The following is a 72089-nucleotide window of genomic DNA, read 5'->3' as shown; positions in this document are numbered from 1 at the left end:
ATCACTCAATTGATTTATGATCGGCCTCAAGAGCAAGAGGCTTCATGACCATCTCTAGAGATCTAGGTACTTCATCTTTGATGAGTGCTTTTGCAAGGTAATAGACCTCATAGTAGATAACCTACAAGACAAGGATATAGAAGTCATCCACCCAAACTAAGAGATATGTGATGCATCATACAATGCCTCATTGTCAGCCAAGGGTGCAACACCAACTAGAGTCCTAGTCAAGAACATGAGTTGGTAGAGAATCTATTAAACCATTTAGGCTAGCAATGGTAGGGACATCCCCACACGAGGGACATAGCAAGCCTCACAACCTTCTTATCCTCAGAAGTTCGACTCCCAATAAGTTCTCTTTTATAAGGAATTCCCAACTTTGGAGAGACTTATCAGAATGGATGAATGGGAATTTAAGAGCCCATAAAACTCAATTTGAACTTGAGCCTGATGAGGAGGAGGATGAGTTGTGCTATAGTGAACGCTCTCCTTCCATACCCAAGATTAAAAAAATAGCCAAAAGTTCCCATGAACAAACTGGGACACTACTTTGAAAGTGATAAAATAAACGTTGTGTTACCTAACATTTATAAAGAATAATGATCTTTGTATTCTTTGATGGTGGTGCTGGTGTCAACATAATCATCAAGGATTGTAGGGAGGCCTAGGGAAACCCACCACTTATAGGCACAAACCTCCTGTTAAACTTGTCATCTTCCATGCGGCAACATAGAAAAACCCTTAGGTGTTCGACACAAACCTCATGGTCAAACTTGTTGTCTTCCATGCGGCAACATAGTAAAACCCTTAGGCGTCCTCTTGCAAGATGCAAAATTAAGACCTTTGGGCTAAGCTTCCACCACACATTTGGTGATGGATTTTTGAAGAAGAGAGTCATACACCATGATCCTTGAAAGGCTTTACAATGAGAAAAGCAAGGTTGGTTCATGATTGGGAAACCAACCACATTTACATATGCAAAGTTAACTAGTTTGTGCTTCAACACATGTGACCTCTACTTTGACTCTACTTCCACACCACCACAACCTCATCCTAGTTAAACATTTTTGCCATGAAAAAGCCTCATCTTTTAGTATCACGCTATGCTCGGGATATACTCTTCTCTTCTGAGCGCATCAATATCCAACTGCTCACTTAAGTCCCTCTCCGGCAGCTAAGTTTATCTCCTCTGCAATCTCTTGAACTTCATCTTATGCAATTGGAGGATCCTCTGCCTTCTCCTCAATTTCTTCATTTGTAACTTTTTCATCCTCAAGCGGCACATGCAAGTAGCAGATAAATCCATAGTGGTAAGCAATGAGATGACACTTGCGATTGTGAATGGGGCACTTACTGTGTGTCTTCTTCTTATCATCTGGCACCTTTAAAACATCCCTATTTAACTTTTGTCTCAGGGTTGTTGAAGGCACAATATCATTCACGTGCACATACTGGACGCTGTCAAACATGACTGTACCACTCAAAGTGATCTGTTGAAATTGTTGCCCTTTCTCCTCAAGATACAAACGAGTAGAAACGATCATGTCTTCGATGGAGAAATTGAAATTAAACATGCATGAGATTTCAGGATGGCGATGATGCTGTCGAACTTTATAAAGGAAGTCAAACAGCTTTTCATCTGGGGTTTCTTAAAGGTCAGCATCAGACTCAACCTCAATCCCCCAAAAGGTTCCATCTACAAGCCAAGAAATATGTCAGGACAACGAAAGTTCTATGTAAGATAATAAAGGATTAGGCAAGATCAATATAACGCGATAAGCATTGGGGAGAAATCTCAACGACATCTCTAGTCGCGTTGTAGTAATTTGATGAAATATTAGTGAGAAAATGAAATTGCAAAGAAAAATGTGCCAAAATCACTGTAACACAATACGTGTGGGAGAATTCCCAAGGAGCCCTCTCTTCATGTTACAGTGATTTGATGCAATATTTCAAAGGCAATGACGATTGTAAGAAAAATCACTACAAGAATGACAGTAGGACAAATCACTATAACGTGATATGGGTGGGAGAGTTCTCACCAACTCCCCTCTTCGCACGCGCTGTAGTAATTTTATCAAATATTTGTAAGAAAAAAATCAATTTCTCAAAAATCTAAACGACAAAATCTTTGAAAAAGCAAAAAAAAGAATGGCAGTAGGACAAATCACTATAACGCGATATGCTTGAGAGAGTTCGCACCGAGACCTCTTCTCGCGTTGTAGTGATTTCAAGAAATTTATGCAAGCAAATTACCATTGTGGGCAAAATCACTACAACACGATATGGGTACGTTAGTTCTCACCGAGATCCCTCTTTGTGTTGTAGTGATTTGATGAAATATTTGTGAGAAATAAATTAAATTCTTAAAAATCTAAAAGCAGCAATCTTTGATGGAATATTTATAAAACAATTATACAACTTCAGCCAAATTGAAACACAAAAATATTTGAAAACATACTCCAAAATTCATTGGGAGAGCAAGAAGCAACCAACGAAGTTGACTGTAGGAGAGCAAGAAGCAACGTGAAGGTGATGACTGCGAGAAAAATTGCACGAGAGCAAGAAGCAATAAATAATGAATGCTCGTCACCTTTATCCATGGAAACTAATGGTCTTTACACGTGGCAGACATGCATGATGGCACACCACGTGCTCTGCATACGTATGATGACACATGTCAAAAATTGATTGATCGTAATCATCATGAGTACGGCCCCGCGTCCTCCTTCGCACGTGTTGACATGCTCTTTTGCACGTGTGTCGTGCTTGTCCTCGATAAATGTGGTACTTGTCCTCGGTAAATGTCAAGTGTCCTTGTCTTTTGCCCCCATTTCATTTTGCCTCCTTCAGCTGCGTGTATTCCTCTGTCGTGCCTCATCTACGCCATCTCTGCGATTTATCAAGCAAGCGTCCATTACCTACGTTCATTAAATATTGGGTCAAACGAAAGGCAATGTCTGACAAATCACCACGACGCGGAGAATGAATTACGATTTTTTCTAATGTAGCCATATCGCATTAAAGTGTTTTGGACATACTTTCTTGTCCTATACATTGTTCTGTGTCGTGTATGTTATCTATGACTTATTTCCATGACCTACTTTGTGAAATGAAACGCTCTGTGCAAGAAATCAATATAGCGTGAGGAGGGTATGACGATTAGGTCTGATGTGCCTGTATCGCGTTGTAGTGATTTGGACCTATTTTATCATCATAGGTGTTGTTAGGTGTATTGTTCTTGTGTTATTTTATCAAATGAAAGGGTCTCTTTGAGAAATCAATACAATGCGACGAGGAGTTGATGTAGATTTTGTCTGAAGTACCCATATCGCGTTGTAGTCATTTGAAGCTAATTTGTTGTCCAAGTTAACTTTTTCAGTAGTTTTTGTATTATTATCCTATGTATTTATTGAGAAACTTATCATGTAACATTATGACTATTTTCAGATGGCACATACGAAGAATACCGCAAGGCTCTCATTTACAGATAATCCTCAATTAGGTAGAGAAGCTAGTTCAGGAAAGAAAATGTCTACACTGCGCTCAATGAGGAGACGCAGATATACGATCAACATAGATCCGTCCTTCTTGAACTAAGGAAGGTGGAGAAACATATGCATTGCGCGATTCCAAAGTTGCCATTTGAGCGCGTAGTTTGGTCTACATGAGAGAATTTTGGCATTAATATGCGTTGGCAAGCCTCTACCCTAGGATGTTTGCAAGAGGCTGTGGAAGACTGGCTTGTCGAGTTTTTTCAGGATAGCTATGTCCTTGCCACGCATGCACACAGAATCACTCTGATGCTGAAAGACATGAACTCGCTTCGTTTGCTCAGGTTCAGATATGACCGTATGCTGGAGCCGGTCCTACTACTTATTAGTTATGACAAGAGAATGAAAGGAATTTTGAAAATCCCTCCTTTGACAAAGAAAGTTAAGATCACAGAAGTGACAGAGGCTAGTCATTCACGTGACACAAGGCTCAACGCACAAAAGATTGGCGACCAAGCCATGATGTAGGAGCTCCAAGAATTGCGGTTGAAGAAAGCGGCTATTCGGGAAATGCATAAGTCGAATGTGAGAGCTGAGTTATTTTGTCCCCTCGTTTCACGTTAGACTTCCGGGTGCGAGGCACCGAGCAATTTTTCCCTTTCGATGCGGAGGAGATTGATGTTTTATCTAATGTTTTAAGGGAGGTCAACGATAGAATTATCTAATGTTTTAAGGGAGGTCAACGATAGAATTATCATAGCAGTTCTAAGGTTTGCTACATCCTTTTTATCATCTTGCTTGTAAAGTGGGTTGCTTGTCCAAAGTAACTAATATAATGTAATTTTCTTGTGCAACTTGGTTATATCAAATCTCCCATTCGATGTTCAAAATCGTGTATATATTGTAGATTCCCTTCTTTCCTTAGTTCTTACTACACAATATACTTCATTCGTTGATGTATGTTCGTGGTTTAGTTCGATAAATTTCGATGTAGCTCAAATAATTCTAATGGCATACAATGAAGAGTAAGTGACATGCAATCTCATTTATAGTCTTAGTATTGTGACCTAAATTTACTATATATTTTTGATGTTACTTCTGATACTCCTAATTGCATGTTGTAGTTCACACTAGAGTTTGATCATTTACGATATGGAATCCAAGACTTGTTACTTGGCCAATTCAGGTGAAGAATTCCATGGCACCGTGAGACAGTAAGTCCACACATTCATTATTTATATATTGTAACGAGTTGGAGAGAGAGAGAGAGAGAGAGAGAGAGAGAGAGAGAGAGAAGTAGTTAGAGAACTTTCAGTATTGACAACAGTATTGTTTTGTGCAGATCGGTTAGAAAGCTAATAACTTCTCTTGAGGCCATAATCCAGGATACACTGCTAGAATACACAAGGATTGTGAGATGCAGAGTCCCGCAACAAACGAGATGGCCATAGTTACGGTTGGAGGGTGTGCTACAACGCAAAGTTGGTGCTACACTTAGTTCTCTCGTTGCTTGCAGAAAATGTAGGCATGCTCCTTTTTTTTAATGATATCTTACTTTCCTTCCTCATTCTTTGATGGCACATGTCTATTTTTTTTGGCTTTTTGTAGAATCCACGATTATCAGAATACTCTGATGTGGATTTAGGGCTATTCAGGGAAGAGGCCATTGAGCATATTATTGTCAACATTCATAGCAGGCCACCTAATATCCCTGTTGCCCCCTCCACCACGCCCACGACCAAGACCACCACCGACAGCAGTACCCCCGAACACACAAGTCGAGCTTCTAGAATCTGATGAATCTAAGCACATAAATTTGGAAGCTGTCGAGCTTCTAGAATCTGATGAATCTAAACACATCAATTTGGAAGCTTCAACCCCGCAACGACAGTAAGCTTCAGTTCCAGAAGAGCAACCACCCATCCCAAGAGTGTCCGGAAGAGCAACCACCCCAAGAGTGTCCGAAAGAGCAACACCCCAAGAGCGCCCCGAAGAGCAACTGACCCAAGAGCATCCTGAAGAGCAAGCACCCCCACAATGACAAGCCTCACTGCCCCAACAACAAGAATCATCCCACACACAATAGCATGCTTCGTACGAAAAAATAAGAACATGCTATCAATGTTTTAAATATCCAATAAGAAAATGTAGAATACAAAATGTTGTCATGATTGATGTAACTATATGCTGTCAAAAATACATTTATATGTAACTATATGCTGTCAAAAATACATTTATCTCCATTTATCTCTATGTGATGGTCATTTGCACCACGAAATCTTGCTTCCTTGTAATGTCTTTACATTGAATGGTCCTTTCTTTTCTCCTTGGTACCTATTTCCAAAAATCAAAGTAATGTATATAAGTAATAATGATTATGGCGTAGTTTTGGAATGAATACTTTTTCGAGGTTAGATTGAATAACATACCTTATGGTCGTTGCACTTGAACACATAATCATCAGGCACTTGTAGGTCATCCTCATTTTCCAAGTCTGTTCTCACTTGACGCAGTGAGATGTTTGACCTTATATTGAGTGCTCATGTTTAAACCATACCTCTAATAACATCAATGGATTTTCAGTGTCATCCTCCAAGTCCTGATCAATTGCTACAAGTTTTCCATCGACATAATGCCATCTCATATAATGAAAGGCCAAAATAAAATTTTGGGAGCCAATAATATATTTACAGACAATAGATTTCCTATGGATTTTGCAGGTAACCCCATTTAATTCTTTCACATCCCAATTTTGACCTAAGAAATCCAAATATTTCTCTGATTTACAGATAAACATTGACGATGTTTTTTTGACCTCCTCATCATAAAAGAAGTCAACAAAAACATGCAATGGCATAAAAACAATGATTTTCACCTGGCGATTTGCTATATTTGGTCTTATACACCTCTGCACGTCTTGGTATATCTTTAATCTAAAGCACTCACTTGTTTCTACTGTTGGTATGGGCCATAACCTGTAACACTATGAGGTGCCGTGTAAAATTCATTATAAAAGAAAACTCCTCTCTCTACCAAAGACCTCCTTGATGTTTCTTTGTATAGATGCTGACCAATAGATGCATGAAAAACATCAAAGATTCCCACAATACTATCTATAGGCTGCGAGCAATCGACCAAGTTTGAAGGATATATATCTATACATACGAATACAAGAGAAGCATAAGTATAGAAATGAAACACATTACATAAACATAATGTAAAAACATTTACTTACAGTTTGGTCTACGGAGTGGGATTCCATTAGGCAAACGTTGCAGACACAGTTCTAAGTGCATGTAGGCATGTTGTATAAGGACTTCCTTAATGCTCCTACCTGTGTCAGAGAGTTTGAAGTCTTGAACTTTGCCTTTGTCAGTGTCGATGAACTCATTCTTTGTTTTTTTTTGCTTCCTAGTCTGCAACATAATCCAACTACCAATAGAGATTGTGGTAGGAATCCACCTTTGATTATCCATATCAAAATTGTTGTAGAGGAGTAGAGGAGTAGGGATGCCTAGGACGTGTGGTTCCCATGGAAGCAATAGAAAATAAAAGCAGATGTCAGAAGATGGAGAAGATGAGATTGCAGAAGAGATAACCTCCAAAATGTGTGAAATTTTTAGAGAGAAATCCATTCATTAAATGAGCTAGGAACTTCGAAGAGAACATTTCAAATTTTTAGAGAAAAAAAAGCACTTTTATTAAATGAGCTGAACGAGGGAAATTTTTAGATTGAAAACCATTCATTAAATGAGCTGAGATTTATTAAATGAGCTAACAACACTATAATTTTTAGATTGAAAACCATTCATTAAATGAGCTGAGATTTATTAAATGAGCTGACAACACTATAATTTTCATATATATTAAAGAAATGACATTATAAAGTGTGGTCAAATGCATTTCGTATTTCTTTAATAACAAAATATTCACATAAAGAATATATGAAAACCAACTAATTATCAAAAGTTCCGTCATGGTGGCTCTCTTCCTATTGGTCAAAAGCCTTTCTCTCTCTAGAGGAAAAAGGCCCAAAGTTGGTAGTATTGCAGACATGAGATCTACCAGTGGTTTTATGTTCTCATTTGGGAGTGCTGTTGTGAGTTGGAGCAAAAGAAGCAGCCAACAGTTGCCTTATCGAGTACAGAGGCAAAGTACAGGGGTGTTGCTATGGTAGCTTGTGAGGTAGGTTGAAGCAAGTGATTTAGATATGGTATATGTCAGCACAGAGGATCAGGTGGCTGAAATCTTCATGAAGGCATTGGGCACAGAGAAGCTCCATAGGTTTAGGAGCTTACTTGGAGTGCAGTGTGTGGAGTTGAGCTTGAGGGGGAGTGTTGAGATATCAAGCTCAACTAGTGCTACGACGGACATTGATGACCCGCCTGGGTGATAGCTTCTACATCTACACCACTGGCATGGTTGGTGAGATTATGGGTGATATGCGGCCAGTGGGATGACAGGTTGTGTGACAGCATTTTGGATTACTAGAGACTGGCATAGTTATAGCGCCAGCTCATTTAGTCGGGTTCACATTATGGACCGACCCTTGTATGTTGTAGTAGTTGAGTACTAACCCATATAGTGTGTACTCTTATCCTTATGTTATGTTGGTTGAGTAGAGAAGAAGAAGATAGAAGAAAATTCAGCTATCCATCTCTCTCTTGTGTCTTGTCTCTCTTGTGTGTGTGTGTTTTCTTGTTAGGGTTTGAAGCTCTCCCTCTCCCCCACATTCTCTTTATCCTCTGACTCACTCACTCACTCACACAATAATATGCGGGCATACAAGAGCTCTAGCACAAGAGGCAAGGATGCAAGAGAGTAGAGAACAACACACTAGATAATGCATAAGAGAGTGAGTGGTGAGTTACATTTTAGGTTTTGAAGGTGACCTCTAGGGTTCACACTCTTGGATGGCCAAAGTTAAAATTCTAGTCGCCAGGCTCATTTGGCCACTCTAACTAGTGTAAACACCTATTCTATAGCTAGCACTCTCAACCTAGGATCCTTGGCCAACATCGGCTATGTAGAAGTCTCTAGTAGTAGTGCTTAACAAACAAGCCTTGCCTGCCACCACAAGCTACATATATGCTAGAAGTCAAATGAGAGAGAGAAGTAGTGCAGAGAGATCGAGAGAGAGCCACATGTAACACAGTTAAAATGTCTATTCTAGGCTTGTTTGGCCACTCTAACTAATGTAAACACCTATTCTAAAGCTAGCACTCAACCTAGGATCCCTGGCCAAAATTGGCTGTGTAGAAGTCTTTGGTAGTAGTCCTTAACAAAACAAGCCTTTCCTACCACAAGCTACATTTGTGCTAGTAGTCAAATGAGAGAGAGAAGTAGTGTAGAGAGATAGAGAGAGGGCCACATGTAACACACAGTTGAAATGTCTATTCTAGGCATATTTTTTGGGATATAATGCTAAAAAAAAGTGTGTACGTTGTTTTTGAAGAATAAAAGCTCAACACTGAAAAAAATTAGTAAGGTAAACCTTAAAAAAAATTAGGTATATGTCATGTTAATTAAATGATAGAGAGATAGAGAGAGGGCCACATGTAACACACAGTTGAAATGTCTATTCTAGGCATATTTTTTGGGATATAATGCTAAAAAAAAGTGTGTACGTTGTTTTTGAAGAATAAAAGCTCAACATTGAAAAAAATTAGTAAGGTAAACCTTAAAAAAAATAGGTATATGTCCTGTTAATTAATAATGATAAAGAAAAAGGACATTTCAAAACATATTGAGGGCCATTAAAGGTTAACTTAAAATTTGGCCTTCCAAATTAAGGTTGGGGTAGGCTAGTCCTGGCTCAGAACTCTATTAGTTTCTCCCTGCTAGTCAACAAAATCCATCTGAGAGAGAGAATGTGGCATGACATCTCAATCCTACCCTTCTTAGAAAAAACACTATAAACAGCCTTGGTGAAGGGGCAATTCTTTACCAAATTCAATTTTGATTTGATATTCTAAATTGCTGAGATGAGGCAATTGGGGGGGACAATTTAAGGGCAGAAACCTTAGAGAAAATCTTTCAAAGGTTTGATATTCTAAATCACTGAGATGAGGTGATTGGGGGGCTAGTTTAAGGGCAGAAACCTTAGACAAAATCTTTGAAAGTTGTATTTGGCATTTAGACCCCCTTTGCATTTTCTATTTTTTCAAACCTACGAAACCTATTAGGTCAAATCTTACTATTTAAATTAGAAACCTTATAATAAATCATTAGCTTAATTGTTTAAATAACAAATTACTTTAACAAGCCTACGAGACCTATTAGGCTTAAGTATTTAAATAAGAAATTAATTTAACAAACCTAAGGGACTATTAGGCTTAATTGTTTAAATAAGAAACTATTTTAACAAACCTTAGGTCAAAATTATAAGTATAAAGGCTTTCATTAGTTGATTAAACCTTAGGATAAATTAATTAATAAAACCTTAGGATTATTTTAATTAATTGTGCTCTTTTTTATGTTACATGTCCCCATTACTTGTTGTGCCTATCACACTACTGGATTGTGCCCCTTTATCTACGTGGATTCGCATGAGCCTAGTGGTAGTGGTAGTGGAGGAGATGGATTGTTTGAGTTGATTTAGAGAGAGTTGATATCTATTAGGAGGACACGCAGGGATTCTACCACTATAATGCACCTTGTTGCTGATCTAGAGTCCTTGCTTGGATCACTATGTAGTACCCTCGACAGATTTTGAGATGAAGATGAGTGGCTAGAGAGAAAGTGCACATAGAGTGTGTCGTATAGCATGAGTTATTGAGATGTGACTAGGCTCCCTGGGATTAGAGAGGGAGTGCTAGTGGCTTTTGGGTATCCTAGTGGAGTTCGAGCTAGATCAGCACCCCGTGCATACCCAGGTGTACACACCCTTGCATGGCAGCACATGTATATAGTTGATATATCATTGTGTATGGCTAGATGTCTCACCACCACGAGGAGATGGTATGATTTATTGCATATCCCTCTTAGCGAGATCCCTCTTAGCGAAGACTGGTCGGTATGGCCACTTATCATGTTTTAGGCATTGATGACGTCCATCTCAGTGGCACTCAAGTTGATGCCCAGATTAGCATGCCTTTAGAGCGAGCTACATTTTGGTTTTACATGGCTAGGTCCATTTGTACATAATTTTGGGTAAAGCATTTAATGTACTAATACATACTTCCATGTTTGGATGGTGGCACGCGTAACAATCATTCCCCCTCAAGATTTGTTCCTCATGTCATGCATCCTAAGGCATTTGATTTTGGTAATCCATTTTGATTGGGTCTTATTTCCTTTATGATTTTTGTAAGTATTCATGTCGTTAATCCATGTATTCTTTATATTATTGCATCTTGATGTAACTATATTGTTTGTCATTTAATCTTGTGAAAGGAGTTATAAAAACTAAACACACATAATCCTTGGTCCCTACTAACCTTGGATAATTATATTTTCCCTCTCCAAGGTACAATATTTGGGGAACATTTTATTAAATGACGGTGTGCAGATGGACCCTGCAAAGATACATACCATACCAAATTAGCCACAATCCCAATGTCATTCTATATGGAAGCACATGTTATAAGTGTGGATTTGAACATGCCTTCAAGAATTATCCCAATGGAGTGACAATCACCCCAGTGGCATCAACCATTTTGATGAGCCTTAACTTATTAAGCATATAAGGAGGATTTATTCATACAAACCCCCTTAATGCCATCACAAGGCTCCAAACCAAGACGAGGGGTAGTTGCTGAGGAAACAACCAAGGCAACAAAGAAGTAGAAGGCTCAAGCTTCAACTTCAAAGCAGAGCTAAAGAGCCTAAGGCACAAGCCCCAAAGGCTGGAGTAGCTCTTTAAAAAGCTAACAAACCAAAACCAGATATCTAGAAGAAGACCTCGAATAGAATATGGAAACGCAACGCACGATGTCCCAATTCCTTGATTATGAAGGTGAATAATTCTACCATGATCCACTACATCTCTTATTTGAACTAAAATAGAGTGTATGACTCCTATTTTTAATGAGCCATAAACCATATACCACTAAATTAAATACCATGGGTAATTTGAATATGATCTTAACCAAAACCCACCTACATTTTGTAAAACCATGGTTTTCTAAACCTTAGGTAAATTAACCCTTTGTCTAAATAAATTAACTTTAATGTACATACACACATTAGTCTTATTTAACACATTAGGCTTATTTATTTATTTTTACATGAGAACCTAAGCAATTTTAGGCTTAAATTTTTTAATTTGATATTAGAATTAGCCTAGTTAGTTTTTATTATATTTTTTAATTACTTTTTTCATATTCCTAATTTTACCTTGTTAAGTGTAGATTTGCATGCACATATGCACATGTGCACCCAAGGCCTATTTTTAACTTTCTAAGCATATGACCTGTGCTATTTTCTTTTAAAATAATTTTCTAAATTAATATAAATTTTAATAAAGATTTGTACATTTTGCACATTTTCCTTTCTTGAATGAAATTTATAGTAATTTATATTGTCAATATAATACATGAGTAAGAGGGATCTTACATTATCCCCCACTTAAAGAATCAAGATATCCTCATCTCACAAAATGGGTATAGTCTTTTACTCTGTCTTTCTCCCATATAGCATCTTTTGCTAGAAAGAACTTCCATTTGTCTAAGTATTCCTTCAACACTCTATTCCTCAAAAAGGCTCTTCTCTAATTTCCAAGACTTCCTTTGTTTCCAATTCCACTTTTCCTAGTTATTTGATAATCCTCTAGGATATATCCAAGATCTGGGGTATACTTCAACAAACTGATGTGAAAGACGTTGTGGATTTGAAGATGTGGAGGAAGAATAAGTTCATAGGCTTGATCTTTGATCTTTTGCATAATCACATATGGATCACAATATCTAGGTGATAAATTCATGTACTTTCTTAATAACAAAGAATTCTTCTTTGGGTGTACATGAAGAAAGACCATGTCACCTTGTTCAAACTCACGACTAGAGTCTTCAAATAAGCATATTACTTTTACCAGTCTTGAGTAGCCGTTACATCCTTATAGATTGCATCTAATGATCCATCTCATTGAGCATCTGCTGAGAAACCTCTATTTTGATTAGTGGATCATACAAATTTAAGGATGTAAGAAATTCTTGCCCATAGAGTCCCTTAAACGGACTCACACCAATACTACAATGACAAGAGGCATTGTATGAAAATTATGTCTCGTCATTGTATGAAAATTCTACTAGATGCAGTTAGTTTAACCATATTTTCGGCTCATGGGTGGCTTCAACAAATCACATGTTCCTTAAGGTCAAACATCTCACTGCGTCAAGTGAGAATAGACTTGGAAAATGATGATGACCTACAAGTGCCTGATGATTATGTGTTCAAGTGCAATGACCATAAGGTATGTTATTCAATCTAACCTCGAAAAAGTATTCATTCCAAAACTACGCCATAATCATTATTACTTATATACATTACTTTGATTTTTGGAAATAGGTACCAAGGAGAAAAGAAAGGACCATTCAATGTAAATCCAAGACTTTACAAACATGTTTCTCCCTGATTGGGGAAACATTCTTGGAGTAGAACAAGATATCATCAAAAAATACTTAAACAAAATAGTTTAGATGTTCTTTTAAGATTTCTTGCTTCAGGTGAAAGTTGTAGGAGAATTTGTTAGACCAAAGGGCATCATAGTAAACTTGTAATAATGTACATACTTAAACAAAATTGTTTAGATGTTCTTTTAAGATTTCTTGCTTCAGGTGAAGGTTGTAGGAGAATTTGTAAGACCAAAGGGCATCATAGTAAACTTGTAATAATGTACATACCTTGAATTAAAGGTCATATTTGGGGTGTCATGTTCCTTCATCCTAATTTAATAGTACCTAAAATTTAGATCAATCTCAGTGAATAACTGTGTACCATGTAGACAATCTAAGAGTTTGTCTGTCCTAGGGATAGGATATTTATTCTTGATTGTTAGTTGATTGAATCACTTGTAATCAATGCATAGCCTCAAAGTCTTCCTCTAAAAGAGTATTGGTGTACTCCAAGGAGATATGCTAAGATGGACAAACTTCTATTCTAGGAATTACAGTTCAATAGCCTCAAGAACATACATTTTGTAGGCTCTCTTAGTAGTTGGTTATGCTCCAGGTATTAACTATATCTCATGATCCACTTCCCATGCTAGAGGGCATCTCTATTAACTCTTTAGTCTACATAATCACTTAGTAGTTGGTTATGCTCCAGGTATTAACTATACCTCGTGATCCACTTCCCATGCTAGGGGGACATCTCTATTAACTCTTCAAGGAATAAATCTACATAATCACTTAGCCATTTGGGTTCTTTGAAATTTGATTCCTTGCTAGTATGGTTAAGCTTGATAACATAAATTTCTTGATTCTTTCTCATTTCTTTCAATAACCTTGATGCCTTCACAAGTTGTAAAGTTAGAGCTCTATTTACTCCGATCTCTTGTACCTTATTATTGTGAAGATCCATAAAAGAGATAGTCCCTTATGGCAATGTATATCTACTTGATTTTTTGACTAATCCAATCTATCTTGAGGATCCTATCATAAATACCTAAGGATAAAACTTTGAATCCACACACTCAAGTTCCCATCTAGAGAGAATCGAATGTTATTGTCTTGTGAAAAGCATTTTCCACTAGCCAGCTTAACTTGCATTGGTTTACCACATCTCTGATCAAGATCTAACTTCACAAGTAGCTAGGTGAAATGAAAGAATGTGTGCTTCTAGAGTAAACTAAAAGCTTAAATTTCGTACCTTGGTAGCTTGCAGGTGCTTGTTAAATGATGGAGCACTATTAATTTTGGCATTAGTGTTCCACTATAGGATTCTCCCCTTCTCTTCCTCTTCCAAGTCAGCAATTGTAATGGCCTTGATGCTGTTGACTCTAGGGCAGAGGTCCTTGATTGCTTTAAACAAATGCTACAGGTCTTTAATAATGAGGGCTCCACAACACTCTGGGATAAGTAGGTAATAACATGAGAATTAGGGTAGTGGGCTGATCATATGCCTAGGTTGCTAGCATTGAAAACATCTTTGTTCCCTCTTAAGTTGTTAGCATTGAAAACATCTTTGTTCCCTCTTAAGTTGCTACAATGATCCTTTAGACATACGAGAGCCTTCTCTTCTTATCTCCATACTTTTATAACTTTGATTCTAGCCCTGACCTTTGGTCCTCTTTGGTTTGGGAAAGTTTGGATAACCTACTACTGTGGAGTTGAAGATCTCTTGGGAGAACTTGGTGGTAGATTTCTCGACTGAGAATTCCCTTTAAGGCAAAGTCTACATCCATTCTAATTGCTTCAGGAATTGATTCTAGCTTTACATTAGGGTATTTTCTCATCATATGCCTAGATTGCTCGCATTGAAAAAATCTTTGTTCCCTCTTAAGTTACTGCAATGATCCTTTAGACATACGAGAGTCTTCTGTTCTTACCTCCATTCGATCAGAGCTTTGATTCTAGCCCTAACCTCTACTTCTCTTTGGTTTGGGCAAGTTTGGATTACCTACTACTAGAGTTAAATATATGTTGAGAGCAATTGGTGGTAGATTTCTTGACTGAGAAATCCCTTTAAGAAAAGCTTTGGTAAATTCTACATCCATTCTAATCGCTTCAGGTATTGATTCTAGCTTTGCATTCTTGAACAAAGTGTCCATCTAGGGATCCAGCATTTTGATAAATCTATGAAGAAGAGTTGCCTCATCCATTGGTGGGGCAAAAGGTTTGCATAATCCTGATGGTAATTCTTTATAGACTTCCCTTACTAAGAAAGCCAGGAACTCGTTCATTTTATCCTCTTAGTAACTGAACAAAATCTCCAATGAAAGTACGATTTCATATCCTCCCATCTGAGCTGGTCTTGATTTGGATGCTTTACTGGTTTCTTCACCTTGATTGTGCGAGCTCCTGTAATTTTAAGACGGTCTAGAGTCATCTTACTATATTCATTATAACCATCTATGTAAAAAAAACTCATCCATAGCATTGATCTAGTTAACGAATGGTTTCGGCAAGGTTATTACCTTCACCTTAGAAGGGAGCAGGCTGGGATTTGTGTAGTGCTTCTCAGACATCATTATTCAATCCTTCCATGATTGGAAATACATTTTGAGTGGACTTTCCCACATGACTCATGATTGTCTATAAGAAAATTTCTTTTTAAAAAGACTTTATAATTAAAATAGAACAATCCTAATAGAGACAAGAGATAACATCTTTTACTCAAAAATCTTATTACATCACTAGGGAAGCTCAACCCCTAGTTTTGAATATTTAAAAATGCCTATTCTATCCAACTATTACAATTTTTTTTGATGTGGGAGATATATACTCAAATGGTTTAACATAGACAAATGCATGTCTAAGGTGTACATGCTTCTACCACGAATCCTATACTCCTTTACAAGTTTTAATCTTTCCATAATCATATTTGAGGCATAGAATGGTAGATAATCAATATTTACCTCTATACTAAACTTTGCTTCTATCGAATCCCAAATGTGCCTCCACATGAATAGAGGTTGGCAAGGAGTTTGATTTTTTTGCAAGCTTTATTTGGTGAGCTTTTTGGAGATAAGATAGTTTTATGCGAGCTTGTAAGAAAAATGATACATTTTGGTGAGCTTTTATATAGTAAGTATTTATGAAAGAGAAATAAATACATTCACATACATACATGCATATTCTCAAACACACCTACCTACCTTCCTACATATATACATACATATATACACACATGTGTACAATACATACATACATACTCCCAAACATATACATGCATGCATACATACATACCTACATACCTTCCTACCTACCTTCCTACATATATATACATACATACCTACATACCTACCTACCTACCTTCCTACATATAAACACACATTTTATGTCAAAGAAACTTAAATATAAGCACAAACATACCTATCTATGTACCTTTCTTCCAATACATACAATTTATGACAAGGATACTTCAACTTTTCATGCATACTCAAAGAAAAGACCAATATTTATTTCAACACAAGTAAAAACAAGTATACCCGGTTCATATTTTCTTACAAAAAGATTGAGTTCACATTTCCTTACACGAAGATATATGGTTGGTACAACTCCTTTACCATAGCGTCGCAAGCTACCTACAATAAGACTTTAGAGTACGTGACAGTATACTCCATCCCAAAGCAAGACAAAAATATTGGGTTCAAATTTTCTTACAAAAAGATTTTCACATTTCCTTACAAGCTTAAGTAGGCACAAACATGAGAGGCTTGATTAAAGCTTAAGTATAGGCACAAATATCCTTGCTTCGAGGACGTGATAGTATATTGCCCACATCCTCTGGTGATAGTGTCAGTTGATGCATTACCATATCCTCATTCTTATGTAATCCCAAAACTCGCAAGAAGACAAAATAGATATGCTTACATGCAATGTAAGAATTTCCTCTAGATTCTCTTTGCATGAAATCAGGACATTTACACCAAGGTTGTACCTTGATGTGTATAAAATAGTCCTCTCCACTCTCACATGCCAAATGAAAAATAGAGTAGGGGGACGGCTGCATTGCACTCTCATTAAGGACTGTGGCTGTCATGGCCTCGGCACTACCAATCCTCTTTTCTGCTTCTTTGGAAATCCAATGCCGCCACTTGGTTGATCTCTTTGTATTCTGTGTAGCATCATGTGGCCTCGTCACTTTCTTTGTTGCCCGCTAGTTGTGTGGACGTTTCTCCCATCCCTGACACAAAAGGTTCTTCATGAGTAACATCTAACTTGAACCCTACCTTTACTAATTTCTCTACCTCTTGGCTAGTTATGTTGGTCCCAACATTCACTTTCCACATATCTGGGTATGATGGCTTGTATATTATGTTTGGATCTACATGCCATGTGTGTGAAACATCTGAAGGACAAAACCACATCATTTGAGCCTTTGGCCCTCTCGGACCAGGATGTCGTCGCTCTGAGTAGAAGCTAGGGGCAACAACTCCAATAGAGCTTCCCTGTATGTATGAGTTGCACTTAAGTCTTCCATCAATACCTCCCAAACATTTGACTTTTGAGTTCAATGGGGTTCGTCTAATGGCCCACATTGTGCGTCCAACGGCCTCTTCCTTTACATGCATTTGTCCTCCGCTCATTGTGCCATAATGTTGTTTAGGCTCTTCATGTCCGACATCTTTGTTTCCTCCAGTCATTGGACTTTTTGGTCCTCCCCTTGAAGCGTGACTTGCTGCACTGTTTGTTCTAGATCTATCTCGAAAACTTACTCTTCTTGCTGTTCCCCGGTTTTGACGATGTCTGCTCTGCATGACATAACCTGGATGATGTGAGCATTGGTCTACTTCCGTTGTCCTCACCCTCTTCCGTTGAATAGTCGTCTACTTCCGTTGAATAGTCGTCTACTTCTGTTGTCCTCACCCTCTTCCGTTGAATAGTCTCCTTATCTCCATGTAGAGGCCTTGATTCCTCATACATAGGAGTATTAGCTACTGTTTCATGGACCATGCGAGCCACTTGTGGTGGTGTTGGTCTTGACCTTGCTGCCACCCTGTCCAGCAACTTGCTCAAACTTGGTCCCTCACCTTTGTGCTTCCCCATCTGATATGCGTATTGCTTTGCACTTTGTAGTAAAGCGTTTGCCATATCTGAAATGCACGCATCATACAAGCTAACCTTTTCCTTATATCCTTCACCAGCAAGCCAACTCCCATGTACACTTTCAGATAAGTTTGTTCGAGGGGTTTGTGCTAAATCCACCGTAAGACCACCTGTACACAAGAGGTTTCATACATGAATTCACAAAATTGACTCCAATGCAAATACATCCATACAACATATCATTTCTCCATAAAATTTCTCACCCTTGACATGAGGTTGCCCCAATGTGCTATTTTCACCCTTGACATGAGGTTGCCCCAATGTGCTATTTGTACTTCCCACCAACTCATCCACGTATCCATTATTGATAGTTTTTCCTCATGAACATGTCCATTTCTCCACCACTCACGAATCTCTTTACTTTTTAAGAAAGCTGACTCCTTATTGGTTGCCAATCTCCATTCTTCACACAAGTCAATATGGTGTTGTCGACTTTCTGCCTTCACGCATTGTTTAGCATGCTTCATCAAACTTTGTTTCCAATGGAATAAGCACGTTCGCTCCCTGTCCTCCATAATGTTGTGCGGACCCCCATTGAAAATGGTCCTAACTGCACACCAATTTGACCCTGCTTCATCAGCCATAAACCCATAGAAGTGTGCGGGTGCATAACCGCATTGCTCCATTGTGCTATTCAGCATTTCCCAAAATAGTACTTGGCTTTTTGTATCCTCCTCCTTCATTTCGCATGTGGCAATTGTCAACAGCTCTTGAACACTATAGGATTTTGGAGAGATTTTTTTTCAATCAGCTATCATTCAAGGTAAATGAAAGAAAGGAAAAAATAGAAGTACGTAGTCTCACCTTGGGTCGTAAACATGACAAGCCATTGTTGACCAACCAAAAACTCGATGAGTGTGATCAAACAAAACCCAAGACTTTGCCAAGTCACCTCCACTATCACACCGCATGCAATTCACCAAGTCTACGCCTGATGCTGGTCCTCGTAAAGACATCTTAAAGACATAACATTTGTCATTAGGGCCACCTTGTCCTGGGAAACGGCTATCTTGTATAAATGAATAGCGAGATCTTCTCTGTATAAGAAGGATGCTATCAAAGCCCTCTCCTGTCGGCATCAATTTTCTTTTCTCCTGGGATACAATGCGTCTGAACCTAAAAAACATAATTTCACAAAACAAAGAGAGGACCGAATGTAGAAAAATACATCCAAATATGATTAAGTTATAGAATGAATACTCACCTCTAGTTTTCCACAAGAGGACTCAACTCCTCCAAAAAATTGTAGAGCTCATGATCCCCAATACTTGTAGGTAGCTCATCATTTTGATTCATCATGGAGGAAAACAGCATATCCTTCATAATATCCATCTGTATTTTTCGAGGACCTACACTTCTCTGGGCTTTCAACACTTGAGAAACAAACATTTTCATGCGCTCCAACATTGACCTTGAAGTTCCTGGCTGAACTGGATGTTCATGCAGCCCAGTGTGGAGCATCATTCTTGTAATAGTTGTGTCACGAGGCATTACGTAATACACAACACATCTACACACTTGCACACAGTGTGCAGTTTTGCGACAAAAGTGACAAACTATTTTAGTTTTCTCATCCTCTGTCAGAAGTCCAACTGCAATCTTTTTTGTTAGATGTCCATGAAAGAAGGTGTTGTTATACCTTTTATTGTTCAAGTAAAAAGGACAGCTGAGCCTATGGCACTCCAAAGTACCAACACAATAGCTAATACGCACGGTACAACTGACAAACATGTTTGATGTTACTAGACAGCTGAGCCTATGGCACTCCAAAGTACCAACACAATAGCTAATACGCACGGTACAACTTACAGACATGTTTGATGTTACTAGACATGAGCATAGGTGACATGTTTGATGTTACTGGACGTGTCCATAGGTGACCATCATATTTTTGCTCCATTCCATCCATATTTCCTATTTTGCCATATGTTGGTGGAAACTCCAGGATGGAATCACCATCATAATGTCTTGGCACCTCCTGGACTTGGATGACTCGAGTAACTTTTTCCAACAATGAACGTAGAAGAGAAGGTTGCTCCTTCTTTACGAAGAACTGAAAGTATACTCTCTGAAGCAATACATTCATCTTCAGAGATATTGTGCTTCGAACCTTTTGGATTGCTTGTGCCTTCACCTGGTTGCAAAACAGTTGCTGAGCCATTCAAGTCACTCTCAGAGGAGGAGCTCGAGATATGAACATGGGTGTTTTATGTCCCTAATTCTTTCTCCACTGAGGTCTCCAAATGTCGGACATCTTGGGCAATGTCATTAGCACTAGAATCAAGACTATCAGCAGCACAGAGAGGTCTCCAAATGTCAGACATCTTGGGCAATGTCATTAGCACTAGAATCAAGACTATCAGCAGCACAGAGAGGACTACATTGTAGCATATATGTTTTACTTCGAGTAATATCTACAAGGTAGTTTTTATTGCCCTCCATGTCATAATGAGCGATGATTTCCTGTAGGCTTCCATTGGTCCTAGTAGCTTTCACTCCAAAAAGGGCGTGTGATGAAGGCAGAAACCCTTGTAGATCTGACAAGCATGGTCTGGTGGAGAAGAATTAAAGTTTGAGATTTTTTGCTCTGTAGCCATCAAACTCCCACTCAAAGGTCACAGTGTGCTCCATAGGGAAGGCAATACGAAGATGCAAAAAGGACAGGAGAGACGAAAATGTGAAATGAAAATATAAAAACGAAGGAACATGTGGACTTTATAAAACAAAAATAGAAGATCAGATGTCTAGGCCGAATCAATCATTGTCAGGTAAGGCGGCTGAAATGATAAAACAAGGTGGAGCAATCACGATTGAGAATGAAGGCGGCCGAAATGATAAAACAAGGTGGAGCAATCACGATTGAGAATGGTCACGAGACAAAAAAAATTTATAAAAAATATACAAATATATATGTATCTTTTTGTATTAATTTATTATATGTATGTTTTAAATTATACATTTATTGGTTCTAAGTATTATATGTATCTTTTTATATTAGTTTTTTATATGTAAGTAACCTTTAAAATGAAAATAATATGTAACTGTCTATAGGCCCTATTTAAATAGTAGACGATTATTATTATTAACATCAAGGTTTATAGTTCGAGTTCCTATATTTATCTCCTATATGTATCTACATCTAACCAGACTCTTAACTCAACTGGCGATCTAACGCATCTGTGAACTTCGAACAGGTAAGGTACTTCTCTTTTCTGAAAATTTCTCTGCTATTCTCTGCTGTTCTCTTTTTGAAAATTTAAGGGCTGGCGGCGGTGGTGGAGGTGGCAGCGGTGGAGAAGATGGCCCGGGCGCTTAGAGATGGGGGCGGGCGGAGGTGATGGTGAGGGAGTGGGCGAGGTGGATAGAGATGGCGGTGGAGGGCGGCGGCGATGGTGAGGGAGAGGGCGAGGTGGAGGTGGAGGTGGAGGTGGAGGTGGAGGTGGAGGTGGAGGCGGTCCAGGGAGGAGTGATCTCCTCCCTTGCCCCCCGTTGCTCCGGCCACTCCAGGCACCCGGCAGAGCCGGGGGATGGTCCCCCGGCTCTGCCGGGTGCCTGGAGTGGCCAGAGCAATGGGGGGCAAGGGGGGAGATGGAGGATGGAGATGAGGCGTTCATAGCGTTTCAGGCGGATGATTTGAGGGCCGACGGCGGGCGATGGGGAGGGGGAGGAGGCGGCGGCACTAGAGGCGGAGATGGAGGTGGAGGGCGAGGTGGATGGAGATGGAGGTGGAGATGGAGATGGAGGTGGAGGTGGAGGCGGTCATGATCTCCCCCCTTGCCCCCCGTTGCTCCGGCCACTCCAGGCACCCGGCAGAGCCGAGGGATGGTCTGCAAGCGCTAGCTCAGACCATCCCCCGGCTCTGCCGGGTGCATGGAGTGGCCGGAGGAACGGGGGGCAAGGGGGGCAAGGGAGGATGGAGATGAGGCGTTCACAACGTTCAGAGGCGATTTGAGGGCCAGCGGCAGCGATGGTGAGGGGGAGGAGGCGGCGGCACTGGAGGCAGAGATGGAGGTGGAGGGTGAGGTGGATGCAGATGTTAGTGGAGGTGGAGATGGAGGTGGAGATGGTGGAGATGGAGGTGGAGGCAGTCCAGGCAGGAGTGATCTCCCCCCTTGCCCCTCGTTGCTCCGGCCGCTCCAGGCACCCGGCAGAGCCGGGGGATGGTCTAGCGCAGACCATCCCCCGGCTGCTCTGCCGGGTGCCTGGAGCGGCCGGAGCAACGAGGGGCAAGGGGGGAGATGTGTAGGATGGAGATGGAGGCGGAGGATGGAGATGGAGGGCTGAGAGGGCTGTTCGCCAGATTTCCCGGAGCAATCGGTCTAAGAATCTAAGAAAGAGTTCCGTCCCGCCGAAACCGACACAGGTGGGTAGGTAGAGAGTTGCTCCTGTTACCCAACCTAGGGCTCTGAGTATCATACAGGGACGTGCCTCCAGTTTCTAATTGAAAAAATAATTAGAAAATGGAACGGCAAGTACAAAAATCAGCAATAGTCCCTAGTAAAGGCTTGTACGATTCAACTCTACACTCTGTTTGTGAGGGGGAGGAGGTGGCGGCATTGGAGGCGGAGATGGAGGTGGAGGGCGAGGTGGATGGAGGTGGAGGTGGAGGTGGAGGCGGTCCAGGCAGGTGTGATCTCCCCCCTTGCCCCCCGTTGCACTGCTTGCCCCCCATTGCACTGGCCAGTCCAGGCACCCAGCAGAGCCAACCCCCGGCTCTGCCAAGTGCCTGGACTGGCCGGAGCAATGGGGGGCAAGGGGGGAGATGTGCAGGATGGGAGGAGTCACCGTGTGTGCAATAGTAGTAGAGCAAGATTCATGACCTTTCGTCTCCTATCTGTCATTCAGCTCAAACTATTTGCTACTCATATTCAAGGCAAAAGAGAGAGAGATGGCTCCAAGAAAAGCAGGAAAACAACAGGCAAAGACTAAGAAAGGTATATGATGTGAATAGCCAAGATTCTACTGAGATTGTGTTTTAATGTTTTTAGATATACTTACTTGGGCGACTTGGTGTGTGTGTCTTACAGACAATAGGGGATACTCACTTAGATCTGGGCATGTTTATTTGACTTTTAGCAAGGAAGCTCAATCACGGACACCTGTGTCCTCACATGTATCTCCTGGTTAGAGAGGAAACAGAAGCGCATAATTCTCTTGTTCATGAGAAAGAAGCGCTTGTGTTGGAGAACAAAATTGGCTCAATGAGCTCAACTCCTCCAACTCACACGAAGATGCCTGAATCTAGTACTGGTGGTCAAGGGGAGACCCATAGAAGGCTTCTTGGAAAATCTATTGAATTGGGATTGCTTGGTGATGTATTCACTAAGTTTTTTGTGCAACGCAATTCCTCTACCCCATTGGTCCCTTTATGCAGGCTGATTCCAAATGAAGCCATCCGTACAGTTTCTAGCCAACTTGAGGTGTTTCGTGATTCCTTTGACTGCCATGGCTATGTCAAAGCATCTCCTCCTTTTTTAGTTTCACTTACATGTCCCGGAAGCTCTATGTATTTCGCAGTCACACAAATAGACTTGCAAGAATGGGGACTATACTGGGTGGTACAACATGACAGATTTGAGGATGAAATCAGAGGAACTGAGTGGGAGGATCTCAGTGGTAAGAAGTTTCTTATTTGGGATGGCAATCATCGTGTGAAGGCATGGATGTCTCGAGTGCGTGAAGGTATGTTCTTTTGAATGCCATAGAGTGATTTTATGCAACATTAAAAGTAATATATTGTAATATCTTTATTTTGTTTTCTCTAGCTTGGTCTCATAGCCCCTCACGCCATGTCCGAGTCAAATGTCAATTTTTGGTTGTGGACAAGAAGCAAGAAGGAGAATTGCTATTGGCTTTGCGATCTCAAAATGAGTAAGTGATCTCTCTCTACTTAATTATTACGGACATTGTGAAGTTCTTGGCTCATTGTGACTCTTTACAACAGATTGGTGCGCACTAGTGTTACACCCACATTGTCACATGAGATCTTCATGTTTCAACGATTTGGAATGGCGGACAAATCATCCATATTGGACTACCTTGGTGAAGACGTAAGAAGGTGGGCTTTAATGGAGCTTAGTTTGGAGCGACGAAGTGGAGAGCAATGGTACAATGCTCCAGCTACAATCTTGGCATAGCTTGTGTGGAAGGTAGTGTTTATATTTCCTATCTTTTATTAAGTGACGAAGTGGAGAGCAATGGTACAATGCTCCAGCTACAATCTTGGCAGCACAGCTTGTGTGGAAGGTAGTGTTTGCATTTCCTATCTTTTATTAATAAACGGATTATCAATGTTTTTTAATCGTGTGAGTGATAATGAGTCCTTTTCGTTATACGTAGACATCGTTTGAAAATGCGATGAAGCAAGCTATATCATGCATTGATAGACATGCCATGGGGTTACAAGAATATGAGACAAAATGGAGAAAGCCAGACATGTTGTAGAGCAAACATTTCGAGATAGAGCGTACAAGATGCTCATAATTGCAAACCCATCCAATGGTGATGCATTCTTTCAACTCGTATATAACTATGATTGGTCTAAGAAGGGATTGGTTGCTCTGATTAAAGAAAAGCTCTACACAGTCGCCATATCTCGTATTTCAACTCAAAGGTATGTCACATGTCAATAAACCTCCCTTAACAAAAACTAACCTTAACATCTAATCTCTTATGGCTTTGGAATGATGCTGAAATAGGAAGACAGAATTGCTTCAAATGCTTATGAGACCGGGAGGGTGAAGGACAAGGTAATTTCAGAGATGTTTGGGGATAACAAAAAGACGTTGCTGCATAGAAGAAAGAGTTGTATTGGGAAGAGCTAATAGGGGAGGCAGACTCTATTTTGGAGGGTTTATTGGTATATGATGATGTTATCTACATCCCACCATTTATGCAATGGGTGAAAGAGGAGCGATCGAAACACATACCATGGGTTTTCCGTGGGCAAAGATTGGAAAAGTGAAGGAAGGCCAAAAGCAACCTGAGGTGGAGAATGCCGCAAAGAGGGTTGTCTACAGGTATATATCTTCTAATGCAATTCTATTTTTGCAAAAAATACATATACGCATTAAAAAAAATATTTTAGTGCTATTTGTTTTATTTTGGATATGTAGGTGGGTCCAGCTACTCATTGGCCAAGGTCTAATGGACGAAGAGACGAAAGCAATTAAAGAATAGGCAGATCCAAATTCCTCGGAAACAATGTACCCGAAGGAATGGGTTGAGAGAGGGGTTTCTGATTGGGAATATAAGAGATGTCCTTGGTGGTTGGACTATCCTCTAAATCATGTGCCTCCAAGTGAGGAGCTCCTAGACAAAGGTACTTTTTGCTTTCTACTGAATTATATGCATGTAAATGTATATGTATATGTATATGTAAACCTTCCTACCTATACAAATACATACATATAAATATATATAAACTATCCATATGCATATACATATTAGATACATATACATACATATATATACATATACAAATACATATGTAAACATATATGTACATATACATGTGCATACATAAATACATACCTACATACATACACTAAATTATATACTAAATTCCTACATACATACAAAGTTCATGTTACATTTAAGATTTGGCATATTAGATTTTAAAGAAACATTGTGAAGTTTTGAAGTTTATTTTGGGATTTTTTAGAAAATGCAAAGGAGATGCTGTCCAAATTTTTTACAAATTTGTACATACATACATACATACGTACATACATAGTTCATGTTACATTTAAGGTTTGGCATATCAGATTTTAGAGAAACGTTGTTAAGTTTTGATATATACATACCTACATACATATACATACACATACATATGCATAGATACATACCTACATACATATACATACACATACATATACATAGATACATACCTACATACATATACATATACATATGCATATACACATACATATACATGTACATATACATATACATATACATATACATATACATATGTTATATATATATATATATATATATATATATATATATATATACATATACACATATACATGCATATATATATACATACATATACACATATACATACATATATATATACATGCATATAAACCTACATACATATACATATACAAAAAGGTCTGGGGATTTCTACCTTTTTACTAAATTATCTTGATCTATTTCTTGAAGAATTTAAGAATTACCAATCTGAGCTTGAAAGAGAGCCCCCAACTCAAGAACACTCTAGAATACCTTCCCTGCAGCCAACAAACTTTACCCAGTCTCCAGTAGTTAGATCCTCGCGTGTGGCCCCAAAACCATCCACACCACTGTCACGAGTGCCACAATCACACCAAGAGCATACATCTACATCATCTCAAGTGCAACGTGAGAGGCGAACAAAGAGACGTCTTGACATTATGCATGATGTTCAAGAGGGAGACCCCACAAATGAAGATAAAGAGAGAGACCCTCCAAAGCATCTTCAAGAGGGGGAGGTGTCAAGACAACGTGACATCATGGACATGACTAGTAAGAGTACTTTCCATCGTAAATTTATTTTGAGAAGTGTGTGCTTTCGAAATGCATCTCATTTTTTGTCTTGTTTACTTGCAGGTGAGAGACGTTCTTTACACATATTGCTGGTAGACATCCACACTCTTTCGGAGGGCTCAGATAGGTAAAAAGAATAATTTCACCATATAATTAGTTTTCCAAGTTATACTTACCAAAACCAAACATCATAAATCTTTTATGTAGTGTGGAAGAATTCTTGATGAAGATTCCCAAGGCTCTATCTCATAGAGGTGCTCCCTCAGATACAGTGGCTCGCCTCGTATGGGCTGACTTTTCTACAGGTTTATAGGTTGTTGATGTAGATACGGATGGGTGTCCCTCATGGAATCAAGTTTCTTCATCATTGATACGTGCCACACTCAGTTTTGTTGGCTTGTTTGTGGGGCTGATGAGGGTTGGTTTGTGTGTTTGAGTCTAATGGATTAACTTCCTAAAATATATTCCATGGGAAAGAAAGTTGGATTGGTCATGCATCGAACAATGTCTGTTCATGTGGAATCAAGTTATTTGTATGAGAATGGAGAACGGGTAAGTCATAATCTCTCAAATGTTTCCCTTTATGTATACACGTTATGTGGTATGGATATCCAGACATAATGTTTTCTCGTTATGGTAGGTGGATACATTGGCACTTAGTATGTTCTATCGAGTAAATTGCCATGTCCCTATTATTGATCGCGAGGCTGGGCAAAATGTTTCAAAGAAGTTATTCAACGCTCAACGAAATTTCATTTTTGAGAAGAATAAGAAGCATCCATTCCAACGCACGATGGTCTTGGAGCGCTACATTCGAGGTGGTGCAGAAAGATCTCCTATGTTCTTTAGGTGAGACAATTTTCATTCTGTTCATTTTCATAGCTACTTTTTCAAAATACTTAGATGCGCGTTAGGTCCCTCCTATGTCAGCTACCCTTCACTCTATACATTCATTTATTGTGCAACATGTCCAAAAACACCAACGAGTTGTTTGGAATGTGGTCCATTGAGGACAAGTTGGATGGAAACAACTATCCCATGTGGGCATACATAATGAGACATGTAATGGTGGCAAAGAACTTGCTATGGTATATGTCTCAGTAGTTGATTTAGGCATGCTTATGATTGCATTTCATTGTAGGTGGCTAGTGGAGACCTTCTCAAGTGAAGGAGATGGTGTCTTGGACGTTTTTGCGGGATGTGGAGACTTGGGACGTACATGTCAACAAGAGTTAAAAAGGCACTATATGGGGATAGAGAATGACATGGAGGTAGCCAAAGCATGTTTGGGAGATTTCTCATTAGGTCGGGATGACACGTAGAAGAATGCTATAATTTGTGGATCAAAAGACTTTGTAATCAAGATTGTCATGGTTTGGAAGTTTAAAAATCGATATATATATTTTTTATCTTTAAAAGATTGTGTTTTATATTTAAGTAAGTAAGAAAGTATGTATGTAATGTATGTATATATGTTAGTGCGTAGGTAGCTCTTGTATGTATGTATGTATATGTATATGTATATGTTTAAGTAAGTAAGAAAGTATGTATGTAATGTATGTATATATGTTAGTGCGTAGGTAGCTCTTGTATGTATGTATGTATATGTATATGTACGAGGTGTATGAATTTAGGTAGATATATGTATATATATAATTATATCAATAAGTATGATGTGGATTAAAAGACTTTGTAATTGAGATTTTCATGGTTTGGAACTTTAAAGATCGGTATATACATTTTTTATCTTTAAAGGATTGTTTTTTATATTTAAGTAAGAAAGTATGTATGTATGTATGTATGTATATATGTTAGTATGTAGGTAGCTCTTGCATGTATGTATGTATATGTATATTTTGTATGTGTATATGTATGAGGTGCATGAATTTAGATAGGTATATGTATATATGTAATTATATCAATAAGTATGATATGGATCAAAAGACTTTGTAATTAATATTTTTATGGACTAGATCTTTAAAAGATTGAAATTTATATTGTTGATCTTTCAAAGCTTGTTATTTATATGTAAGTAAGTTCTTGGTCCTTTACAAAGCTCATAGTAAGTTCTTGGTCCTTTGCGAAGCTCGGACTACTTGTTCATTGCTCCAAAAAGCTCGGCAAAAAAAGCTTGCAAAAAAAATCCCCCGTTGGCAAGGTTCAAAGTAGTACTCTCTACAACTTTGATAGTAGGCAATTGCTAGCATTCTATTATTGCCAAGTTCTAATATGCAACTTCAATAGCTTCTTGCTCTTAAGAATTGGTGGGTAAGTTCTAGGCCATTGATGCATTATTTTAATTTACACTTTTTATCATTAAAACATAAGACAATATATAAATAAAAGAAGAAAGAAAACATCATATATTTACTATATCAATGATTATTTTTGTGTAAAGTTTCAATCCACTAAAAAAACTCGGATTCTGGAATACATAGATCGTTTGTAGATACATCTAGACATTCCTCGATAAATATAGGGCTTCATTGTAGGCAACAAAAGATTTCAATACACATTTCTCATCCATTTACTCAAAGTGAACCTCATCAAATGCTCTGTATAGGCTTCTTTAGTTCTTTTTGTTGACATCTCACAAGAAGGGGGGATGGGCGCCGACCGCCGGGGGGGGGGGGGGGGGGGTTGCTTACCATGGAGGAGCTATAAAATAACTTTTTGGGGTGGTGTGATTAAAGGTGGAGCTCACATCCACATTTGCAAGTTTGAAAATTCCCATGTAGCTCATTGTATGGACAAGATTCAGATCCAAGGGCACAATGATGACTAATGACATCATACTTATAGGACGTGTGTAACTAGGCTTACACCATTTTAATTAATTCATAGCTCTACTTTGCATTGTGTCACATGTCACACTAATAGTATACAATTGGCCCTCTAGAGGGGCGCAAGGATCGCCATCAAGGGCATCAATACAATGGTAGAAGTATCAACAGAGACGGATCAGGGCATCAGTTAGCATCGATACGATGGCAGAAGTATCAGCAGAGACGGATCACAAGGTTGAGTGGGGTGTGGGAAAGGCCTTGAAAACAATAAATGGTGAGGTAACAAAAGGAAAGTGGTGTGCATAATCATCCTTTGTGGCTTGCATACGGCTAAGGGGCCACTTGTAAAGGGCAGGATGGTTAAACCCAAGGTGTGAAAAGGGCAGGATGGTTAAACCCGAGGTGTGAAAAGGGCAGATGCATGCTCCCGTGTATGTACATCAATCGCAGAAAACACGAGCAGCAGGGGCAGCAACCACCATGTCTTCACAGGCTCCTCGTGCAGCCGCTGTGGTCGTGGGCGCGGGAGCGATAGGCGCGTGCTCAGCATATTTCCTAGCGAAGAAGGGTCTGTCGGTGACCCTGGTGGAGCAGTGCTCTGTGGCCTGCGCGGCTTCTGGCAAAGCGGGAGGGTTTCTGGCTCTAGACTGGTGCGATGGCAGCCCCGTAGGACCCCTCGCTAGGGCCAGCTTCCTCCTTCACCAACAGCTTTCCCAGGAGCTCGATGGGCAGTCCACCTATGGCTACCGCCCTCTCAACACCCTCAGCATCGTCATAGATGAATCCCTCAACTCCAGCTCGTACACCACAGAACCCCTCCCTTATTGGATCGATGGTGCCGTCCGCTCCTCCTCGCCCCTCGGCTCCACTCAGTCTACCGCCCAGGTACACCCTCTCCTCTTCACCCGTACATTAGTCTCCTCCGCCATCAACCAGTACGGCGCTCGCCTCGTATATGGCAAAGCCGATGACATCATTGTCGAAAAGAATACTGCACGAGTCTCTGCTGTCGTCGTCGATGGCACATCCATCGCTGCCGACATTGTCATCCTTGCCATGGGCCCATGGTCTGCGCGAAATGCCATCATATCCGCCCTCACCTCTGTAACTGGGCTCAAAGCGCATAGCATAGTTTTACAGCCCAAAGAGCCCAATCCCATCTCCCCACATGCTCTCTTCCTACAGTACAGAACCCGTGAAGGCCAGTCCATGGACCCGGAAGTGTACCCTCGCCCCACGGGACAAGTCTATGTGTGTGGCATGTCAGAGGAAGTGGAGGTTCCTGACGATCCAAATCATATAATGCCACGTAAGGAGTCCATCGCAATGTTGCATAGAGTTGCAGGTAATGTGTCCACCCATTTACAGGATGCTGAGGTGCATGCTGAGCAAGCCTGCTTTCTCCCATGTTCAGAGGATGGGCTGCCCCTCATTGGCAAAATTCCAGGTGCCGAGGGCGTTTATATTGCCACTGGCCATAGCTGCTGGGGTATTTTGAATGCCCCTGCCACAGGAGCGTCGCTTGCAGAGCTTATAGTAGATGGTCAGTCTCAGCTGGTTGATCTTAGTCCCTTTGATCCTGCAAGGTTTGCAAGGTCTCCAAGGAGAGGGGCATGAGTTGAGTATTTTAAATGCCCCTGCCACAGGAGCGTCCCTTGTAGAGCTTATAGTAGATGGTCGGGACTCGGTCTCAGCTGGTTGATATTAGGCCCTTCGATCCTGCAAGGTTTGCAAGGTCTTCAACGAGAGGGGTATGAGTTGATGATGGTAAGGCTTGACCAAATACTTGTAAATGTTTCTTCTTATTACTTATTCATATACTTCATTTATGTAAAAATAGGCTAGCTTATGGACATGCTACCTTTACTTTCTAGAGCTAATGTTGCCATTTTGTAGATAGAGCAATAGTGTGTTGTGGACGCTTTCACTTTGGAAGTTACTGCAAGCTCTTGTGATTTTTACTCTTACTGTTATTTGCTTGTGCCACATGGATTTTTTTTGAACGGTGTCGTACTTTTCATTCGTTGAAGAAATTTCAGATTGTGTTTAGAACCAAGCCCATACCATCTTGGCCATATGGACCTTGTCGTGGCGTTCCATGTTGAACCTGAGCTCATTGCTCATCGTTTCTCACTGCCATGGAGCCCAAACTTATATAAACTGAACTTTTCTAGTGATGCTTTGCAGAATTGGGTTGGGAGGGTAGGTGGGTGTGGGCATGATTCATAAATTTGCGATGTGATTTCTGAGTTTTCCACAAAGTGCTTTATTCTCCATCTGCTGAGAAGTGGATTTATTTAAAGTTTTTCTCTGTGCTTGAATATATATTTATGTAGAATGTGTGTGTGTGTGTGTGTGTGTGAGAGAGAGAGAGAGAGAGAGAGAGAGAGAGGGAGTTGTGCATGTGTGATAACTAAAAGAAGCAACTCTGTCAAGAAAGTGCATATGTTAAATCTTGACTTTCCTTGGATCAAAAGAAAGGAAACTTATGGGAACTCACTAATGTTTTTATAAGGATATTAAACTCTATGCAAGGAAGAAATAAAAGTTGTGTGTTTTCTTGATCAAGTTCATCGCAAGCTGACCTTATTATGTAAAATTAATAAGCTTTCTCCACAAACATAATGTTTGAAAAGTGCCATACTTTGGTTATAGTGGGACTTGCTTGATTTTGGTCATTGGGATTATTGACTTCCTCCATCTCACAATCCCATTTATCACAACTCTTTGTCAACTAAATCCAAGTTGTGTCATTGGATTTGACTCATCAAAGTTTGCCATCAAATCCATTATGTATGGGTTGTCTTGCCGTGCCTTGAACTTGCTATTTAGCTTTCTTGTCACTTCATTATTTGGCTCTGTTGGCTTCAACATCATCTTCTTACACTTTGGAGCTAACTCTAGAAGCTCACTTATACTAATAGCTTACAGTATACAAATAGCAATCTATTTCTTTACATCCTTCCAAATGTCGTACAACTTTGCTCTAGTTTAGAATTTGCCTCGTTAATTTATATACATATCACTAGTGTCACTTATTTAATTGGCTCTCTCATATCAACTACCTATTCCTCCTTTGAATTATGCACACATTTTAGAATAGTTTGGTTTTAAACTTCTAATTCCATATTGGGGCTCTTCCTCTTCTCTAATGATTCTTACACTTGTTGCACTATCTTTTTTCTCCCTCCGTTCTACTACCAGTTCAAGGCCATTTTGTTAAAGTTTTTTTCTCCCTCCATTCTACTACCAGTTCAAGGCCATTTTGTTAAAGTTTTTTACATTTTTGTTCTCTTGATTTTAGTTAACTTATCCTTGTTGGTAGATATCTTTGAGGAGGCCATGTGTCTCTAGAAATCTCAATCATAGTGCCACGTGTTTAACTTGTGGGGGAGGAAGGTTGGTACACTAGAACATATGCATATGTAAGATAGCACGAGTTCAATAGAAGGGGTTTTGTTTCCTTGTGGGCCTCCGAGCATTATGAATGTACCAACTTACGAGGGCCAATTTCCATGAATGTGAACATGCACAATGCCCTGAGGGTGACTCTAGAGGTGCAAGAGGTGGGAGTATCTGCCAGAGAGGTCAAACCCAAGGTCATTCTATGTGAAGGGTTAAAAGTGTGAGGGACAAGAGAAGAGGAGAACATTCCACATGAAGAATCATGTCTTAAGAGCTAGAGAGAGAAGAGCTAACTAGAACAAGAATATTGTAATATCCTTGGGTTTTAGGAGATATAAAAGATTATGGCTTTAATTGATGAAAGGTACGTGCCAATAGGTTAGACACATGCCGTTTAACTTTTTATTATGTTTATAGATTTGTAGTATGCTCAAAATACTATTTAACGTATTTTTAAAGTAAAACTCAAAAAATTTAAATATGTTCATGAATGATGACCATGCTTTGTAAGCTTTTGTGGTAGTTGATAATATTTTCAACAAGTATTTCCTTGAGAGTATGTCCTTGCAAGGATTCCTTGGAAACATTATTGAGAAATAACCTTTTTTCAAAAGTCTCCCAAAAATGGCTTTTTGAAACAAGACTACTATTTAATCTTTGAAAATGACACACAACTCAAAGCTTTCACCAAAAGCACCAACCCCCATGCACCATATCTAGATTTGAAGAGCTGAAAAAAAACCATAATATAATAGGAGAGAGTGGAGTTTTCTTTTATATGAGTAAGCGACGATGGCTATTTTAGTAGGCTATCATATCTCTAAATGACACCCTATCTATGGAAGTACTTAGCTTAAAGCATGATTAAGGGGTCACAATTTGTGATAATGTCAAGTTTTTGGAGTTAGTATAAGCATTTATTGATTGAGGTAAAATGTTGTGACTAAAAAATATTAAATTTATGTGGATTGATGTAAATTTATTGCTTGTAGTGGCCGATAATACTTTTAAGAGCTTGTATCAAATTAGAATGAAAACTTATGAGCTCATCCGTGCATCTTTGAATATCTCAAGAAAAGCATTAAACTCAATTTAGACTAGGATAGATTTGTTATCTTAGGCCATGAAAATGTAGGTTTTTAAAGGTAGTCCATAAGATTGCAACCAATGACGAAGATGCTTCAAAGAAGAGCTTGGAAAGTATTAATATCCTCATGGAAGATAATTTTATGCAAAGATCAATACTAGAGTTATAATTTACACATTAAAATACACTTAGATGCTATTAAATAAATTTTAGTGAGAGGTATCATATGCTTTCATTATAACTTTTCTTATATTGACGCCATGTGGTAGACCTTACTTCCAAATCATAGTTCCTTTGGTTCAAGATCCTAACTTATATGAGTCATTTTTAAAAAAAAATATTTTGAAAAATGGTTAAGCCTATCAAAATTGGTATCAAAATAAGGATAAATTTTGATAACAAGACTCAAATCAAGATCACTATTTATTTGGATGGAATGATCAAGTATTTAAAAGATATTTATGTGTTTTGATGTTCAAAATCTCCCTCAACATTGGCAATCAAGCCACTCAAAAGATTTTTTGGATGCCTCAATCTTGTTTTGACCACTTTTATGATTATTTCATATATCAAATAAAGCCTCTTCACTTGATAATAATTTTCCACACCTACCCTTCCTTCTCCAATGTCCCTCTTTTTCCCTACTATGTTCTTGCACTTTTGGTAGCTTCATGTTTAGCCACGTGCATCAAATAATGACTACGGATCTATTAGTTTTGGGTGCACCCATTGTCTAGACTTTCAAGTCTTTGTTACCGTATCTACATCTCATCCCTTTTATATGTGTGAGCCTGCATGCACTTGTGAGTGCGTGTGCGTGTGCGTGTGCGTGTGCGTGTGCGTACGCGTGCGCGTGCACGTGTGTGTGTGCGCGCGCGTGTGTATATGTGCATGCATACGTGTGTGTGTGTGTGTGTGTATGCATGTGCGTGTTGTGTGTGTGTGTGTGTGTGTGTGTGTGTGCGCGTGTGTTTGCATGCACATGCGTGTGTGCTACATGTGTGTGCGCGTGCACGTGCGTACATTTGTTGACCCATCAGATAGATGTACATCACATGAGGATCCAATAATTATATCTGTGACAAACCATGACTTACAGTTGAACCTTGTGTACAAATACGGCAAATCCACAAACATATTTGTGATGGATTCCTAGACCTATCCTATTGGCAATACCAAAAACCACAAGGTATCTACATTTCTAATTAGTAGATCAATATGTGTTAAAGATTAACAAACAAAAAGGGAAGAAGTGCTAGTGGCTTCAATACTTTTTGAAACACCTACAAGGAAAAGTGGTTGAAAAGATTGGACACAAAAAATACAAGTTCTTTAATATTGCTTAAGGCTTTGAAAAGTCTTACATAAGGTCAACATAGGAAATGCAAAGTTATGGGGATGGTTAAGGCCTCAAATGTAATCATAATGATTGGATTTATAAAAAAGTAGGGCCATAGAAGCTCATAGTAAGAAACCCTAGAAATAACACATACTAGGAAGGATATTGAAGGGTCAAGTTTACACAAAAACCAAAATCAAACATAAAGGAGTACCTAGAATTGTGAACGTGATAATTAGATACATTAGTGATGTAAACATTGATTGAAATTTGTGGCTCCATCCACTAAATGATTAATAATAGTGTTTCTTTTCCTTCTTGGGATATGTATTTCTAGATTAACAAGAAGCAGCCCTCAATTGTACTCTCATCCACTAAATGATTAATAATAGTGTTTCTTTTCCTTCTTGGGATATGTATTTCTAGATTAACAAGAAGCAGCCCTCAATTGTACTCTCATCAACAAAGATGAGGTATGAATCTACCTCTTATGTGAGGCACCATTGAATGAGGTGGATTCTTCAGGATAAAACAACTCACAACCAATGATACAATATGATAATCAAAATTGCATGGTTGTTGTTTAGAATCCCATGTTTTATGCTCAAACAAAGAAGAGTGAGAATCATTATCACTTGTTTGTGTACAAGATGATCATGTTTCAAGAGATCAAGACGGTTTACTACTTGATGATAAAGAATTGTGAAGAAATATTTACAAGGGCTCTTAGTAGCAAGGACGAGATAGAAATGCAGATGGAGAGGAATCTTCACTAACTTGGCATTAGACCGTTGAGTAATTCACTATCCCTTGTTGCAATATCCAAGGATTGGCTAGCTCATGTATATAAAACTTCAATTATAAGGAGTAGCCATAGTTGACAGGATATGAGAGCACTTGGTGTCCTCATATCCACATAAGATTGTGGCATAGGAAACTAGATGGTGGTAGAGATGGCACGGATAGATTTGACACATTACCAAATAGGCTACATCCTTGAGTGGATTTCTATCCCTATAACTTTCCATATAGATTTATTTGTGAACACTATATTATAAGTATATGGGGATTAAAATGCACCCACGTGGTTCTTGATAACGATCAAAAGTGGGAGCACAAGCGAGAAGCGATGGTCACACGATGCAAAATGACAACAAAGGAAAGAAATTTGACTTTATAATGCAGTCTCGTCGGACAGGGCGGTTGCCTTAATGAAGAAAACCACATGGCATCTTTCGATTGGCCCATGAGAAAGATCCCTATAACTTCAGATTGCAATTTAGAGATGGTTTGATACTCCAACCATTCAGTACAAATTACCCTTGGCTTTATGTAATTTTTTGGTGAATTTATGCTGATAAATCTGTTGTAATCATCACCTAAACACCAGATTGAGTTGTAAAAGGGTAGACACTGTTGAAAGAACGGTAGAGGGGGAGGAGACACACACAGACACACACACAGGAGCAAACCCTAATGTATATTGCAAACCCTAACCATAGAGGGAAGCCATCTCCCTTCTCACACAAAGCATAATGCCATAATCCATAATACACACAACACTATGAGTTGTGTCCACACACATCTAACCCTAGCTATTTTTGCCACCTTCTGAGGCGTTGAGCATTGGTACGGCCTTTTGTTATGGTCCCTTCTATACTAGAGGTCTCCTCTTCTGATGCTTCATCAATGGTCTCCTCTTCTGATGCTTCATCAATGGTCTGCCAATTAACCATACAGACAGAGGTCATGGTGGGGACAGTTCCAGATTCCACATATTGGGTCCCCCTAGGTTGCATCACATCCATGGTAGCTAACACATGCATCCAGTTTTCACTGAAGTCCAAAGGAGGAAGTGATGCATACATTTCCATTTCCTCTTCTTCCTTGGAATTTCCCACCGAGGGCTAGCATATTTGAACAGATGTGGTCCGTTCCGTTGTTTTGTGACCTAATCATTGCTGAATAATTTCCCTTCCATGGGATGTGCTTTCCATGTTCTTAGATCTATCTTTAAAATTTGTGAATCCCTACGCACATACATGTAATCTAATGCCCAATCATGCACCAATTTGGATTCCCTCATGAAGGGTCTCCCCAATATTATGTCATATGAGTCCGATTGGCGCAGGAAGTCCATGACCACAAATGTATGATGTTAGCGAAACGTAAAGAGTTTGAGATTCTCCAGAAGTCCAATGGGCCTTGAAGATGTTCCGTCAGCCAGTTTAACGATTAGATCTGCCTTTTTTAGATTGGGTTTCCCCCATTTCTCCCAGCAACGTTTTATGACGATATTAACCCCCGCCATTTCGTCAGAGGCAATATATCATTTCTGTTTTCGCCACCTTCTGAGGCGTTGAGCGTTGGTACAGCCTTGTGTTATGGTCCCTTCTATACTAGAGGTGTCCTCTTCTGATGCTTCATCAATGGTCTGCCAATTAACCATATAGATAGAGGTCGTGGGGGGACAGTTCCATATTCCACATACTGGGTCCCCCTGGGTTGCATCACATCCATGGTAGCTAACACATACATCCAGTTTTCACTGAAGTCCAAAGGAGGAAGTGACGCATACATTTCCATTTCCTCTTCTTCCTTAGAATTTCGCACCATGGGTCTATGCGGATGTGTATAGAATACTCTATGCTTAATCAAATTACGATTAAGAACAAATACCCAATGCCACACAATATGAGTTGTTTGACCAACTTAATGATGCAAAATACTTTTCTAAGATTGATCTTAGATTGGGGTATCACCAAGTTAAGATAAGGGAACATGATATTCCCAAGACCGCATTTAGGACTAGTTTTGGATATTATGAGTTCCTAGTCATGCCGTTCGGCTTGACGAATGCTCTAGCGACATATAAATGCTAATGGACAACATTTTACATCCATATTAGAAAAATTCGTAGTAGTTTTCCTTAATGACATACTTATATATAGTAAGTCGAAAGAAGAACGCTTACATCATTTGCGCTTAGTGTTCAAACTCCTTAAGGAAAATAAGGAGTTTGAACACTAAGCGCAAATGATGTAAGTCGAAAGAAGAACGCTTACATCATTTGCGCTTAGTGTTCAAACTCCTTAAGGAAAATAAGCTATTTGGAAAAGAATCCAAGTGTGATTTTTTTGCTAAGGAGATCCACTACTTAGGCTATATTATCTCCGCGAATGGTACACACATGGATCCTCATAAGGTGGATGCCATTATCAAATGGCCTGAACCTAGAAATCTCGAGGAATTACAGAATTTTCTAGGTATATCAGGGAACTACCAACATTATGTAAAGGACTACGCGAAGATCGTAGTCCCCTTAACTGATGAGTTGAGGAAAAAGGATAAAAATATTTGTTGGGGGGATCCTCAATGAAGAAGTTTTGAGAAGCTCAAGGTGGTCATCATGCCAGCACCTGTATTGAGCATTGGACCCTAATGAGCCGTTTGTTTTTTAGACAGATGCTAGTGGGGAGGCCATTGTGGGGGTTTTATTACAAAGGGGATGCCCTATTGCATTTGAAAGTAAAAAGCTTGATCGTGCCCGACGTAACTACTCAGCTTACGAGTGAGAGTTACTTGCTATTATTCATCCTCTAAAAAAGTGGCAACATTATTTGTAAAGGGCTACATTTAAGGTACGGATGGATCATGAAAGTCTCAAATGGCTTTCAAGTCATAGTGAGTTGAAGGGTAGAAAAGGTCGATGAGCAGAGATTCTATAGGAGTTTAACCTTACACTCCGTTTACCACAAAAGTAAATTTGATGTAGTAGTAGCGGATGCGCTGAGCCGCATGCTCTTGGAGTCACTATGTGGTTTATGTGAGTATGATTCATCTTTTTCAGAGGTAGGGGGCACTGTACGCATCCGTATATATACAACAGTGCAACCACCTCGCTCGTTTAGAAAGGAATACTAGTCCAGAGAGATTAGTCAAGGTTTCTGTGGGAAGAGGAGTGAGTGCTAGTTCGAAGCAACTAGATGAGTCTCTGGGGTTATGTACCGGGATAGAGAACTCGAGGGTGGGCCCTTTACAACCATTTCACACTACTTCACTTGGGGGTGGTAATAAACTTCATCGGGGGGGAAAATATAGATAGTATTCCATTGACGATGAGTACCTGCTCTACAAGGGTAGAGCTTGTGTACCAGCCTACTGGTGTTTTTTGGGCCCGAATTCTTATAGTAAGTCATGATAGTCCAAGTGCTGTTCATCCCAGGATACATAAGACCTATGTAGTAGTCAGAAGACAATTTTATCATCCTAGTTTGTTTAAGGGCGTCCAGGAATTCATTCTTAAATGCAAGAAGTGTCATGTCAATAAACATGAGCGCCTCAAGGTTAGAGGTTTGCTGCATCCATTGGATATTCCCAAAGGGAAATGGAAAAGTATTTCCAAGGATTTCATCACTGGTTTACCTAGAACGAATCGAGGGAATGATTCGGTTTAGGTAGTGGTTGACCGATTGACCAAGATGGTCGAGTATATACTTACTAAAAAAATGCTGAAAACTCCTGAGTTAGCTAGGTTATTCATCTGCAAGCTATATGGCATGCCTGTAGATATAGTCTCTAATAGAGCTAGGAAGTTTGATAGTCACTTTTGAAGGGAAGGCTTAAAAAAGTTGGACACTACTTTGAGTATGAGTATGGATGATCATCTGCAGTCTGATGGTGGTCATGCAGAAATAGTCAACCAAGTGTTAGAAGACATGCTTCGTGCGTATGTTTGTAAAAAGCAATCCTTAAGAAGGTTGGTCCCTTTCAAATCCTTAAGAAGGTTGGTGGATTAGCATACAAACTTGAGTTGTCGAAAGAGCTCTTGAGTTCATCCTATTTTTCATGTCAATAGACTGCGAAAAAACATTGACCTAAGGAGAACGTAGTTTCTCCAAGCGTTTTGCTAGGGTTGATAGAACCACCATCTATTCCACATAAGCCCAAGAGGATTCTTGGATTTAGCGATCAAAACATAAGGCACGCTGTGTACCAAGAGGCACTTGTTAAGTAGAAAGATCACCAAGATGAGGCATCCTCTTGGGAGTGCTTGAGTATGCTAACCAAGAACTGTCTAGAACACACTAACCAAGAACTTTCCGGAGTATGCTAACCAAGAACTTTATGGAGTTCTTGGTTAACGCTTGAGTACGCTAACCAAGAACTTTTTGGAGTTCATTTTTGTGGACAAAATCTCTTCTTAGGGGAGATTAATGTTGCATAGCTTGTTATTAATCCATTCTTAGGGTTAGCAAGAGCTACCACCAAGGAGTCAAGGTAGATACACCAAAATGTCATACATTCAAGATATGAAGCAATGGTGTCCAAGTCTACAACTCGTTATGTTGCATAGCTCGTTTTAGCAACATTAATCTCTTCTTAGGGGAGATTAATGTTGCATAGCTCATTATTAATCCATTCTTAGGGTTAGCAAGAGCTACCGCCAAGGAGTCAAGGTAGATACACCAAAATGTCATACATTCAAGATATGAAGCAATGGTGTCCAAGTCTACAACTTGGACGGGCGCCTATAATGGTCCGATGAAATACTTAAGGTGATTCCCGCTTCAAGAGCATGTGATAGCAAGTTAGGATGAAGTCCCAAGTGATGTATTTCATGGATATATTATGAGAGTAGTCATTGTAATAACATTAGGCCTCTTATTAGCCTAAAGTGCCCGGCTAGCCACAGTTTGAGTGTGAACACTTATGGCCATGTATATAAGTGAATATCTCTCATAATACAAGGATACTCTCCCATTGTGCAATAGAGTCTTTCTCTTTCTAATCCTCTTGCTAATCTCTCTCCCTAATGCATGCTAGTGAGTGTGTGTGAGTGAAGTGAGGTGAGAGGAGGGACGATTTCCCGTAGTGCAACACGACGGTGTGACAACGCTCGTGGTGGTGGGAGGCGCGATGGAATTGCTTCTCAAGGAGTTGTAGAGCTTGGAGAGACCCCAAGGGTTACGAGCTTGTCCATTACAAAGATCCTCACGACAGTTGCGGTTCACCAGGTAATCTCTTGTTAGATGTGTTTCAAGGGGGTTTAGGGTGAGCCATAACATTTTTGGCACCGCTGCCGGGGAACCATTCCTTGGATTTTTCTCTAATCTACGTATTACCCATTGCCCATTGTCTTGATTAATGGTTTCCCATGAAAAAGATGTGGATTTGATAGAGATTTGTGTATAATTTTGTAAGAAATAGCTCTCTTTTTTGTTTGTAAAGAATGCTTTTATTGCTTAATTTGTTGTTTTTGTTACTGTGGTTTTTAATGTTCCTAGGGCTTGCACATAGAGTGTATTAGGCTTAGTTTGCATCCATTGCATCAAATAATGCAATTTTTAGTGAATTTTAGCTCTCTTTAGAGTTAAACATAGAGCTAGAATCATTAATTTTTGCTTAAATTGTATGTTTTTTGTTTGAATTGTATGCATTAGAGTGTTAGCAAGCATTAGAAGTAGCTTAATCATTGAAAAAATTTCTCAAAACCATCAAAAAAATCCTTGAAATCGATTAATCTTTCTTAATTGACTGATTTTTATCATTAAGAGTGATTAATCCAATTCAGGAGGCAAAAAATTATAGGAAATGCGTTTTTTGGGGTCCAAATTGATCATGTAAGAGGTCGAAATTAATGTTTTTGGGGTCGAAATTGATCATGCATCAAAACACTTAATTGCATCAATTTCTTCTTTAATTGAAATAATGAATTTCCCTCTCTTTTGCTTAATTTTGCATAAAGAGAAGATACTAGAATTAATAGTGTATCTCTAATTATACATTAATTTACACATTAGTTGATGCACATAGCTTAGCAATTCTATGCTCTATCCAATGATGTGCTCTCAATGGTGTGAATTAATTAGTGATTAGTGGTTAATTAAATCCTTTGATTAGACTAAAAAGAAAAAAAGATTAGTGGGAGAATTAATCTTTGATTAATTTCTAAACACTTTTTTACATAAGTCATTAAAGCTAATGAGAATTGAATGAGAAGATGCCAATGAGTTGTCAAATTGTCCATTTTGGGGGTCTTTTATGAAGGGTGTAAGGGAGTGTCATAAAAGGGTTGACTTTTTTGATTCCCACTTGCCTTTTTGAGAAAATGCCAATATTTTCTTAATTTAAAATTCAAAAAATATTCCCCCAAACAAGGAAATTTGAATTTCCCTCAAGGCTCCAAAAAAAGGGCTCATGCCTTAAGGCCTCACACGCAGAAAAATTAAATCGTGTGAGCCACGTGTAGCCACGTGTCTCATGGTTCACACCTTAAGCGTCTCAGGCCTTAAGGCCTCACGTCGTGCAAGGGAAAAAAAATGGCTCACACCTTAAGGCCTCACGTGAGGGAAACAAAAATCACATGAGCCACCTGTTTCATGCCGTGAACCATTTGAACTCATGCCGTGAAACAATCTGCGCGCAAAAAACAAAAAAACAAAAAAAAAATCGCGTGAGCCACGTGTTTCACGGTTCACGCCTTAAGGGTCTCACGAATTAAGGTCTCACGCGGCAAAAAATAAAAATACAAAATCAAATTTGATAAAATCCATGAAGTCCGCTTCACGCCGTGAACTGCACCCTGCTAGTTCACGACGTGAAAGGGGGTCCATCAGCAAAAAAAAAACACCCATGTTTGAAGGCTCATATCTCCTAAACCGCCCGTGAGCCCGATGAATGCGCTCTAGCTCATCGGAAAGCTGACATCGAGCTCTTCAAAATTGGTCTCGATCGTCCAAGGTCAAAATCGATCGTTTTGGCCTCCGACCAGCAGCCTCAAAATCCAACCCGAAAATCGAGGTTAAAAACGGTCCTTAAAGCACAAAATCGCCCAAAACAGCGCGAAAACGATTGCAGACCATATTCAAGCTACTTTTTGAGAGTCTAAACGAAAAAATCATGAAAACCTCAAAGACACAAAGTTGTAGTACTCCAAAAATACTACAAGTCTCTCATACAAAGTTTTTCCAAATTCCTTTTGGAACACCTTAAAAAACGGGCTACGAAACAAGAAAAAAATTCTCAAATTTTTTTCCGTCTTGAGACAATGATGGAACATAGGTTTTAGGACCTTCTCTTCCATCTGGGAAGCTACTAGCATCATACACCTTTTTCTGAAAAATATCAGAGGTTCACGTGTATGTTAGCCCAGGCTAATTAGGGCAAACTCGTTTGACCCAACGAAGAGTACGCTAGTCCTCCTGAGGCTATAACAGGCTGTGAGAAAAAAAAAAGAAAAAAAACGTGTGCTTGCTCATTAAAGGAACAATTAGTAATGTCAAGATATCGCAAAAAATGATAGAGGGATTGCCAAGGCTCACACAGGGATTGAACCCAATGGCTGACATATTTAAGCCATTAAGATCTATGGCCCAGCTGCAACTTCCAATACCATTTGCCATACCAACAACAAGCGTGTCATCAGGTTTTACACCCCCTGTCACTTCAATCCCACCACCGGGGGCTTTGGTCCTTTACCTAACATTCCCACAAATCCTATAGGTACCAACCATTTCCAACCCTTGGATGCCCACACCTTGGACATATTGACTAGTCTAAGAAGAAGGGTTTCCCAAGGACAAAGTGAGTCCCTATCCACAAGAGCACTCACACACGGCCTCAGCGACTCATACAAAAATACGGCTATACAGATTTCTAAAATCATGGGCAAATACGATGGAATGACTGATCCTATTCAATTCAAATGTTTGAACAGCGATGCAAAGCCTTTGGAAATCCAAATTACCCCACCAAGGTACATGCGTTAAACTTATGCTTAGTGGGAAAAGCTAGCTGATCCTATTCAATTCAAATGTTTGAACAGCGATGCAAAGCCTTTGGAAATCCAAATTACCCCACCAAGGTACATGCGTTAAACTTATGCTTAGTGGGAAAAGCTAGCTGATGGTTCATCACATTGATGCTTGCCGACCAAGACAAACTTCAAAACCTTGAAAATAGCCTTTATTTATGGATTTTTAAGACAAGGTGATCAGTGGAGTGCAGTGCAGTGAAAGAACTCTATTCAATTGAGCAGAAACAAAACAAAACCATTCAGGATTTGAGCCATGGGAGAAACTAAATGATACTCAATTGAAGAGATGTTTCATGATGGGCTTAAAGAATAATAACTTACACAACTTGCTCATTGTATCCAACCCAAACACATTCGATCAATATTGTAAAGAAGCAATAGGGTTAGATGATAACATGATGAAAGATAATCATGATACGAGATGTTCCTTATCTAAACCAAGTGAAGCAATGGCTAAAGAACGATCGATCTCGGAATCGTCATTCCCTGAATTCTATGCAGAAGCTTGCTTAAAAGCTTTCAACCGACATCTCTAAGGGAGGATGAGCTCCCTCAAAACAAAACATCCTTAATGCCTCTCTAAGTGATGAGTGAAATGCCTTGTGTTCAGTGCAATCACTCACTATGACCATCCCAATCCCCATTGTGAGTACAAGGCACTTGTTTTTTTTAACTGCATATATTGCAAAAACTTTGAAACCTTTGGTCATGATACTACCCAATGTCCCAATTCATCAACAATTGACTGAAAACCTCCATCTCCCGTACACCAAACAGAAATAGTCGAAAGGGTAGAAACTGCTTAGGAAGTAGTTAAGTAAACACTTCAGTGTTTCTATTGTCGTGGATCGCACAGAGTGGCAGATTGCACAGTTTGGAATACTTCCATGTCCATTGTCAATGACACTTTGTAACCCATATATGAACAATGTGGCATCGATCACCAAGATTGCCCAAGGCGAGTTGTTTCACCTGCAACCTATTCCACAAAGTATAACTCTTAACATCTTAAAGTGTGTAAAATGGGCTATTGTCCACAGTACCCTTGAATGTGCTTACACGCTTACAAGCCAAGGCACAAGAAATAGTAAAAAAGAATGTAAAAGATAATACTTCGAAATGGGTAGAGGAACATGCTCTAAAAGCAGAAACCAAAAGAGAAAGCAAAACCTATTTCACAAAGTATAACTCTTAACATCTTAAGTGTGTAAAATGGGCAATTGTCCACGGTACCCTTGAATGTGCTTACACGCTTACAAGCCAAGGCACAAGAAATAGTAAAAAAGAATGTAAAAGATAATACTTCGAAATGGGTAGAGGAACATGCTCTAAAAGCAGAAACCAAAAGAGAAAGCAAAACCTTCTAAACCCAAGAAAAACAAGGGACAACAAACTGTCAACACCAAGGTTGAAATAAAGGACAAGGAAAAAGAGCTGTGGAGGACATAACCCCAAAAGAGCCAAAAGCTACACATGATGCAGAAGCATCCATCTCAAAGGCTACAACACAAACCACAACACCCATATGTGCGACACAGAATACAAAAGCCTGAAAGAAAATTTGTTCTCGTCGCATGGGTAAACATAATGAAAACCTAAAAGATTTCAAGAAAGTCAGAAGATGAAACAAGTTCTAGTACGTCGCTAAGTGAGGATGAAACAAGTTCTGATTCCCCACTAGGTGCATCTCACAGACCAAGCAAGAAACTAGAACTCGCCCAACCACCCCAAATTGAAAATCATGATCACATAACATATGCGGAACACAAAAAACAATATTAGGAGAGCATGCTTAGCATTGTTGAATGTCATATAGGACCACTGGTTGTGATTGAACCTCATAATGACAAACCTCATATAGGATCACTGGTTGTGATTGAACCTCATAATGACAATCCTTTAAAAAGTAACCAAAATACAAAACCCAGAGGAGTACCGCTTTCTCTTTCAAGAGGAAGACACTCTCTCTACAAAAGAGTCATTAGAGACTGATTGCACAAATTATGCAATTGAAAAATCACGTGAGGAATTTGATGAATCCCTTACGAAATTAAAGCAATCTCTCAAATCCTCATTTAGACGAGTGCTCTTCTCTCATGGTGGTGAAGCCAGCATAACATTAGCACTTGCACCTTTAACGGGCTAAACATGAGTTATACAAAGACATCAAGAGCTACATAGAATGGGACTGGATGGATTCACAAGTTTCCAAACAGACCTCAATTAGAATTGTTAGAGGATCGAGTGTACTGTTGTACACATTGGGTACTATTGAAAAATCTGAGAGCCAAAAAGAGGATGAGAGTGAATGGGAATATGAAACCGAAATGGGATTTGAAGCTGAAACATCCATGGTTCCTCTTGAAGATTCTATCATGGTATGGTTAGATTTCCCTGCGGAGCGGGCAGTGATATTAAGTGCAAACACGCGATGATTAGCTCTCGAGCTAGTCATAACATCCTGGACAATAGACACTTAGGTGTCATTAGGGCAACCTAAACTCATCCCTAAAGACAATGGTCTTGCAAGAGGAGCCAATGGACAAAACATTAAAGTTCCAGGTTAACTATGCTACTCAAACAATCGGTGGAGATGTAGAATTTAGATTCCATGTTACCCCATATCCCCTTGAGTATGAAGTCATCCTTGGTGGAACTTGGATACGTGACTCGTTGTATTCACTTGATGAATCCATATAAACAGTCACCTTGAACACTCCTGCAGGCATTGTGCAATTGCTCTTATGGGAGGAAGAGACCTTAAAGGAGCTAGAACTTCCAACATATCTTACAATGAGAATATCCCAAGAAGTATGGTTGGATTGGAACTTTCCAATAAAATCACCATAATTCAAGCACAGCTTTATCCACCACGAGAGCAAAATCTCATGACCCTAAAGTCATGGGATTTGTTAGGTCAACCAACACTCATAGCTTATCCTGAAATAATTCCATTTACACAAGACTTGAACATGCCATGTATGGGTTAATTTGAGCATACAATGTATATTAAAACTAACCCCCTTACTTGCAAGTTTTTTGTGGTTGAGTATGTGTTGGAAGCAGAATCGATCTTGGGGCATAAGTGAACCATTGCTGCCCAAGCACCACTGTGCTTTGCTAGCGATAAGGTCATCCATGAACAATCAACGACACAGAGCCAACAATACCATACTACACGGAAGAGGATCCAACCCTAATGGATTTCTATGATGCTGAACACAAAAAGTTACAAGCCTCTTCCACAGAATCCCCTCTACACAATGACCTACCATCTGCATTAATGACCAACTTGGACAAAACATCTACCCCTTCCACTCCATCCTCACCAACAAAGTCTAATGCCAAAACCATGCAATCAACTACCGCTATTCCTAAAGAAGATACCCCAAACCCATCTATCTCAAAGAAGGAACTCAAGGGAAAAGCCCCGGAGGACATCGCCAAAAGAGGGGTTGCATGCTCAAAAGCCTCCACATCGGTAACCGCCACTGTGCAAGAGACTCAAACCTTATCATCAACAATGTCCATGAGTCTCAAACCTGCAGCCTTAGTGCCACCAATGTGAAGGAGAGGGCCCAAAACCTTCCACTTCCACCAAAAAGAAAAATCCACCAAGACAACACAAATCAAGGTATCTTAATGGTATCAAAATATGGGTGGAGAAGCAGCTACTTGTAGCTCAAGGCTACTACAAAGATGCCAATAAAATTTGGGTGCCTCGACAGTCAAAGCCTCTTCCTCAACACAACACTTAGAGGCCAAGGAAAAATAAAAGTACTCCACAACACTGTCCACAAAAGCTTATGTGAGTTCCTCAACAAACTCCAACAACTCAACAAGTGTGGGTACCAAAACAATTACTGCAAGCACAAGGGTACTACCAAGGCGCTTACGTCAGCACATCATCAACGTTTTACATCAGCATTTACATCAGCACATTATCAGCGTTTTACATCAGCATACATCAACACTTACATCAGCACATCATTCATGTTTACATCAGCGCTTATGTCAGCATATCAACGTTTTCTCCATAGCTCATGGGACAACAACCCTCTCTGCTATACATAGAGTACTTTAGCATTTTTCCTCAGCTCTCACCAGCGGGACAACAACCCACTCTCTCCTACATCACACCATCGAGACGACAGTCCACTCTCTGCTCCTTACCACTTCAGGTATGCAACACCTGTGTCATTAGAGCTTGCACCACTTGGGACAACAACCCTCTCTGCTCCTCACCACCCCTCAGGTACGCATCACCTTTGTCACCAGAGCTTGCACCCCTAAGGTACGCAACACCCTTGTCATCAGAGCCTGCACCTTTCAGGTACGCAACACCCTTGTCTCACTAGAGCCTGCACCCTTCAAGTCTTACAGCACCCTTGTCATTAGAGCTTACACCACCACCACCATTCGGGATGGCAGCCCTCTCTGCTCTTCATCTACCACCTCAGGTACAACAACACCCTTGTCACCAGAGCTTGCATCACCTCATCTTCCGCTGCCACTACAACCTCAGAGTGCCTCTGCATCCACCAACGCGAGCCTTCGACACCAACCACCTCTTGGAGTGCTTTGCCTCACATCGACGCAAGCCTTCGTCACCGATCGTGCTTTAGCTTCGACATCATCTCTGCTTCTGCACTGGTTTTTCTACTCAGAGTCACCTCACATCAAAGGGCTCTTATACATATGTTCACTCACCATTATATATAGACTCACTCACATATTTCATGCTATGTGGTTTTGCTTTGATCTCCCGTACATTTGGTCCTTTCGTCCTTTTGCCCTCACATGCTCTTGGCTGAATGTGGGCCGCTTTCGCTCAAGTCTGATGTCTTTGAGGTGCCTGGACCCCCATGATCTGGGCTGTTACAAGCTATTGCATAGGCTAGGGTGGATGAAAGATAGTCAATGGCCTTTTTCTCTTTTGGCTCCTTGTTGGTGCTAACAATGAGATGTAGTGTGGTTTTCTTGTGGGCATTGGTAATAATGAGCTTAATACTGTTGATATCTAGGCCTTAGCCGAGGTGTACGGGCGCCACTAGTGGACGTAAGAGCTTGTCTTGAGTAAGAGGCACTAGTCCACTTGTCTCTCCCTCCGTCACGTTGACTCACGGAGGGAGAGAGTTGAGATCCGGGGGAGGTAATTGGACGTCGGTATGTGTGGGATTTTTAGCACCTAGTGTGAAAGGGGATTGAACCACACTGATGTGTTGGGGCGCTACCAGTGACGTAAGAGCTTGTCTTGAGTAGGAGGCACTAGTCCACTTGTCTCTCCCTCTGCCACGTTGACTCATGGCGGGAGAGAGTTGAGATCCAGGGGAGGTAGGAGGACGTCGGTATGTGTGGGATTTTGTGAAAGGGGACTGATCTAGGGGCCAAGAGACTTTGTACTGAGATACGCTTATGTGGTGAAAGAAGAAGTGGTGTAAAGGATCCTTTTTAATATTTTCTTTTAAATTAGTGAATTTTATTTGACTTTTAATTCTAAAACCCACAAGACCCTGGTTTGATTCTTTGATGTGTTTTCTGCCACACACGAGAGTGAGAATGATGGGCAGCTCGCCATAGCCTGTGCTCTGCACAACGCACACTGCCGTCTTCACTTGATCTGCTACAGTTCCTGAGTCTCGCAGCAATGGGGACGCCTTGCCTCTTGTGGCTTGTCTTCTCCTCCTGCCTTCTCGCCCTCTGTCGAAGCAGCCCCGGCGACAAAGATCCCCTCTACAGGTAGGGGTTTTTTTTCTTGCTTTCTTCTGTGCTTTTAGGGTTCCTGTATGATTAATACAACTGTGCTTTTCTGCTGCTTATGTTTTTTTTGCCGTGAAGTTGGAAAGTATTGTTTCTGCGCTTTTTGGATACTTTTTAGGATCTTCCGTGGGTGTAGACAGAGGTTCTTTTTTCTCCTCTTCTCAGATCCGTTTGTAGAATATCTGGATCTGTGTAGTGTCAGGTCCACATTGCATCACAGAAACTCCATGGAAAAACCAGTCCAAGTGATGTACACTTACGATAGTGATAGTGTTCAGGGTTTTTACCTGCCTACCAACAGATGCTATGCTGGGAGGGTGATGGCAGGTGATGCAGATTCTTATTTCACAAGAGGTATACAGATTCTTATTCCAATCTCTCTCATCACCAGGCTATAGGCTTGTGGACTAACGATAATGCAGATTCTTATTTCACAAGAGGTATACAGTTGGTTCAAATGTGGAAAAAGGCGTCGCGTTATTTCATATCCGAATGGTTTGTGAGCTGAAATTGAAAACAGGCAACAGCAATGACAAAATATGATCAAGTATGGCCCTTGTCATCAATAAGTGACCAGCCAAGTTAGAGAAGCAATAGAAACTGTGTTTTGTGAAGTCTACACACGAGCATTTTTATGCATGCTGAGGATGCACGTTTTATATTTTACTTGACACGTTCAACTAAAGAGGACAGCAACAGAACCTTACCGTTATGCGTTACATTGTACAAATAGTTTGAAGGAGCTCATCGGAGCACTACTATGGCGTATGTGCTTGCAAGAGCCCACTTCTTTTCACAAGGTGCAGGACTCCTCCCATTGGAGTATCTTGCCCTGAACTGGCTGTGGTGTTTCTTGCCTTGGTCAATTTTGGTCAGTGTAGGGGGACCCTATGCCAATTTTATGTCACATGTGAACTATCAACAATGGGTGTACAGATAACTACTGGCTTTTTACCTTTTATGCTTGATCATGTAGACTTATTGATTGACTTTGATTTTATGAACTTGGTGCTAGAGGACTGGTGCTACATGCAGTTGCGAACAAGAAATAAAAGTCGCGTCAACCCAATTTTGATCGCAGATATGGTGTATCTGTACTTAAGTAACATATCCATCTGCACCGTTGACTCTTTTGAATAATTTTTTGGTGATTGTCCTTTCTAATAATTAGATCTCATTAGGGACTCCCTTTTACAAAAAGCTGGGCCAGAGAGTCTGTTTGATGCCACTGTTGCAAATTGTGTTCAACCAAAGCATTATGAAAATTTCTGCTGTTTCTTATCTTGTGATCAGCAATTGTAGAACATGTTGTGTGCACAGTACTAACTTTAGGGTGTGGAGTCAAAGACAATCACAGTATGCAGACTAAATGTTTTTTACATTTGAAGCAATCTATGCTGTGCAAGTGAAGAGAGTGCACTTTCAGAATTAGCTGTACAGTAAATGCATTGTGTTGCTTATAATGCAATATAATAGGCGTTGTATCCAGAGACAAACATTTGTACCCTTGTGTTGGTGCTGCTGTGGATCTTCGCTGCTACCCATTGTGTTGAACGAAGATGGTTTACTTCTCCATGTGAGAATAACTGCAGTTAATGGTGCCAAATTGGCTGTTGATCTTGCTGTTGCTTATACTCCCATTCTACTGGCCTGCTGTGGAGTGTTTCTGCTGTGTTCTAATCTATCTTTCTACCCTCTTTTTTTTGGCCATCAGCATATTCTTCCCACTTAACTCATAGTCATGGCATGATACACCCCATGCGCCATGCTGTACATGTATGTCTGTGCTGAAGTATATCTTAATGGAAATATTGAGGACGTGTCTATAGTACTGATTTTGGCCCTTTTTTTTTTGTAGGACTTGTGTGGAAAAATGTGAGAAAACAGGTTGCATCAACAGCAACTGCTTCAGAAGCTGTAAGCTTGCAGTAAATGGTGATAACCTAGAGCCATCCAAGAGCAAGTGCCCGTATGATGCTTTGATAGAATGGGATTGCACTAGGGAATGTAAATATCAATGTATGATGCTCCGGGAGTCTGAAAGAAATGAGGATGGCCAGCTGCCTGTAAAGTATCATGGCAAATGGCCTTTCAAGCGAGTGCTAGGCCTTCAGGTTTGCCATGCTCTTTTTATGAAATTGCTGTACAAATTGTGTAATTCCTTCATGTTTTATCATCTTTATGTTTTTCATATGTTTGGATGTATTTGCTTTTTTGGTCAAATTCGTCAAGAAAGTACTGAAAAAAACTGAGATGACCCGGTGGATGCGTTTATTGACCAATATATACCACAGATTTTGAGCTTTGCGCAGAAAAATAGTCCTACGTAAGCTTTCTTAGATAACCATAACGACCACTGTTTTTGTAGGCAATTTGGGTGGAGGGGAAGGATCTCTTTTGATCTCTATTTGAAGTCCATCTTGAGCATTTTGCTCACTTGTAAGTGTGGGTGGCAGCCTTTCTATCTCAACATTGAATGGTCTACATCCAGACTCTGGCATCCAAATTGGAATTTGAGATACAATAGTTTGTGGTAGGAGTGAGAATGTTATCATCATGTTGGATGCAAGTTGTCTCATCTTACACTTGGACATGCATTTCCTATTAGCCCATTAGCAGTTTCTTAGATGCATCATTGCCACAAGTGGATGTGGAAGATGTGATATATTTTCAGCAATTGTTCGTGGTATAAATGTGAATAGTACAGTCTACACTTATTGCTGTACGCCTTGATAAGGGTAATTTCTCCACTTGCTGCTGTATGGTATTATTTTGAAGCTGTTTAAAAAAACCTTGTCTATTTATAATACCCTCATATATCTGGATACAACACTTGTAGACATGAAAGCATGTCACAAAAGGAAACCACTATGTGAGTTAAGCATATACATGAACTGCCTCAGTGAAAATACATGACCAAGAAGCCTGCCTTTAGAACCTCATCCCTACCACCAGTGAACAGAATGAGAAGCCACCAGCTGAGCAAAGCGAGACCAGGCTTTGTGATGCCCCCAAAGCACCTTTGATCAACGTGAGTCTCTGGAAGAGCAGCCAGTTGTCAATGGAAAGATCGTGAGCGCAGTCTCAAGTGCCATTGTGTCATTGCTATTGTGGTGCACCTTCAAATAACTTTTTCTCGTGTTGTAATCTTGCACAAAATCTTACTTGTGCATGAAAGCACGTCCATGTAATATATCTAACCCTATGACATGGCATTGGGATCGGTTTCCATTTTCAAAACGCTTTGGGGGTTTCTGTTTCCATTTTGTTGGGACGTTTGGACAACTATGGGTCAAGGTGACTTGGTTCTTAATGGTGTTGCTGTGAACTTGGAAGCCACTTTGGCTCTATTTTGGACTCGGGTTCTACCTTGGGGTTCATGTGAGGTACCCAAGTGTTGAACAACATCATTTGAAGGCCTTGAAGAGTTTGTGTCTGCGTCAGATAAGGGTTGGGTGCTACCAAAGGTTATTTTGAGCTCTGTTCGGAAACTTGAGAGATTTGGAGGGCTTTTGTTAACTCCTTGAATACATTTGAAGACTTTTTAAAGACATTTGAAGGCATTGAATGACATTTGAAGACTTTTTGAAGACATTTGAAGACATTTGAAGACTACACTTGCAGCCCCATCTTATTTTTCACTACTTGGAGATAATGGTAATAGATCATTGATGGGCATATATTGCCTATAGTTAGTTTTGGCTGCTCGGGAGATCGATGGGGCTGCCTTTGAAGCCTTTTTCCCTCATTAATTGTGGAAGATCACCTTTGCATCAAGGGTAAATAAGCAAGGGCTGTTCTATCAGCTATCATCTCATTTTAATCTGCCCGGGGTGCTTGAATCATGCATTGAAAAAGATTTGGGAGCTGTCCTAATGGATTGGAAGTCTTATGATGGGTTTGAAGATCTGTGAGAACCTATCCAAACTGTGGAGAAGGAACTAAACCTATACAAGCTAATTGGATGGTGACTTTGAAGACAAGGAAGATCCTTGATAGAGCTGTGGAGAGTTTTGCCAAGCGTCGAGTATGTGGCCAACCTTGGAGGAGGTGGCTGTTCCGAACTAAGGGAAGCTGAGGGGACAGGTGTACTACACCTGTGTCTGTGTGCAAGAGAAATAGAGAAGAGTGCAGTGGAATCACACGGCACACACAAGCGTCCTAAAACTATTGTCTGTATTATGTACAAGAAAGAAGTAATACAACTGAAATCTCTAGTACAATGGATATGGCTGAGTGAAAACACTTCTAGCTAGGACCTTGCCTACAGAGAAACACTATGCGAAGTCCAATGCTGAGGAAAGCAGATGATTATGATGATTTGGCTACCCACGTATATATATGCACCAATGCTACTGGCCCGTTTGTTTTACTGCTGTCTGCTAGGTCCATGACTTGCCACCTGGCACCTGCACCTGCCCACGGGCCTATCGTCTGTGCAGTGTGTACCACCGGGGAGGTGTGCCACAACAGGCCTAGGATCAAGCTTGTGGAGAATTAGGGTGCTTGGGGGGTGGGTAGGTTGCCCGTTTGTCAAGGTATGCCTATGATTACTTTTTTAGATGAAACACTAGGGATTGATATGTTTTACTTGGTTGCTTGGTATGTTGTTTGCAAGGGGATCCATTGGATGGACCAGTGTCGGCATCAGGAGACCCTGTTTACATGTTGTATGCATTGCATTATTGATAATACACCTACGGTGGGGGACCTGTTGAGGGTTATTGGGACCCAATACTGTGTCCTCTCTCTCTCTCTCTCTAGCAAATACAGCATTTTCAAGTAAAAGGTTCCTCTAAGCTTCCGCATGTAAGAGAGAGAGAGAGAGAGAGAGAGAGATAGATCTGAAGTCAACTACTTTTGCAGGAACCTTCCTCAGTGGCCTTTTCCATTGCTAATCTAACTGTACACATTCAAGGCTTGTTGTCTTTTCTTTACTTGGTTCATTTCACTCTTCCCAAACGCCCTCAAGGCAAAAAAGGCCCTTATTACGAATATTGTGATGTTTGGACAATATATGGCTTGGCTTCCTTGAACTCTTGGTTCTGGAGTTCAGTCTTTCATGCAAGGTATGCACTGTCCCGCTCATGTTCTATTTACAGCAATGGCATGCTTGGTAGAATTCTGTGATCTTGTTTCAGTTAGAATGCAATTCATGTACTTTTGCTATTAAATGTGCGCCTTCTTACGTGACTAATGCAGAGAGACAGAATTCACAGAGAAGCTTGACTACTCCTCAGCTGTTGCTCTGCTAGGTTTGGCACTAATTGTAGCCATTATCAGGTCTTTCAGCTTGAGGATTGAGGCGGCACGTGTGATGGTGGCCGCTCCAGTGATAGCTTTTGTTTCGACGCACATTCTTTATCTGAATTTCTATGATTTTGATTATGGTACGTGGACTAGTAATCTTTTAAGAGTGTAGAGTAAGTAAACACTGAAGATGGGCACTTTGTTCATACCTTGTTTTGTCTTGGATTATAGTTATGGATTCACTTTCTTGAAGGTGTTGATCCTATATGCAGGCTGGAACATGAAGGTTTGTGTGACGATTGGTGTGCTTCAATTGCTTCTTTGGACATTATGGGCTGGGTATGCCCGCCATCCCTCAAGGTTCAAGTTGTGGTTTGTGGTTCTGGCTGGGTCAATGACCATGCTTCTAGAAATTTTTGACTTCCCACCCTTATGGGGTTGGTTTGATGCCCATTCTCTCTGGCATGCTGTCACTATACCTTTGACATGGCTATGGTGGAGTTTCATCAAAGATGACGCATCATTCAGAACTTCACAACTGCTTCGAAGAACACAAGAAAGTGGGGATTTGAAAAAAGCTCAGTGATTGGTTCCATTGTCAAGTAATGCTGGATTGTGGGATCGCATCTCTCTGTTTATAGCCTAGAAATGTCAAGAGTTATAAATCTTGTTTTTGAGACATCGATTACATGGCAGCTATGCATCATTCTTTACTGGCTATAAGAGGATATCCAAGTGGAGGAGAAAAGAATAATCCATCATTTTGGAATTAAGGGTTCTATCCTTTGGTTTTGTATCACCTCATCCTATAACCAATATGTTGGTCATGAACTCTTGGTCCACTGATTGATTGTACACAATCTGTTGAATGATCTTAGTACGAGTGTTCAGAGCAAGATTAGAGATGAGTTTTTGCAGTCTGTCATTTGGTGGTTGTTGAATCAGAAGCACATTCTTAGTAGTAGTAGTATTGAGGAAGGATTGTTCGTTTTAACTGAAAACTTTTTTTGTATTTTTTTGCCACATTAAGTCTCTTGTTGGGTAATTTGGCTCACTGGTTCAGACAAGGCTTTACATATGCAGTTGTGCTCTGTATTCTCTTGTCAAAAAGACCTTTCATGGTGGGAATGGTAATTCTGCTTCTGGTTTTTGTGAACCGAAGCAACTCATCCATCATAACGATAAGAAATAGTTTTTATGTTTTCAAGGCATGAATCCCCATGTTGCTCCACATTCTTAACTGGTTGATTTGAGGTCATAGGTGGGAGCTCCAAAGTGTCTCCATGTGCTTAAGGATTTCTTGCAAGTCTAGCTGGACACCTTAGTTTCAATGGCAACTTCACATGGCTGAGTATATGTTGCAGGTGAAAGAGGAGTGCATCTTTTAGAGATTTGTTTTGTTTTGTGGGGGTGGGTCATTATTAATGCTAAAGTTTGTGAAGAAGCCTATGGGGACACTCTGAACATGTGAAGGATGTAATTTAGATATGTTTTTTTACTACCCTTTGCATAAATGTGATACGGGTGAGACCCCCAAGCTTTCAATATCAAGGATAGACATGAGAAGCCATGGCACGAGCAACCTTGTGACTTATCTGCCCTTGTATCAAATAGAGTCCAATGTATGAGTTTCTTCTTTTACATAGACCATACACACACATCATGGCATACAAGAGCATGCCATAAATACACATCATGAGCATGCCAAGTGCATCATGACATATGCAATACACAAAGAATATCAAATATATAATGGACATAAAAGTCACATGGATAAATCATATGCATTGTCCTACTCTTTTTGCTAGTCCTTTTCCACCTCTTGCTCCTGTTCTTATATTTTCATAACCAAAATTTTATATTTGTAAACTTATTTTCTTGTCTTTTGCTTCTTCTTTTTCTCCTCCCTCCCTCCCTCCCTCCCTCCCCCCCCCCCCTCTCTCTCTCTCCCCTTCATGCCTTCTTTTCATCCTCTTTTTCTTCTTATTTTATGTCTTTCTTAAGAGTACCACTAGATGGATTGTTGTAATGAGGAACTCACCCCAATGCAGCAAAATAACATAGAAGTAATCAAGGTCACTAGAGTAGCTTGGAAAGAAGGTAAGTGGGCAATCTACCATGAAGGTAGAGCACTCATTGAGGATCTCCAAAAACCCAAAGAGAAACCCAAGCCAAAACCTTAAAAAAAACAATTTTATGTGAATTTTAGTGAATGTGATTGTAATTGATACTTGACATCGTAGATTAGTAGGATGTTTTTCATACATGCCTTTTCTTTTTGGACCATAGATTGAGAGACATGGTCTTGCAATCATGTATTTGTCTCATAGGTCATTTTGGCCCTCTATAGATGCTTATATCACTTTCTTATTTCTTTCTCTTTTATCCTTTTCTTTTGCTTCTTCTCTCTCGAATTATATCTTGTTCTTTTCTTTTATTGCATGTTAACCACTTAGTAGGTTAACATACCGAAAGCCTACCGTAAGGCGTTTTGCCATGTATAGTGGAGACTCATCTTTTGTAAGACCGCATTGGAATTTATAAAGCAGACTTACCTTGAGGCTTGATGCCAAATGAGAAGTTACAAAATTCATGAATATAGTTTCTTAAGACTAGAATTAGTGCCAATGGATTACTTTTAAGTTTTGGTTGGTCCAGTATGAAAGCTAGTCATTTGTATATAAGTCAATTTTGCAATAGACATTCATTCCCTTGCAATAGAATATTTGTAAGCTTTCCCTCTTCTCACTACTCTTTCTTGCTTGCATTTGTTGGATCTTTGTATAGCTTGATGGTTTTCTTGCTTAGATAGGATTGAGTGTAGGCTTCTTCCTCTCTTGAGCTTCTTCTTTACCACCTCTTGGAAGAGAAACCAATCTCCTCTTTACTTCCATGGTAAAGTGTCATTGTGTCCATGTAAGAATGGCAAAATAAAGTTCTTGGCAGATGTATTTTATGTAACTTGAGGACACTTGGCAATGATCCAGGGTGTACGTAGGTCTATGAGGATTAGATACCCTATTGATAAGTTGGCAGAGTGATCTAGGTGTAAGCAGGTATATGCCGGTCTATGAGGGTTAGATACTCTATTAACAAGTTGAATCCTGATGAGAGACTTGAAAATAAAAAATGGGACGATGCCATGGATGAAGAGATGGTAGCATTGGATGCAAATGCAATATGGGAGTTAGTGCCTTTGCCTAAGGAAAAGAAGGCAATTGGATATAAGTGGGTGTATAAGGTAAAGCATAACTCAGATGGATCACTAAGTAGTTATAAGGCAAGATTGGTTGCCAAGGGTTATGCATAAACCTATGGCATTGACTATGAGGAGACATTTAGCCCGATTGTTGCAAGAATGGAAACTGAGAGTTGTCATGGCTAGAAAAAGGTTGGCTTTATATTAGATGGATGTAAAGAATGCTTTCTTGCATGGTGATTTGCAAGAAGAAGTATACATGATGGAGCCACCAAGTTATGAGAGTGTTGCATACACCCAGATTTTGTGTGCAAGTTAAATGCAAAGCCTTGTATGGCTTGAAATAAACACCCAGAGTATGGTCAAACAAGATCGAGGAGTGTCTTGTTAACATTGGATTTCAGATATCCAATGTAGATTTTTCACTTTATGTGGAAAAGATAGATAGAGGGATCATATTGTTGGTTATTTATATGAATGACTTGATTATCACTGGTGACAGTGATGTTGACATACATGATGTCGGGGGGAGGCTTTCGAAAAGCAAAAGTTTGAGATGAAGCATTTAGGTGAGCTATAGTATTTCCTAGGTATAGAGGTGATGAGATCACCTCATGGCATTTTGTTGTTACAGAAGCAATATATAGCTGGGACATGTTGTTCAAGTATGGTATGACAAGATGCAAGCCTATTTCAGTGCCATTGGAGTAGAACACAAAGATTTTGGTAGATACAGGTGAGCTTTTAGAAGACCCCACTATGTACATGCGCATAGTGGGTGTAGCTTGATCTACATGATTAATATTAGGCCAGACTTGAGCTATGATGTTAGACTTGTGAGTCAATTTCAAACATGCAATATGTCTTGGACACGTTGTTCAAGTATGGTATGACAAGTTGCAAGTCTATTTCAATGCCATTGGAGTAGAACACAAAGATTTTCGTAGATACAGGTGAGCTTTTAGAGGAGCCCACTATGTACATGCACATAGTGGGTGTAGCTTGATCTACATGATCATTATTAGACCAGACTTGAGCTATGATATTGGACTTGTGAGTCAATTTCAAACATGCAATATGGCTTGGACATACTGTCCAAGTTTGGTATGATAGGCTATAAGCCTATTTCAGTGCTATTGGAGCAGAACACAAAGCTTTCCGTAGATACATGTGAGCTTTTAGAGGACCCCACTATGTACAGGCGCATAGGGGTAGCTTGATCTATATGACCATTATTAGGCCAGACTTAAGCTATGATGTTGGACTTGTGAGTCAGTTTATATAGGCCCCCAAGAAGCCACACTTGGATGTGGCTAGACAGATTCTCAAGTAAATAAAATCCATAGTTGATTATGGACTTTTTTGAGGCTCGCACAAAGATACAACTACATGGGTATATAGATGCTAATTAGGCTGGTAGCGTCGTAGACATGAGATCTACAATAGCTTTATGTTTTCTTTTGGGAGTGTTGCCGTGAGTTAGAGTAGCAAGAAACACTCGACAATTACCTTTCAAGTACAAAGACAGACTACAGGGGCATTTTCTACGGCGGTAGCTTATGATGTAGCTTAGTTTTAGAAGCTACTTGGTGATATGGGTGAGCCCGCGCATAGGATCATAGTCATTTATTGTGACAACATGAGTAGCATAAATTTTCTACTAACCCAAATTTGCTAGTAACCCAGGCTATCGTGCTAGGACAAAGCACATTGAGGTGCATTATCACTTTATGAGAGAAGGTTCTAGTAGCAGGTGCATTATCACTTTATGAGAGAAGGTTCTAGCAGCAGGTGATATAGATTTGGTATATGTAAGCACAGAGGAATAGGTGGTGGTGGTTGACATCTTCATGAAGGTACTTAGTACAGAGAAGCTCCACAGGTTTAGGAGCTTGCTTGGAGTACAACGTGTGGAGTTGAGCTCGAGGGGGAATGTTAATCCCATTTTAGATTAACAAACATGCTCCTCCAATTGAGGACATTAATAAGTGTCATGAAACGGCTCTATAAAAGTTGTACATTATGAGATATTAGCCACCCACAGCCTAGTTAAGTAAGTTTTGGACGCCCAAGTGTGAATAAGGGCTAAATGTATATAAGGCATTTTCTCATAATGAAAAGACACAATCCCCTTTTGTGCTATAGAGAGCTCTTCTTTGTGTCTTGAGAGATATTGAGAGAGAGAGCATTCTAGCATTGTGCCTCTTCTATGCTTGTATGATTCATGCTTGTGTGGGAGAGTGAGAGAGAGTGATTGCCTTATACGATGGTGCCAGCGACTCTACGGTGACAGCGTGGAGGTGGAGTTTGGAGATTTGGAGCTTAACAAGTGAGCTTGGAGGCCTCAAGGGACTCAAGTTCAAAGCATTGGTAAGTGCCCTACGACAGTTGTGATCTATTGCTCATCCTTTAGGTGAATGCATTGAGTTCCCTCTTGGAGGTGTGGTAGCCCATGACATTTTTGGTGCCGCTACCGGGGAAACACCTTTGTTTCTTCCTTCCTCTTGGAGTTTCAGCTCCCATTGCATAAGATTCATGATTGCCCTTACATTCTGGTAGTGCATTGTGTAGAAAATGAATGGATAAGATTTGTGTGGAAGTAAGAAATCGTGTGAAATTGGTTGTGGTTGTTGTGTATGTGTGTGGTGGAGTGGTCTTAGAATAGAGCTTCACTATTTTTTCTAGTTAATTTTGATATTTGCATCATTGGAAGCATCAACGTGAATTAACAGGTTGGTGTTCTGTTTTTTTCTTTTCTAAAAATTCACAAAAGTCAAAAAAATGAGGAGCCATTGACTGTGCCTTGAACTTGTATTCCACTCCTTAGATGTGGCATAATCATTTTGGGAACGGTTGGATAAGTATTTTGCACCCAAAATCATAATTGTCGACACGCGGGAAGTTTCCACGTGAAACTGCAGAAAAACGTTCACGCTGTGAACCATTTTCTGCAACTTCACGCCTGCGAACCACTCCCGACATCAGCGCTGTAATTAATGTCGAAAATCACAGGATTGCCTTGCCAAAAATAGGTAACCTTATCTTGACACCCCTGACACCATGAGGTCTGACAAGATTAAGAATTGTGAAAGTGCAGAAATCCATTCACGTCGTGAGCTTTTTCAGAACTCTTCATGGTGTGAACCCTTTTTTGTTCACGATGTCATTAGGGAGAAAATGGACTATAAAATGGGCCCTTTACTAATTAAAAAAGTAGTGCTAATCAAGATATCCACCAATGGGAGGGGGGGAGTGCACATTCTATCCACTAGCTTTAGCTATAAAATATAGGGTAGTTATTACATTTCTTAGCCTTGTCCCCCTATCTTCCATCTCTCTCTAGAGGTCACACCAAAGTTCAAGGCAAGGGTCAAATCTACTTTTTGAAATGACATGGGCTAACATTTTTAAATAAAAAATGCAGCTCGGCAAAAAAACCCTAAAATTTTGAAATTTTGGTTTTCCCTCCAAAAAGGTGTTTTTACCTCTATCTAATCATATTCTATGGTGGGAAACCCATTTTTCAAGCTCATTTCAGCTCTCTAAGCTCTTAATCTCTCTCTAATCCTCTTCCACAAGCTTCTTTACTATTCTATTATTACATAATCATCTCTAAAGCTAATGAACTCTCCCTAATCTCATCTTGCTCTTTCTTGCTCACCCATACCAAATTTTAATCTTCTATTTCTTCATAATCTTCTATTTCTTTAATCATTTCTTAAGCTGTTGTGCCCTCTCTTTTCCTCACTCTTCTTCACCCATACATCTCATTATGCCTACCTCTAGTAAGAGACCAAGTGATTCCATCTTTGAATACCTTCTCTACAACACTACAGATGATGAAGGTGAGTGGATCGGGCATCCATTTAGGGTGAAAGATTGGGTTTATATGCAACCAAGTGCCACAAGTCCACATCGAGTTATTAACAGTGGCATTGTTGTAGACATGTATCTTCCTCCTTCCATGGAGAGGAATAGGCTCCCTTGCAACTATAAGTATGTGGTTGTAATTTTTTTTAGAAATGGCTTGTTTTGTTTTACTAATTATGGTATGTGGGTTGGTTGTAGACATTTTCCCATCAAGCTATATTGAAGAAGCCTCCCTGGTGTGTTTAGTGCTTTTCATAGAGTACAATAGGTGAGCTTATGTTTCCAGGTGAGAATCATAGAGCCCTCTTCAATAAAAATATATTCTTTTACACACACTCTTACAAATTCCCTTCTCGACCTACAGAATATGGTAGCTTTGAGGAGATCCATATGGACTCTTTACATAGTGTAGAGTGGCCAGTTCCGGATAGGTGGAGTGTTAATGCTTTCAAAAACAAGATGTATTCTGAAATACACTCCTCCTTAAAATTCTCTAAGGCCTCTAAGTCTGTGGGGCTTGGATGGTTTGCCGCCCCAATCCATCTATTTGTATTTATGTTCTCTAAGCTTTCTCCACAACCACCCCAACAATGTTCATTTGCAAGAAATTACAAATTGAACAAAATTGAATGGAATATTGTGGAGGGGTTTCACAAAGGGGACATCTACTCGTGTAAAGTGGTGCCTTTCAAGTGTGACCTTTTGATACTTGAAGACTCGTCAGAGCTTATCCATTGGATTTTTCTATGAACGATGGATGAAGAAGAATGGGGAGTGGGTTCCCTTGCAATCAAGTGAGGGTGTGGATACACCCATAGATTTATTTGTGACTCTTCCTCATGGTTCAATTGAGGTGGTGAATGCAAGCAATTGAGGTGGTGAATGCAAGCAATGAATGAAGCTTAGGAGATGTTCGGGAACATTTGCTCATTCTGGGATTTCAAGATATGCAAGAAGCAAGCATCAAGATTGGCCGACAAAAGGTGAGCTTTGATATTTGTAAATTTGCGTGGCTTTGTGTTTTTTGAATATGTTGTTTTATTTATTACACTTGAATTTCTTTGTTTACATTGGAAGACATTTGGAGAAGAGCTTAAAGGTTTGCAAAGACTGGAGTAATGGTGGATGCAAATTTCAACTTGAAAATTAGTGTCGCAAGTCGTCGAGGGGGCTATTTATCTTTTTTTTTTATAAATTAAGATGGTTTTGTATCAAACCTATTATAAAATGATGGTTCCTTGTGAATGACCACTTGTGTTATGTCTTGTCGATTTAATTTATATTTTTATATAAATTTGGGGTTATTTATTACTGGTCACTTATGTTATAGTCTGAAATGCCCAATGTTTAATTTTGAGATCTATAAATATAGGACCCCTCTCATTTTCTAACACTTTGTTTTGAAGTTCCTCTCTCTTTCACCACTCATCTCTCCATTTCTAGCATTCGTCACTCCCTTCTAGCATGAACCCAAACATGGCATACGAGAGGTTTCTCGAGTTCTTGAAGAGGACCAAGTGGCCTGACAGAGAGGAACTTTTTTTCATCTTCTCCCGTGAGATTGACTTTGGAACGACCATCCTCTTGGCAGAAGAGGACTACAGAGGTACGCTTCACTACATGGAGGAGTACATGAGGCCCTGGACTGTCAAGCTACCACAGGAGGATAGTGATTGGGTGTCAACAAGAATGACACGAATGCCCTCAGGAGGTTGCATAAATTCCAAGATATTGTGCTCCTTGATGGTCACTACAAGCAGATCACCAAGGAGGAGATACTTGCACTTCAGAGGGGGAAGATTGGCCTTGATTTCCTCTCTTGGGTTGCCACATTCATATACCTTTGTGTGGTGAGCAAGACTCTGATGAAGAGGTAGAGGTGGAGGATGTCTCAATTGTAGGCATGGTACAAGGCAAGGAGGAGGATCCTAAACCTAAGGTCCTCAACCAGCTTGTTGAGGCCGTTATGTCAAAAGATCTCCTCCTCCAAATTGAGGCACCTCAATCTGGAGAAGCATCCTCGTCAAAGGCATTGGTGCCATACTTTGGAGAGACAAGTGCCTCAGCCATAACAAAGGGTGGAGAAGAGGTGGGGGAGGGTCCTATAGTGGGTACCCTAGATGCACCAGATGTGGGCAAGGGAAAGGAGGCTACACATGAGATGCCGGAGCTAGAGCTTAGTAAGCTCAACTCTCTGTGGTGATTGAAGGGGAGGAATTCCTCTTTTTACATGACCTAGAAAAGGTCTACAAGCTTAACCAAGCCAAGTGCCTCTCCTTGTTAGCTACTATGAATGATGAATTTCCCATCAACAACAAGGTCTCGGAGGCTTTGCAACAACAAGGGCTTGTTCCGGTGCAGGGTGGTGTGCATGAGCCGGTGATGATCCTGAAATCAGCAATTGCAGAGGCTGATCAAAGCCTTTTGATTGAGGAGGAGTTTAGAAAAGCTTAGGAACGATTGCCACACCGACCAGAGAGTCTAAGGACACTACATTAGTATTGTTGGAGGAACACAAGTCCTCCATTCACATTTGTAAGCCTGAGGTGGTTAGCTCTGATTTCAAACACACGGTAAGATAAATTATGTACGAATCTAATAAATATAATTGATAATACTACTAGAATTCCACTAATCCTCTTTCTTGTGTGCATCATATAGTCTCTATAGATGCTTGGGCTCAAAGTAAAGGTGGCACACGAGGGTTTTGGAAGAGATGCTGCGTTGGCCCATTACATGGGTCGTATTGCACCTTAACACCTTGTTGTAGTGCACAATGCATTCAACCCCATGGCAAGCTTCTACATGTTAGCCCTCAAAGGTCCTATGCTTGTCAACAATTCCAAGAAAGGTTGACAAGATAGTGCTCATCAACAAGGCTGCAATGTACACTGCCTTCCAAGGGGGTTACGCTAGTGCTCGCACACACTGCATTTGCGGAGAGTATTGGTGAGAAGGACCCAGATTGTGTCGTTAATGCCATATTGTCAGGGACCCTTCCACTTAGCAAGAAGAGGCGCAAGACTGTAGCTAGGCGTCTCCAAAACATTATGAATTAGCTTGAAAATTTATTGTAGATACTGTGTTCGACAATCAATGTAAATCCTTTTTATTAATACAAGTGGGTTTTTTTTATACATAATGTCTACATAAAGTTTGAATAATGTAAGTTTTAATGATATGAGAGAGAGAGAGAGAGAGAGAGAGAGAGAGAGAGAGAGTGAGTGAGAGCCATTGTGGATAACACTGGATTACATGCATGTTTAGTTTGTGGTATCAGTAATAATTAATTTGGGCCAACTTCCCATGATGTCCCCCCTGTCCTCTCTGACCACAATGAGTATGTAGTTCTGTCTGATTTAGCCCAACACCCCTAGCTCTAATTGATAGAGCAAATCCTATGTGTATGTGAATGTGACTACTTGTAAATGCTTGTACATGACAATTGGAGGCCACCAAATACAAAAATAGCCCCAACCTCAACAGGGCAACTTTTGCCTAGACAGGCTTGCTATCTGGGTGGCAAAAGTTACCCTATTCAAGTTGGGGCTCCTTTTGTATTTTTTAGCCTTCAGTTGTCATGTATAAGCATTCATATAAGATTTTCTATAAACTAGGTGCTTAAAATTAAAGATATATAGTGCCTTATATAAAGTAATATTAAGATCATAAAAGATACTCTTTTACATGATGAGAGAGTTCTTACACATGGAAAGAGAGAGTTCTTACATGTGAGTGTAGTTCTTACATGAGTATAGTTTTATCTAATTTAGCCAATACTCAACTTTAATTGATAGTAAGGCCTATGTATATGTGAATATGAATACATATAAATGTTTGTACATGACAATTAGAGGCCACCAAATTTAAAAATAGCCCCAACCTAAACATGGCGACTTTTGCCCAAGACAGGCTTGCTATCTGAGCAAAAGTCGCCCTATTTAGGTTGGGGCTCTATTTGCATTTTTTAGCCCGTCAATTGTCATGTATAAGAATTTATATAGACCTTATTATAAATTAAATACTTAAAATTAAAGATATATACTGCCTTACAAAGTAGTATTAAGATCATAAAAGATGTGGTGCCTTCACATTGGGCCTGATATCACCTAGTCATCATACATTGGGCCTGATATCACCTAGTCATCATACATTGCAAGTTTTGCTATCACCAAGCAATTTACAAAACTAAATAATATTTTAAAAAAATATTAATACATATGGTTGAGAGGAAGGTTTACAAAGGCAAAAAGACCCCCAACCTGAACAAGGCGACTTTTGCCCAGACAGGAACCTGTCTGGGCAAAAGTCGCCCTGTTCAGATTGGGTTTTTTTTTTACTTTTTTAAAGCCTTCAAACTATACATACTAACAAGTGAAATATACAAATCACCCTTGTAAATGAAATATACAAATCAAATACATTTAAATTTTTTTAATACAGATACACATGCAATCAAGGCCTTCATGGACAACTTGAGAAGCACTAAAAAGAGAATATATTAAGTGAAGTTTTACATTGTCCAATCATGTACATCATAAGGGAAAATATTCAGAGGTTATCACATCGAATGGTGCGTGCCAGCTTCATGTCTTTACACATGATTGTGACCCGCTTTGCATGGATTGCCCACAGGTTAGAATCTTCAAACATGGTGACCAAAAATGCCTCCGCTACTTCTTGGATTGTAGTCCAAGGCAAGGCTTTACATCCTCTTGTCTCAGCTCCCTAAATCGTATAGTATCTCTTTGTCAAGATGTGCAAAAGGAGCTCTTGGGATCACGGAGGTCGACACTCTTCTTGAACCTCTGAATCGTATAGTATCTCTTTGTCAAGATGTGCAAAAGGAGCTCTTGGGATCACGGAGGTCGACACTCTTCTTGAACCTCTGAATCTCCTTTAGAGCTGTCGTGCCATTGCGTTGTTTCCTCTTGGGGGCACGAGGAGGAGGGTTTCTTGTGGGTGGTCGAGGATGATGGGCATGAGCACTCCAATCTCGTGCACATTTATGTCGAGAGGATGATGGAGCGCCTTCAGCTCTGCTGTCTACTGCTTCTGTTGCTATGCTGCTGTTGCTGCCACCTCTTCTATGTTGGCAATGGACCCATGCCTCAATATGCAAGCTCTTCCCCCCAGTTGTGGAAAATATTGGGGTGATAGGAATATCAGCCCATGGCACTCCATCAAGGTCAACATCACTCCCTGTCTCTCGATCAGGGTCAATGGTGGTGGCCGGGTCAATGGTGTCTAGATGAGGGGGAGAGGGAGGTGGAGGTGGCGGTGGAGGACGATGAGGTGACGGTGGATGCTTACGTGCAGTGTTGTTCGTGCGAACCATGGCAAAAAGTGCAGTCAAAATATAGAAATGATAATGAATGAGACTATTACACCTTTATATAAAGTCATTTATAATGTGTTCAGATAGTCTGAAACCGGCCAAAAATTACAAAACCACCAAATTAGAAAAGTTTAACCCAACGTCTGCCATGTCTTGCCATTGTGACATGCCATGCGACATGGCCTGCTCTTGAACTTCCATTCCACTTCTCTATGTTTGCCTCCTTCCTTTTGAGTCGTGCGGCTTTAGCAATTGCTGACATTCGAGCCTTTTCTCTAGTAACATTTCTTGCAAGATTATTGCAAGATTATTGCGATAGAACCAATTAAACATCTCCATTGCGATAGAACCAATTAAACATCTCCACAAGATAATTGCTATGTGTCTTCCCTCCACCATGTCAAGTATTCTTGAAGTACACTCCTTTGGCTATGTAATGTGATTTTTCCATGCCTTGGGTGCTAAACATATCCAAGGACCTGTATTTTTGTAGAAAATACGGTCCATGTGCATATACAATGTGCTATGAAAAAATATCCAAGTAAGAAATTATGAAGACAAATGTTTATGGAATTTTAGTAAGCAATTGCAACGGCGATAATTAAGATGAGAATATCTTACCATGTAATATGTAATGGATGTATCTCCCCAACTCTCACTAACAAGCTTGATGAATTCTGTCACATCTACTATTTTGAACACACTTTGTTCTTCTCTTGAGTTGTTGTACTCTTTAACATAGTTGTCACAACCTTGTCAAAGTAAGCCCACACCTTCTTTCACTTGTTTTGTAGAGTTGGATCCTTGTCGAGATCTGTGGTGCACTTGCAAAGATCTTTCCAACGCTCCCATCGCGCAAGCTCCTCCCTCGATCGTTCATAGGATGCAAGAATCTCCTCGCCTTTGCATCGCTCATTAAACTTGTTGAGCAACAATATGATGTGCCCAAGACTTCTTAATATCTTTCACAATCTTTACATTCCCACCATGCACTCCTAGAGAGTTGAGGAGCTCCTCCACTTGCTTTATTGCTTGGGCTGAGCATGAGGCTGGCTGCATAGTGAATGCATAGTCAATGTGAAGCTTAAACAACCTATCAAAAATCCTCATCATGACATGCAATGTGCAAAAGTGAATACTTTTCATTGGAAAATGAATAATTGGTGCCCAATTTGGATCCTTTGTGTCCCTATTGGGTGTTGCATCTAAATAGGAAGACAAGATCCCCTCCACCCACCATCGGAGCTCATCCTCGCTCTTTGGCTTGAGAATTGACCGCTTCATGCACAATGGACACGGATGGAGGCATTGTGCACTATTGTAACAATTACACATGCATTTTATGGTCTTAAAATCACCACCTAGATGCCAATCCACACGAAAAGAGCCCACACTATCCACTTGAAGCTCCTCCCCATTCATCTGGTGTTTGATGACTTTTAGAATTTGAGGGCATCATTGAAGCATCCAATTCAACACCTCAGTGTTCTCCTTTGGAACCTCAAAGGCTCCAAGCCACCAATTATCCTTCTCAGATTGAACACTAAAAGAAGGGATTTTATCCTTTTCCTTTGCATATGCCATTGCTTCATTCATATATGTGACTCATTCACTCCAATCTTTTCCCTTTTACTAGTTGAGCCTCATCCAACTTCAGTATAAGCGATAGGACTCCCTCCGATTCTACATATCACATAAACCAAGCCAAAATTCATGTCATTGATAAGGTAAATTTACAAGTTAAACGATAAATGCTCAAACCCAACCTTGATGTGAAACCTTATAGAATCGGATCATATATCGTTGAAGGTTCTTTAGGTCCACAAAGAGGTTGTTGTATGTGTTGTACTGTACTTCAAGCCTATCCTTGGACTTAGGATCTAAAACCATTGTTCCTTCTACATGAATATACTCACCAAGGATTGATTTAACATATGCATTGCTTGCCTTCTTTTTGATACTTTGTAGGAAGGAGGAAGAAAGTGCTCTCGAATCCCTCGGGTACGAAGAGCTCCTTTGATGACTCCATAAATTTCCTCGTAACCCTTGCGCGACGACGACTGATGCCAGCTTCATCACATGCATCTTGCACTAATAAGCCCCTTGATGTCTTGCATAATGTCCTTTGTAACCACCTCAATGAATCTCTTGTAATTTGGATCACAGATGATTGATGTTCTCTCTTTGTTCTTCATGTAGGCTTTGAAAACGTGCATAGTATCTTCCACACCAAATGCATCAGCTAAGAAATTCTTGGGACATAACGAAACCACCATTAAATCTATAAGGAAAAACCTTTAAATTAACACATACATAAAAATACTCACATAAAAATCTTTAAATTAGCACATACATAAAAAATACTCACAAAAAATTCCATGGAAACATACCTTGCTGCCATGACCCTCCGTTTCCTTGTGCCGCCTTCTTGCACCGAAAGATTTTGAATATTAGAAAGCTTTCGTTTACGCTCACGTGCACCAATTGGTGTGTGCTTCAACCTCCTTTTTTTTTGTAACCTAGACAATTTATCTCTTAGATTATTTATGAGTGTTTCTTATTCCTTATTTTTCATGTCTAGGTCATGTGAATGTTTTTTCAAATCTTCAATACTTGATTGAAGACTTGAATTAATTGAGTGTAAGTATTGGTTATAAAGACCACCACTAAACAGAAAGTCTTTTACAATAACCTAAGAGCCCATTTTCCCCATCACCTACATATCGAGCAAAACTAGTCAAATCACAAAATGGTAGACTGTATAAAGGCAAAGGATCATAGGGGAAGAGATTCCCATCCACCCAAAGATCAACATTCTTCTTCCCCTCATTTCTTAGTGTGGACATGGTCGAATTAGGTAATGGTTGCCTAACATATGAACGTTTTGCTAGTGCATAATCTTCATCTATACGAATGTGAATGTCTACTTTATGCTTTCTACCATTCGTAATATCATCTAAAGGCATGTGTAATTCAAGATGACAGAAAAATAAGATTAATAGAAGAAAAGAGATTTATATTAGATAATAATATTCTAACATTTGGAATGATCCTAGAGAAATATATATTAAGAATATATCTCTCTAAAAAAATCATTTTTGATATTCTAAAAATAAAGATTTCAGTCATGATTAAGGAGAGATGTTAAGAATGAAAGGAGTGGGGTGGCATTAAATGACATTAAAAAATTACATTAAATGAGATAAGGATTTGAAAATGATATTAAAAAATAAACTTTTTAATATATATATATATATATATATATATATATATATATGGGAGGAAAGTTTTAAATGAAAATACACTAAAATGTGAAAAGTATCAAAAATTTATTATTTTAGTGGCCTCAAAAAATGCCCTTCTATTTTGGGATATAAAATATTAGAATGCATCTTGTAATCATTAGATAGCATAACAGTTAGGAAGATATGACAAGAGTGAAGATTTTGAGAAAGTTATGAAGACATGATAAGATTGTTATTAATGAGGTAGTTATGACTAAGAAATGATATAAAAAATTCACTTTTTGGGTTTATATATGTATAAGGAAAGTTTTTTTGATGGAAAAACTCAAAAAATAAAAATTTTAAAAAATAATTTTTGGGCCTCCCTTATGGGCGTGGTGATGTAACTTGCATTCTATTTTTGGTATAAGATCATAGAAGTTAGAAACATATGACAAGATTGTTATGAGGTAGTTATGACTAAGAAATAATATAAAAATTTTACTTTTTGGATTTATATATGTATAAGGAAAGTTTTTTTTGATGGAAAAACTCAAAAAAATAAATTTTTTGAAAAAGTCAATTTTTAGGCCTCCCTTATGGCGCCGAAAAGTGAAACCTTGGGAATGGTGATGCAACTTGCATCTAAAAGTAATGGGTTAAAATATTCCAAAACTATAGACTATAAAAGTACTAAAAGCTAGTGAGAGTGGATAAAATGTAGATGGTAGGACCTAAAAAGTCTATAAAAAATAGGGGAATCATTTGCTTTGTCTCCCACTATGGGGTCAAAATTAGCATTTTTAATCAAAAGATTACTAAAAATTAGGATTTCTTACAGGGCCCATTTCATAGTCCAAATTTTTCCTAATGTTAACTTTTTCCTGCAAACTCACTGTTTAGTCCAATCCAACGCACAGTCAAGCTAAGGCTACGAAGGTCAGGAAAGGAGGGACGCCAACAAGAACGAGGGGTTCTGACCCTAAGAGCAAAAAATTTTGAACACATGAAAGTGCAGAAAAATGTTCACGACGTGAACTGTTTTCTGACACTTCACGTTGTGAACTATTCTCTACAATCTCACGGCCTCAGAAACAGATCGACAGAATCTGATTAAAACTAAATTGGGTCAAAGTAGCTTATCAAATCATACATACATGCACTTAAGATTTGGAAAGCTCATCAGAGATGATCTTACACTTGACAATAGTGCATCAAATCACCCAGGATCTTCCTATCAAAAAAGTGTGGATTCAGGTCACTCAGGAAGCACTCA

The 72089-nt window shown here is 39.7% G+C and overlaps 2 protein-coding genes across 3 annotated transcripts; both read left to right on the top strand.

Annotated features, from left to right (window-relative positions):
- The first annotated feature begins 29940 nt into the window (after window positions 1–29940).
- On the top strand, window positions 29941–31360 carry LOC147626405 (D-amino-acid oxidase-like). Its single transcript, XM_086816520.1, has one exon. It carries the CDS (start codon window positions 29941–29943, stop codon window positions 31138–31140), a length of 1200 nt encoding a protein of 399 aa, XP_086672646.1. The 3' UTR covers window positions 31141–31360.
- An 18330-nt stretch (window positions 31361–49690) lies between these two features.
- LOC147626404 (uncharacterized) lies at window positions 49691–56183 on the top strand. 2 transcript variants are annotated; one of them, XM_086816519.1, is made up of 5 exons: window positions 49691–49911; window positions 51791–52046; window positions 54799–55001; window positions 55135–55322; window positions 55436–56183. In XM_086816519.1, exons 1-5 carry the CDS (start codon window positions 49820–49822, stop codon window positions 55600–55602), a joined length of 906 nt encoding a protein of 301 aa, XP_086672645.1. In that variant the 5' UTR covers window positions 49691–49819; the 3' UTR covers window positions 55603–56183. The 2 variants fall into 2 exon arrangements, with proteins under 2 accessions (XP_086672645.1, XP_086672644.1); XM_086816518.1 differs by having other exon boundaries at window positions 49692–49911; window positions 55455–56183.
- Window positions 56184–72089: the final 15906 nt, after the last annotated feature.

Source organism: Cibotium barometz, chromosome 22, assembly GCF_041138505.1.
Source record: "Cibotium barometz isolate CiBa-2024 chromosome 22, ASM4113850v1, whole genome shotgun sequence".
Lineage (NCBI taxonomy): Eukaryota > Viridiplantae > Streptophyta > Polypodiopsida > Cyatheales > Cibotiaceae > Cibotium > Cibotium barometz.
Note: the sequence above shows the minus strand (reverse complement) of the source record. Positions and strands in the feature narration are given on the sequence as shown.

Excerpts from the sequence above, each read along its gene's own strand:
- LOC147626405 (XM_086816520.1), top strand. The coding sequence starts at position 29,941 with ATGCATGCTCCCGTGTATGTACATCAATCGCAGAAAACACGAGCAGCA.
- LOC147626404 (XM_086816518.1), top strand. The coding sequence starts at position 49,820 with ATGGGGACGCCTTGCCTCTTGTGGCTTGTCTTCTCCTCCTGCCTTCTC. Across the intron at positions 52,047-54,798 it reads AGCGAGTGCTAGGCCTTCAG|GAACCTTCCTCAGTGGCCTT; the intron begins GTTTGCCATGCT and ends CTACTTTTGCAG. Across the intron at positions 55,323-55,454 it reads TTTCTATGATTTTGATTATG|GCTGGAACATGAAGGTTTGT; the intron begins GTACGTGGACTA and ends TCCTATATGCAG.